Raw genomic sequence first — 72,089 nt, forward strand, 5'->3', positions numbered from 1 at the left:
ATGCGGAACATTGTGGTTCGATGCCCAGGCCCTCCTCTCTACCGCTGGCCGGGTACATAATCAGCTCTCAGTGATAATTAAAGAGGTTGTCCGGGCTTTTTAATATTAATGACCTATCCTCAGGATAGGTCATCAATATCAGATTGGTGGGGGTCTGACACCCAGCACCCCCGCCGATTAGCTGTATGAGGAGACAGCGTGCGCAGTGCGCTGCTGCTGTCCCATAGACATACAGCATCAGACAGGAAGACAAAGGGGAGATGGCACTTGCGCACTGCACGCGCCGTCTCCCTGTACAGTTGATCGGCAGGGATACCGGGTGTCAGACCTGCGCCGATCTGATATTGATGACCTATCGTGAGGATAGGTTATTAATAGAGATGAGCAAATTGAAGCTGACGAAGTGGAATTCGATCCGAATTTCATGAAAAATTTGTTTTGCACCGAAGCCGAATTTCCTTGCGCTTCGTGTTAAAGGGAGTCTGTCACCACATTTCAGCATATTAGACCGATCAAATAGGGTTATATGATCCACCCAGAACTTAAAAACGGTACCTTTGTTGTAGAAAACAGACTTTTCTTTTTGCCGAAAATGAACTTATAAGATTATGTTCTGAGCCCTCTCAAGTGCCCAGGGCGGTCTCTCAATCCTCGGAGCCCCAGGCAGCACCTCCTAAACGGCTCATAACCCCGCCCTCCATGCGCCTCTGCCCGCCCGTTTACTCCCCTCCCCTGTCCTTTTCCACTGCGGCTGTGCGGTCCAAATCGTAGCGGGCGCATGCGCAGTAGGTATTGCGATGCCCTGCCAGGAGCGGGCATCGCATTGCGCATGCGCCCGCTACGATTTGGACCGCACAGCCGCAGTGGAAAAGGACAGGGGAGGGGAGTAAACGGGCGGGCAGAGGCGCATGGAGGGCGGGGTTATGAGCCGTTTAGGAGGTGCTGCCTGGGGCTCCGAGGATTGAGAGACCGCCCTGGGCACTTGAGAGGGCTCAGAACATAATCTTATAACTTCATTTTCGGCAAAAAGAAAAGTCTGTTTTCTACAACAAAGGTACCGTTTTTAAGTTCTGGGTGGATCATATAACCCTATTTGATCGGTCTAATATGCTGAAATGTGGTGACAGACTCCCTTTAACGAATTGCATTTTTTGCTAAAATGGCTGCTACATGTGTCAGGACATGGAGAATGGAACCCTGGGAAGGCGGGATCACCCATAATGCCATGCATGCAGCCAATCATCAGCCAGCCAACCCTGTGATGTCAGGGGCCTATAAACAGCAGCAGCATCTTAGATTCAGCCATTTACCAGTGTACTTATCGCAGGGAGAGACGTCAGCAGGCGCTAGGGACAGCGCTCGGAAAGACCTGATTGTTGTGGAAAAGCGATTTATGAGTGTAGGGAAAGGATAGGGAGGAATCGTTCCACAGCATTTATGTAGAAAAGGGTTTAGTAGGGGAGGTTACAGCCTGGGTAATAATATAAAAATATATTCGCCGTTCAGCATTGCACTTATCTGTTGAAAAGCCTTTTGTGTTGTGTAAATTAGGGTCTAATTGCCGTTCAGCGGTGCAGTGATATATTCTAAAGCCCTGTTTGCTGTGTATTAGTGGTGAAATAAAAAATATTTGATCTAACAGTTGGTCAGACAGAGAAGTGACAGGCCCTGCACAGGGGAGGCGCAGAGGCCTAAATGTTTCTGGCGCAGGCACAGGTCGTAGCAGAGTAAGGGGGCGTGGCAGCAGGGGTCACAGCGAGAGGCCTGAGTTCCTGGTGTCATCTAGCAGTCGTGTCTTGACCAGCAACCCAGTGGTTCTTGAATGGTTGACTCGGTCATCCACTTCGTCCCAAGTGACATCAGACACCCCCAGCCAAGAGTCGGTGGGTTCCTCTGACACAATGCTTAGTTGGCATGGCCCGGGATCAGGCTCTGTGCCCTCACCTGTCCTGGACCTGCCTCTGTCATTTTCAGTTCCCTGACCGCGAGAAGTATTATATGCTGTAGGCTCAGCTCCACTTTTCAGCGAGGAAGAGCTACTGCCCAGCCAAGATCTGAAGGAGACATCCGCCGCTTCCTCCACTAGGCGGGCAAGTAGTGAGTGATGAGAAGAGTGGCGTGGGAGCTGGTGTTGTGAGCGGTCAGGCTCCTGACCCAGAGACTGTTGAGGAGGACATCATTGACATGCAGACACTACTCGATGATGATGTAGCTGATCGCACTTGGGAGCCGGGTGATGAAGGGGCTTCATCATCAACTGGAGAAGAGGGTGGCAGCTTGCCCGTGAGCCAGCAGCGGAGCCAACAAGTTGCTAGCGTGGGCGGGAGTCAGCAGGGTGGCAGCAGTAGAAGGTCAGTAGCTAAACGTGCCCGGGGTAGATCACCCACTTCGCGGGAGCCTACCTGCCCGGTAAGTAGCGGTGCTGGGGTTCAGGGAGGCAGCGGCGGTAGCAGTCAGTCACTGACTAGCGTTGAAGGTAAACTACTTGGCGGTGTGGCAGGTTATTTTTTAGGCCGCCGGAGGAGGTGAACGTGGTGTGAGGAATTCGCTCTATCCCCAGGGTCTCAGTCACAATATTCTTGCTGACAACTGTGTTCAATGTCCAAACAGTGCATTTTATTTTGATACCAGCACCAGCAAACACGATACAAAATGAAAACCTAAGCATATAACATGATCACTGACTCACCTATACAGAGCGCTGTTCACACATGGAACATTAATGCAGCTTTCTCCAGCCATACAGTCCAGCAGCTTCCGGGCTGTGACCCTTTAACACGTTCTGGGAGATTGTGGCCCAGTAGTCCTCCCGACTCTGGCCTCGTGACCCTTGTTCCCAGGCATCAAGGCTTCCCACAAAGTTCCGGCTAGTGCCTAGCCCTGTGGCCCCTCAGCCTTGCCCTGCTGAGACCACACTGGCAGAGCCTCACCAGGCCTCTGCCAGTACATTCCCCACTAACTGACACCCTGGGAGGATCTTTATCCCAGTCTGATTATCGCAGACCTCACCTGCGATCCTCTCTGGTCCAAGGGAACACCCGTGCTGGAAGGGTGTGGATTGGCAGATTCCCACTTCCAATCCTATCTGCCAATCCAACTAAAATCCATCCCAGACTAAACTAACAAGAACCTTATCTCAGCAACCTACATTCTGCTGATACTATTACCTCCCGCATTTTAGCTATCCCGCCCAGCTGAGGTATCTAAGTGGGACATACACCTCTTCCTGCACTGTCCACTTTATCACACTTATCACAGTGGCCATATGTAGAATCTGAGGGCAGAAGGTGAAGCGTGGCCAGGGTGCCAATGTTGGCACCACGGCCCTGTATCAACATATGCTGCGTCGCCATAAAGTGGCCTGGGAGAACCGTGGCTCCGATGTGGTGATCCAGCCTGACGCAGCAAACGCTGAATCACCCAGTGGCACGCACCCGGTTTAAAGCAGTCAAGGCTCCACCACCTCAGCCGAAGGGAGCTGTCTGTCCTTCCCATCAATTGCTGCCCCTGGTGCCCCTGCTCCTCCTCGTCAGTCATTCCATAAGCAATCGATCACCGAAGCGATTGCCAATAGACAACAGTATGCGTGCACTCATCCAAAGGCGCAGAAGCTGAACGTGCTCTTGTCCAAGTTGCTGCTGCTGCAGTCCCTCCCTTTCCAAGTGGTGGACAATTCACAGTGCTCCTCCGGCATACCACATGTGCAGAGCACGGCGGTGTCACACTGTTCTGCACCTTGTTTGCCTAGGCGAAAGGAGTCACACAGGGGAGGAACTGCTGCATGTCTTTCAGCAAGAAATTGAATTCTGGCTTTCTCCGCAACAACTGAAAATCGGAACCATGGTGACCGACAACGGGAAGAACATGGTGTCGGCGCTGCGTCAAGGAGGATTGAGCCATGCGCCCTGTATGGCACACGTGTTCAATCTGGTTGTCAAGCGGTTCCTGAAGTCTGCCTCCCATCTGCAAGACATCCTTAAAAATTGCCAACTTTGGATGCACTTCAGCCACTCGTACACCGCAAAGCACACCCTCTTCGAGCTGCAACGGCAGAACGGCGTCCCCCAACATAGGCTGATATGTGACGTTATGTTGGACCAACTATACGAACAGAGAAAGACCATCAACGATTTCCTGATGATCCAAGCGGATAGGAGTACTCCACTGTGTAACTTTGATGTCAGCCAGTGGCAGCTCATGCGTGACACCTGCCGTTTGCTCAGGCCCTATGAGGAGGCCACGTTATTTGTCAGTATAAGGGATGAACTGCGTCATTTCACTGCTTCATATCTTGGAACAGATGCTGGTAACAATGGCTGGTCAGGGGACTGGAGACGTGGTGCCTAGATCTCACGGCCACATGAGCCTTGTGGGGGCTGAACTGGAGGAGGAGGGGGACATTGGAGCACAAGCAATGTGTAGAGAAATGGGTGTTTTTTATACAGAGGTGACAGGAGAGGAGGCAGAGGAGCTACAGGGCGATGAGGAAGACGAGGCAGAGGACTCAGACACACTGTGGCAGTATGCAGTGGAGATGGAGGCAGGGAGTCCCTCCGAGTCACTTGCACAAATGGCCCGCTGCATGCTCACTTGCTTGGGAAGTGACAGCCGAATTGTCACCATTCGGCAGAGGGATGACTTCTGGCTCTCCACCTTGTTTGACCCTCGCTACCGGTCCAAAATGGGGGGTCTTTTTTACACCCACTGTGAGGGAGGACAAACTAAACTACTATAGAGACATCCTATGTAGTCAGTTGGCTGCTGCCTATCTGCGCTATCGTCCATCCTCTCGCAGGTCTGCCCGGGGGGCCCTCTGCGCTCACATTCCACTGCCATGGCTGCTGGGGAGAGGTGGGGTGACATGAGCAGTACAAGCTCCATCAGCAGCAGCCTGAGTCTAGAGTCGCTGATGAGCAACTTTCTTCACCCGCCTAGTGAAGAAACTACTCACCAGCAGCTAGATGTAGAGCAGAACCTGAACCAGCAGGTGGTGGCATACTTGGAGTGCACCCTTCCAGTCGACCTTGAAGATCCGCTGGACTACTGGGCAGCCAAACTGGATTTGTGGCCGCAACTGGCCGAGTTTGCCCTGGAAAAGCTGTCCTGCCCGGCCAGTAGTGTGGCATCAGAGCGGGTGTTTAGTGCGGCGGGGCCATAGTTACTCCAAGAAGAACTCGCCTGTCCACCCAAATTGTGGAGAAACTGAACTTTGTCAAGATGAATAAGGCGTGGATCAGACAGGATTTCCACCCACCAATGCCTGATGCATCAGACTAGATCATCCATGGTGCCACACCAACACTATGACAAAAGAGACCGGTTTCTTCTGGCTACCTGCCTCAGCTACTATTCTGATGCTGCCACCCGCCTGATGCCAAGTGCTCCTTCTTTCACCCACCATCTTCAGCGGGTACTGGTATTGCTACCCACCTCCACACTATGTCACCTTGCCACTCTGTGGCCTCCTGATGCTGCCGTCACCTACAGACTGTCATTGTGCCACTCTGTGGCCTCCTCATGCTGCTTCCACCTTACCACTATGTGTCACGGATGGTGTAGCAGAAAACAAGAAGTTACAAATAAGGATCTGACTGACTTGATCCAAAACTAAAGAACAAAAGGGTGAGCCCTATTAAAGCCCTGAAGCTCTCCCTGTCTTCTCAGCCCATGCAAAGATCTCAATGATAGAAAGTTGCATGTCCACATACCTAGACTGAGTGACACCTGCAAACCCTATAATAGTGAGGGGACACGACCACCAGCTCCCTGCACTAAATACGGAGGGACACGGGGTCACCTAGAATCAAGCCAACAGGAAAACAACAAATACAGAAATAGACTTATCTGAAGAACCAGGTGTAGCAACTTCAAGCAGAGAACACAATCCAGGAAGTAGTATAAACCGCAAAGTGAGGCAGTATGGGAGGAGATATATAGGGAGGCAATCACTGCTAATAGATGACAGCTGGGAGAGGGAGGAGAGATGTCAAAGCAAAAGAAAAACAAAAGAACATCATGCAGGAGGTACTGAAGAACGTCTATCAGAACTTCTCAGAGATCTGGCGGTGACACTATGTCACCTTGCCACTCTGTGGCCTCCTGATAATGCCGCCACCTCCACACTATGTCACCTTGCCACTCTGTGGCCTTCTGATGCTGCCGCCACCTACAGACTCTGTCATTGTGCCGCTCTGTGGTCTCCTCATGCTGCTCCCACCTCACCACAATGTCATAGGGCCACTCTGTGGACTTCTCATGCTGTTCCCACCCTCCCCACTTCATGACTGGGCCACTATTTAGCCTTTTCGGCCTGGCTGACATAATTTATTTGACCCTTCTTCTGATCTGTCAGAAGGAAGGAAAAATGAGACGCACAACGGATCCTGTCTGTGTAGTAGCTGTAAGGCCTGTATGGTCCCATCAGAATTGGTAGGTTTCATTTCTTCTGTCTTTTTGTGGTTTATGTGACGCACGGCTGTTGGGCGTCTACCAATAATTATGGTATAAGATTATGTGCTAATGTTACAATAAAGAAGATTACTGATTACAACCATTGCGTGTATCAGCCTTCTCTGTGTACATTACACTATTTGAATTTGGAACCCATAATCATAGACGCAGGGGTAATTGCCCTCACAGTAACCAAAAGCAGGAGTGGGTACAAAACACAGAAGACATGCAAGGATTCCGTTCACGTGTCATCTCTGTTTTGGATCCACTCCTGTTTTTTTGGTTTTAGCAATACTGATGGATTACTGACCAATTGCTGACCGAGTGAAGGCGGATGCTCAACAGACACGATCCGTTTTTTGGGGGTTATTGTTCTGACGGATCAGAGGAAGGGCAAAATAGTCAGTGACGTCAACACAAACTTACTGCTGACACCCTCTCCACTCTGTCGGGGGCTCTACTTGTATAAGCATTTAAAGGGTTCCTATCACCTCATTTTGACATAATTAGCTATCAGACACTAGCGATCCGCTAGTGTCTGCTCTACCAAACAATGCTATTAAAATACCTTTGTGTGCAGAAACGAACTTTTATTGATATGCTAATGAGCCTCTAGGTGCTATGGGGGCATCTTTTCAGCACCTAGAGGCTCGGTCTACTCACACAAAATGCCGCCCAGCGCGTCCCTCCAGCCTGCCCATCTCCTCTGTAATGCGATCCTCCCTCTGAGCCAGCGGACGAATTCTTCGTGCGCGTCTGTATTCGGCGCAGGCTCCCTGCACAGAAACCTCCACTGCGCCTGCGCCGATTACGTCAGAGTGCTCCGAGGAACAGATGGCGCAGGCGCAGTGGAGATGCCGGCGCAGGGAGCGTTCAGACAGTCACTGCGCCTGCGCCGAATACAGACGCGCACGGCGCAGGTGCGAGAATTCGTCCGCTGGCTCAGAGGGAGGATCGCATTACATAGGAGATGGGCGGGCTGGAGGGACGCGCTGGGCGGCATTTTGTGTGAGTAGACCGAGCCTCTAGGTGCTGAAAAGACGCCCCCATAGCACCTAGAGGCTCATTAGCATATCACTAAAAGGCAAACGGCTGCACACAAACGTATTATAATAGCATTGTTTGGTAGAGCAGACACTAGCGGATCGCTAGTGTCTGATAGCTAATTATGTCAAAACGAGGTGATAGGAACCCTTTAATAGAACAGGTTCTGTAAACATCTATGTGGAATCAGCGGACAAAGGTGTAAAAGGAGTGCACTTCTTGGTGCTAACATCGACCTGTAAGGCCTCCTGCACACGACTGTATTTTTTTTCTGTTCCCATTCCATTTTTTGCGTTCCGTTTCCTGTCCGTATGCAGAACCATTCACTTCAATGGGTCCGCAAAAACAACGGAAGGTACTCCTTATGCCTTCCGTTTCCGTATTTCCGTTCAAAGATAGAACATGTCCTATTATTGCCCGCAAATCACGTTCCATGGCTCCATTCAAGTCAATGGTTCCGCCAACAAAAAAAAAAGGAAAGCATACGGAAATGCATCCATATGTCTTCCGTATCCGTTACGTTTTTTTCTTTGCGGACAAGATTAGGCATTTTCTATTATAGAGCCGGCGATGTGCAATCCGCAAAAGCCGGAACGCATATTGCTGGTGTCCGTGTTTTGCGGATGTGTGAATGGACCCTTATTGTATGCCTCCGTTTCCGATCGGCATAAAACGGATCACAAACAGAAACCAAACGGAAAAACGGAACGGAAACACTACTGAAACAAAAAGGCCCCTTTCACATGGGCGAGATTTCCGCGCGGGTGCAATGCGTGAGGTGAATACATTGCACCCGCACTGAATCTGGACCCATTAATTTCTATGGGGCTGTTCACATGAGCGGTGATTTTTACGCATCACTTGTGCGTTGCATGAAAATCGCAGCATGCTCCTCTTTGTGTGTTTTTCACGTAACGCAGGCCCCATAGAAATGAATAGGGTTGCGTGAAAATCACAAGCATCCGCAAGCAAGTGCGAATGCGGTGCGATTTTCACGCACGGTTGCTAGGTGACGATCGGGATGGAGACCCGATCATTATTATTGTTATAAGGGAAAATAATAACATCTACACAACATCGAACCCAAACCTGAACTTCTGTGAAGAAGTTCGGGTCTGGGTACCACAGTCGTTTTCTTATCACGCGCGTGCAAAACACATTGCACCCGCGCGATAAAAACTGAATAACGGAACGCAATCGCAGTCAAAACTGATGCAATTGCGTACCTACTCGCACGGGTTTGCCGCAATGCACCGGAACGCATCCGGACCTAATCCAGACACGCTTGTGTGAAAGAGGCCTAAGAGCGACGCCTGTCCTCTGCATGTCATATGGACTCACAGTATTGTTTCACTACCGCAGCAGACGCCCTATGCATGTTACTGCAAGGCACAGTGTTCTTCACCACTATAATGGCTCTCTGCAGCCAGAAAATAGTTGTTTTTTAACTAAATTTGCCACAAATATATTCGGATCGAACCAAATTTTTCCCAAAAAAATTGGCGAACCGGCAAATCGTCTTACCTCCTGATCCCCCTGCTCCTAATCAGAGACATCTATTCTCAGTGGCTCTTGAGATCGTGAGGGGTCCCAGCGGCCGGACCCCCAGCGATCAGACACCTATGTATGTCCACCTCCTGCCCTGGATACTATTAGGGGAGCATAAGCCTCTTGCCCTGGACAGTACTGAGCCTAATAATTCCTTGTACAGACATTTTCAGGGGATGGGTTGTATCTATTTCTGAGTTGCAGATTTTTTTAAAACTAATTTTCCCTTTTGTTCTTATGCCTTTATAAATATTTCACTTGTCAATAAAAATAAAAAAAAACACAACATTATAAATATTACTTATGTATTAAAAAAAAAAAAGTTGTTCTTCTCCAGAACTACACATCCCATGCTGCCCCGCTCCTGCCTACGTCATAGGTAGGCGTGGTCCGTCCTGCTACTACTTTCTGGAGCAGCTGGTCATGGCTTCCTGGGCCGCCGGGGTGCGGGCAGTGCTGCTGGACGTCTGCGGTGTCCTGTATGACAGCGGGGGCTCGGCAGGCGGCGCCGCCATTCCCGGCTCCATAGAGGCCGTCAACAGGTGCGGTACCGGGAGCTAGACGAGCGGGGCGTGGTTGGGAAGTGACCGGGCGGGGCTTGGGTCATAAGAAGAGGCGTGGCTTTAGTCCTGGGCTCTGTAAGCGCTGTGTGATGTAACGATCAGGTTGATGCAATGTGATTGTTACGATCTGGTGGATTGTATGGACATAAATGTAGATCCATAGCAATAGAAGCTATTTGTGATACCTCATAGAAGAGAGTGAGGATGTGTTGTCTCCTAGTACTGTATCCACAGCAAAGGGGCCACATCTGTGATTGCAGGGCCCCCCCATGATCACTAGAATAAGGGCCCCTTAGAGTGTGAATATAGCCATATGTGCCACATTCAGTCTACAGGACTAAGGGCTCATGCACACCACCGTTGCTTTTGTCCGGATCGGTTGTGGACCCGTTCCCTTCAATGGGGCCACAGATGCGGAGTGCCGTCCGCATCTGCAAGTCTGTTATGTGGCTCCGCAAAAAAGATGGAACAGGTTCTATTCTTGTCCGTTTTGCAGACCAGGATGGGACATTGGTGACGGAGTGCAAAAACATGGCGGTAGGCTCTTGTCTGGTATCCGTGTTTTGCGGATCTGCAAACCACAAAAATGGCAGCGGCTGTGTGGACACGCCCTAATGGAAATACCTGAGCATAATATTGTTTCCACGGAGCGTATGGTGTCAATATGTGGCACATAGCGGTACAGGGGTCCTGTATTCTCTATCCGTACACCGTAAATCCGTAATACAGCGCTGGGCATGAGACGTAAAGGAGCCCACACGCCATCGGTAGCCGTCCGCCATCTCTCCTGACTCCCCTGTACACATGCGTGCTCACTGCCAGCGGTGCAGAGTACAGTCACTTTTTGCGGATGAGTGCGTCCAGATTATGTCCGGATGCGTTGCAGATGCTTTCAGTGAAAACTGCGCAATTTCGTCAGTTGGTTTTGTTTGCGATCGCGTTTAGTTCAGTTTTTATCGCGCGGGTGCAATGCGATTTACTGCGTTTTGCACGCGTGTGATAAAAAACAATGTTTACAAACAATATCTCTTAGCAGCCATCCATGAAAATCGCATCTGCAAGCAAGTGCGATTTTCACGCAGCCCCATTCACTTCTATGGGGCCAGCGTTGCGTGAAAATCGCAGAATACAGAACATGCTGCGGTTTTCACATAACGCAGAAATGATGCGTGAAAAAAACAGAACGCTCATGTACACAGACCCATTAAAAAAGAATGGGTCAGGATTCAGTGCGGGTGCTATGCGTTCACGTCACGTTTTCTGTCACATGATCCATCACCATGGTGATGGATCATGTGATGAGCGCAGTGACGTCATCAAAGGTCCTATTCCTGTGCACAGCAAAGATGAAGACAGAAGTGTTTTTTGCAGACAGCAAAATACATACGGTCGTGTGCATGAGCCCTCATTTTAACATTTTTACAAGAAAAAAACACCACACAAAATTCATGCCTGCGAGTACCCTTAGGCTGGGTTCAGACCTGAGCGTTCTGAAACAAGCGCTCTGTATGCGCGATTGTACGGGCGTTTACAATCGCGCATACAGAGACAGGCGTGCACACATTGTCGCGCGTTCCCGAATATCTATGTGCGGGAACGCGCGACAAACGCCCAAAAAAAAGCTCAAGCACTTGTTTGAGCGTCTGGCGTTTTACAGCGCGATCGTACGCGCTGTAAAACGCCCAGGTGAGAACCATTCCCATAGGGAATCATTGGTTCTTGCCTGTTGTGCGTTTTACAGCGCGTAGGAACGCGCTGTAAAACGCTCAGGTGTGAACCCAGCCTTAGGGCGAGTTCACACCGCAGATTTTTACAATGTCAAAATCCCCCTTTATTCCGTTGCAGAACCCACAGCGGACCCTGCTGCATGGTGCCCCCGTATGGCAGCACATTACAGGATTATTCTCCAGTAGAATTTATGGAGGATGCCACAATTTCTTTTTTCTTTCAGATTCTTTATAAATCTCTAAAATCCCTCTGTATGCAGTCCGAAACTTACCGTACATAGGTACATGGTGCCATATTAGCAATTACTCATACTGAATAATTAAACTTAACTTCTAAACTGGTTAAAATAAACACAAAAACAAGATTGTGGTAGAAATTGGCCGTGGTCTTTTATTAAGGGTTACATAAATATAATAATACTGATAAAATCACCATAATAATTAAATAAATAAATAAATAACCAATAAATACTCATTTAAAATTCATTGAGTCCACAATTGTCCCCCCAGCAAAGCTGGGTGACTAACCCCCCTCCAATATCAGACCACGACTTCTAATTTTCTTTTTTTGAAATAATGGGCGGGCGGGCGGGACGACGTCCTCTTCTTCCAGGCTCCGCGGCGGACAAGCTCCGGACCTGATGCGACCTTCCTTAAATATTCGATTTTCCCGCCCCAGAAGTCTTACTCTCCAATCAGGAACAGGCAGAAAACAGGTACCTCAGCAACAGGTAGGCAACCAGGTACCAATCAGATTGCAGAATTAGAATCACCTCAGAAAATGTAAAATTGACATTCATTAGAATACAACAGGCGGGAAAATGAGAGAATTATAAATCCCAATTAACCCTTACCCTGATGCTCAATGACACCATGGTGGGCATTCAGTATGCCTTCTGTGCCCACTATCAGTATGAGTCCATAGACTTCTGTGGGAGCCATATAGCGGTCCTGCACAACTCGGGCTATGCGCATGAGGTTCTAGTCCTCCATGGGGGGTAGCCCTTGTGTACCTCATTGTGTGGGTTGCATCTACGTAGTGACAAGTGTACTGAATAGATGTTTTCATTGGGAAGTGTGCCCGATCAATGGAGGACAGAAGGAGATGACACTCTTATGTGAGCTCAACAAGGCCCCTGCTCGCATATGAATAGCAGGCTGGGTGGACATTTACAGCGTATTCTTCTAGATTTGCACACAACTTCTGCCTGCAGGGCCTGCCATAAAATCCTGAAAGTGACAGGAGAAGTGAGCAGCTGCCGGCGGGCGTCCATGAGGTGTCCCACCAGGCACGAGGAGACATTGGCTCCGCAGAGGGTACTGATATATCTGCCATAAAGTGATCCCGCTCCATAGGAGGCCTGGAATTTATAGACCGCGACGTTTGCCTGTAAAATGTTTAGGCCTCGTTTACATTTCTGTGTCTGTTTGACGTCCATGGAAAATCTGTCCGTGTCTCATCCATGAAGCTGTCTGTGAGGATCCATGTTTGGTCCACATTTCCTCCGTGTTGTGTCAGTGGTTAAACACGGACCCTTAGACTTCAATGGGCGTGTTTGGGCCGCATCATGGACCAACGTAGCGCTTGTCTCCGTGATTTTTACATTGATCCACGGTGAATGAAGAACCACTCATGTGCGAACAAACACATGAAAATCAATGGATACGTGTGCTGTCCGTGGAAAAGGGAAATGTGAGCGAGTCGTAACGGACGTTTTCATTTCAGTCTCACAATATAATGACAGCGGTCAGTGTAAATATATTGCATTTGTAGAGTTTGATTTATATCAATGTTCCTGGTTCGGAATCATAAAAAATGTTCTATTTCCACATCGAAATCTTTTTTTTTTTTTACTTTGCCGCAATTTTCTGTTATCTAGAAAAGTTTCTTTTAAGGGCATCTGTCAGCAGTTTTGTACCTCTGAAACTGGCTGACCTCTCTGCAACTGCTGCACCCTCTTTACTTTGACAGGACCAGGCGGGGTAGATGTCTTCACACCTGTCCCTGTCAATCAAAGTGCAGAGGACGCTTCAGTGGCAGAAAGAGCAGAGCCTTTAGGTGTAATGGTAACGCCCCTGTTGCTCCTAGAGGCTCATTCGCATAAATTAAAACCTAATTTTTCTCAGCAGTACGGACACATATGAACATGGGACCAACACAGATGTCTTCAGCCGCCAAGTGCACATGTAACAGGTCAGCCAGTGTCATAGGGACAAATCTGCTGACAGATGCCCTTTAGGGTCTATTCACACATCCGTGTGTGTTTTGCGGATCTGCAAAACATAGACAGCGGCAATGTGGGTTCCGCATTTTGCGGACCACACATTGCCGGCACTAAGAGAATATGCCTATTGCGGACAAGAATAGGACATGTTCTATTTTTTTCAGGATCGGAATTGCGGACCCGGAAGTGTGGGTCCACAATTCCGATCGGGGCCGCACGACCTGAAATGTATGGGTCCGCAATTCCATTCCGCATTTGGTCCACAATTCCGATCGGGGCCGCACGACCTGAAATGTATGGGTTCGCAATTCCAAATGCAGAATGGAATTGCGGATGTGTGAATGGACCCTTAAAGAGGATTTCTGGGAGCAGTATATTGATGGACTATACTCAGTATAGGTCATCAATATCCGATCAGTGGAGGTCCGATTTCTGGCTCCCCATGCAAAGTTAAGTCTGATGTACCCCATCGCCCTGCTTAGCCCCACTCTCAGCTTAGCAGTACAACCTGGGCACTTCTGCTGCTGCTTTACAGCTCGGAAGGGCCCCCCTCCCCCACTGGGCCCCTATGCAGCTGAACCGGCTGCACAGGTGATATGTCCGCGCCTAGTTTAGAAGTTTTAATTTGCTTTTTTCAGCCCCCTTATCTCTGGGGCCTCAAGCATTTGCTTGGTTTGCATGGTGGCAAAGTCTGCCAATGCATGCCAGCCTGGTGCTTGCCAAACGGGCACTCTATTGGCATATTTCAGATGAAGAGATATATCCAACATTTGTGCTAGTAGCTTTCCCCGCTCATACACCGAATGTAGGGCCTAACTGAAGGGTCTCCGATTTCATATAGAAATCATAACATGTTTCATTGGAAGCCATTTTGCAGAGGTATCCGGTCAAAATTTGCACTGAAAAAATCTGCATTGTGTGCATGAGAATTTGAAATTCTCATAGAATACAATGTACATGACCTACGGTGCGGAATTTTCCGCATGCAAATCCCTTACCCTAAGTTCACACCTGAGCGTTTTACAGCGCGTTCAAACGCGCTGTAAAACGCTCAACACATGAAAACCAATGCTTCCCTATGGGAATGGTTCTCACCTGGGCGTTTTACAGCGCGTACGATCGCGCTGTAAAACGCCCGACGCTCAAACAAGTACTTGAGCTTCTTTGGGGCGTTTTGACGCGCGTTTGTGGCCATAGGACACTGCAGTCAATGACACAAACGCGCGTCAAACGCGTGTTTACTATTACAAAAAACGCGCGTCAAAAACGCGCGTTTGGGAAACGCTCAGGTGTGAAAGCAGGGTTAGGGTAAATGCACACGATCAGGATTGTGTGCGGATTTGGGTCATGTACATTTTATTCTATGAGAATTTCAAATTCTCATGCACACGATGCAGATTTTTTTCGATGCAGATTTTTAAATCCGCAGCATGTCAATTTATTTTATTTTTCCTGTCCAGATTTTCTCCATTCACTTCAATGGAGAGGGAAAATCTGCTTGTAAATCTGCACCAATTGATGTGGATTGACCGCACGGATTTCAGTGCGGATTGTCCGCATATACTGTGAATCCTGAACATGTGAATTTAGCCTTACAGTTCACATAGGATTGTGTCCACCTCTCAGCTGAGCTCAATGTCATGTGCACAGAATGGCAGTCGCAACGATATCGCCGTTTGTTCGTGAATTCAGCCAACAAAATATACTGGGGGAGATTTATCAAAACTAGATATTTACCGAAATCACCATCTACTTTAACTACAAGAAGGTAACAAACCGTCACCTGCCAGGAATGTAGTTTTCGGGATCCTCTACCCCATATCTATTACTTACCCCAATAAACAGGATAGTTGCTGATGAGTCCATTGTTTCCATGTAATAAGGGAACAGATGCCCAGATCACAGTTCAGATCCTGCCGGCAGCCGATTAATGATTACATAGCGCATCGGCACGGACGCAGGTAATTGTTTCCCCAACACAGATGTTTGCTGGAAGTCGTAAAAGATCAGAAGAGGCGATTGTGTGCTGGAATTAGGATGACATTAACCTCCTGCCATTCAGTGGGTTACACCGCATGTAATGAGCAGGAAGGCGGCCTGGAGGTAAAGAGCGCCGGCTCGGAGCTACCGGAGTGTGCGCCGCTCCTCAACACCCTCCATTTGTGCTAAATTCTCCCAAGTGAGTTTGGATTTCTGAGAAAAAGAAAGGTTTAGGACATGCTTACTAATGCAAATCTTACATCTTGACTTGAGGGGTTTTTCGTAAGTAGTCTTAAAAGTTTTACCTAGAAGTAAGAATATTTTTTTGGGTTGTTCACCCCTGCTAACTTTTTCTTCAGATCCCCTAGCGTGGGCGGACCGCGGTGGTAATCATACTTATACTCCATTACTGCCCCTCTGGCTCCGCAGGTCCCAAGTCTCCCGCCCTCAATCATCATCTGTTTTAAAAGCAGTGACATGACCTCCACAGCCAATGACTGGCCGCAGTGTTGACGTGTCATCCATGCAGTACCTGACCCAGTCACAGCAATGGAGCTTGGCAGCTGAAGGCATCTGTGTTGGTCCCATGTTCATATGTGTCCACATTACTGAGAAAATGATGTTTAAATATATGCAAATGAGCCTCTAGGAGCAACGGGGGCGTTACCATTACACCTAGAGGCTCTGCTCTCTCTGCAACTGCCTTGCTCTCTCCACTTTGACAGGACCTGGCATGATGACTTTTTCATTGCCTGTTCCTGTCAAAGTGAAGAGGGCGCGGAAGTTGCGCAGCAGTGACTATTTTATTGTACATATGTTTTTGTGCCGTGCCAGGGAATGACGGGGGCACGCTGCAAAGGTTCCGTTTGCTCCCCAGTTAAAGGGGTTGTCTGCTTTATTTATATTGATGACCTCTCCTCAGGATAGGCCATCACTATCAGATAGGCGTCGGTCCGACCCTCGGCACCCCCGCCGATTAGCTGTTTGAAGAGAAGGCCGCACTCCGTATGAGCGCTGCTTTACCTGCTCGTCGTCGCAAGCGCTGTGGTGAGCAGCAGTGATGGCCAGTTCGCAGTGTTCGCCGACGATCTGCCATCTTTATTCCCAAGTCCGGCGATGCAGAGGTAAGTCCTTAACTGTGCCTGCGCTGCGAGCTGTTCTGAAACACATGCGGTCCCCGGGAGCAGGCAGTTCCGAGAACAGCCACCGGGGGCCTTCATCTGGCTCTTCTCGGAACTGCCTGCTCCCGGTGACCGCATGTGTTTCGGAGCGGCTCGCGGCGCAGGCACAGGTAAGGACTTACCTCTGCATCGCCGGACTTAGGAATAAAGATGGCAGATCGCATGTGTTCGTGGGCGAACACTGCAAACTGGTCATCACTGGTGAGCAGTGTAATTATACCTTAACGGTCCCACAGAAGTGATGTGACTGCTCATTGCTGCAGTGGCGATGGCGAGCAGGTAAACAATGAAGAGGAGGCAGCGCTCGCATGGAGCTTGGCCTTCTCTTCAAACCGGGGTGCCGGTGTTGGCCGCTGCCGGAGGATAGGTCATCAATATAAATAAAGCAGACAACCCCTTTAGGGCTCATGCACACCAGTCGTTTACTGTCCACAATATGGGCATTGAGCGCTTAAAGGGGTATTTCCATCAGAGACATTGGGGGCATATCACTAGGATATGCCCCCATTGTCTGATGGGTACGGGTCCCACCTCTGGGACCCGCACCTACACCGAGAACAGAGCGGCAAGAGTGGTGGCTGGCCGGCCACCGCCAAGCGCTCTCCCCATACAAGTGAATGGGAGCGCACTGCGCTTGTGCGGCCACCGCTCCCATTCATTGCTATGGTGCCGATAGAAATAGCCGAGCGCTGGCCCCGTAGAAATGAATGGGGGGGGGGGTACATGCGCAGTGCGCCCTCCGCCACCTTCCCCGCTCCGTTCTCGGTGTAGGTGCGGATCCCAGAGGTGGGACCCGCACCTATCAGACAATGGGGGTATATCCTAGCGATTGGCCCCCATTGTCTGTGATGTGAAAACCTCTTTAATGTGAATTTTGTTTCTTGAATCAAAGGGTCACTTTAACACATCCGCCTACATTGGCCATTGATCCCACAGTTATGTCTAGTTCTTTCTGACTATTCGGAGCTTTTAATAATCCCTAGACTCGTGTTGCTGACGTTTTGAGATAAATGCACTTCAACCACTGGTGAGGTTCGGTCGTCACCATCTTCTAGTTGTCCCAGAGATCATGGTTAGGTCTCAGAACCTATACATTGATGCACTTCCAGCTCTTTTCTCCAATGATTATGATGTCACTAGACGGGTCTTGCATGTTCTGATGATGTCACTATATCGTTTTTCAGAAGCATGGTTGAAGTAAATGACGACATGTAGTAGACTGTCAGTTAAAATTTGGTGTTCAGGTGCTCATCTATGAGACCGTGACTGCCAAGTGTGTGGAGATGTCTTCTTCTGCATATTCCAGGGTGGGTGGGCGCTCATTGGGGGTGTTCACTGTGACATGAGAGAACAGATGCTGCCTCGCTCCCTTCCTCCTGTCGCCCTCTGCTCACTGTTCTGAGAAGGTCGCATAGTCATTTATTAGGGATAATTGGTCCCTCGTATGCTTTGCTCACCTGCATCATTACCCTCTAAGTGTGCCGCACTTCGCTGCTACATTAGTAACGTGCGCTGGGACCTCGTTATCTCTTTATCCAAATGGCCTCATTTAAAACGAGAAAAGCTCATGTTATGAAGGGCAATTACACATTAAGTGTTATGTGTTATTTTCATCTGTCTGATGGCCACAGACAACCATAGAGATGCGTTTAACCTCGAGCTGCCGAGGCATCGGGTGCCACAAGGGCTAAACTTCTGCAGTCGCTTCCAGGTTCTGCACTGGTGCAGCGTACACTTGCCCTCGCCGCTGACATTGTCCCCATAACTTTCCCATTGTTATAATATTTCCAGTCCAGATCAAGTACATCGAATGGGTTTTTATGGTTTTACATGGTCCGATGGGTGAATAAATAGTACTGTAATTATATCTGGGTTATTCATTACTGTTTAGAGCTCCTACTGTATTGCACTGAGCACAGGAGTGTCCTGTAGCCATAGTGCATTTATACCCATCTTTAGTCTATGAGCCTTCATTAAAGGGGTCTTCCGAGAGTCCTCAGGATAGGTCACTAATATCAGATCGGCGGGGGTCCGACTCTCTCTGCACTGCTGTTTGAAGAGGCTGCGGTGCTCCGCTGAGTGGCGCTGCCAGTGATGTCATGTTCATCGGTCACGTGGCCTAGGCACAGCTCAATCCCATTCAAGTGAATGGACCTGAGCTGTAATACCAAGCACAGCCACTATGGAATGTACGGCGCTGTGCCTGGCGAGGTGAGAGGAGGCCGTGGTGCTCAACAAAGAACCGCGGCCTCCTCAAACAGCTGATCAGCGGGGCTCCAGTGTTGAATGCGTGCCGATCTGATATTGATATGTCATTGATATCAAAAGCTCAGAAAACAACATTTAATCCAGTTTTTGGGAAATTCTCATATAATGGGTGAAGCTAGAAAATGGCATCTGTCAGCAGTTTTGTACCTATGACACTGGCTGACCTGTTACATGTGCGCTTGGCAGCTGAAGACATCTGTGTTGTCCCATGTTCATATGTGTCTGCATTGCTGAGAAAAATTACGTTTTAATATATGCAAATGAACCTCTAGGAGCAACGGGGGCGTTGTCATTACACCTAGAGGCTCTGCTCTCTCTGCACTTTGACAGGACCAGGCAGTGGTCCTGTCAATCAAAGTGCAGAGGGTGCAGCAGTTGCAGAGAGAAGAGCCTCTAGGTGTAACGGCAACACCCCCGTTGCTCCTAGAGGCTCATTTGCATATATTAACCTCTGTAGGACACGGGGTGCACAGGTACGCCCTGATGTCCTGCTACTTAAGTGCGGCGGGCGGTGATCGGAGCAAGGTGCCTGCTCAAATCATTGAGCAGGCACCTTGGCTAAATGCGCAGGCACCCCGCCCCAAAGCCCCCCCCCCGTGTCGCAAACCGCAAGTCAGTTCAGACCTGCGGTTTGCGGCTTTTCATGTTGCGGCGGAGGTGCCATCGGGTCCCCGTGGGGCTGTTGGGGGGACCCGATGGCATGGAAGGCAGCACGATGCCTTCCTGTGACGAACCTGTGAGATTCAGCCCTCTGGATCTTACAGGCCCCGGAATCTGTATGAGTAATACACACAGTATTACTCATACAGCCAATGTATTCCAATACAGAAGTATTGGAATGCATTGTAAAAGATTTGACCCCCAAAAGTTGAAATCCCAAAGTGGGACAAAAAATAAAGTGAAAAAATAAAGTTTTCCCCACCAAAAATTTAATTTTTAAAGTAAAAATAAACAAAAACGTAATTTTCCCCAAATAAAGTTAAAAAAATTAGTAAAAAATAGGGGGGAAAAAAGTAGACATATTGGGTATCGCCACGTGCGTATCGACCGGCTCTATAAACATATCATATCAATTTTTTTGTCACCTTACATTACAAAAAGTACATCAGCAAGCGATCAAAAATGAGCCCCTAGATACACTGGGGGCGTGTCCTGACTATGACGGAGTGAACACGCATCGCTGAGAGAAGGGGTTCTTCTGCCGGTTCCGTTAGTACCCTCACGGACGTGAGGCACAAGGACATCCAGCAGTTTTTTGCTCTGGAAGGCCAGAAGGTAACGGGCCGCGACCCGGGCGCCACGGCTCTCCCACAAGCTGCGCGCGAACTGAACATCGCTGCACCCCCATACAAGCCCTTACATACTCCGAAGCCAGCGGAGAAATCCGGGGTTGCCCACCGCAATATGATCCAGCCTCAATCGCCTGCTGTAAACCAGAAGAGGGACTCACCTCCTCCGGCCCACGTTATGTCTGGCGGGGACACTAGGCCGGCGCCATCTTGCCAGGCCCCACGAGACTCCATGCCGCCGGCTCAGGCCGCACAGACCCCGCAGAAACCAGCTTTATCCCAGGCTATCCCTCCGACGGACACAGAAGATCCGCCTTGGGACTGGAGAGCCCATGACCGACAACTGCCGACCAGGCAAGAGATGGAACAGTTTATTGCGCGCCTTGAAACCTCCTATAAGCAGGAACTCCATACCCTGTCCACCAATTTACAAATGGTGGAGGAGAGGTTGGACGATGTATCCTCCCACCAGGCTGAATTGTCCTCCCGCCTGGACATGCTAGAAGATAAAGGTGTGCAAAGGGATCAGCATATTAGCCAGCTCTATCGTCTACATGAAGACGTGGAAAATTGTAGTAGGCGCAATAATATCAGGCTGCGGGGCCTACCTGAAGCTATCCCTACAGCTGATCTTATTCACACCCTGCAAGAACTTTTCTTGCAGGATCCGGATCCTGCTAGACCCAGGGATGTGATATGTCGCCTGCACTACTACTCCATTAAAGAAGAGATCATGCGTAAGGCGCGCAACACAGCCACGATTGAGTTTCGGGGAGTCCATATCTCACTTCTACAGGACCTGGCTCGCTCCACGTTACAACAGAGAAGGGCTCTTCGCCCTCTGCTAGAGTGCCTCCGTGAAAGAGACATTCCCTACATGTGGGGCTATCCGTTCCAGTTGGTGGTCAGAAGGGATGGCAAGCGCTATGAACTGCGTGATCCGTCTGAGTTAGCTGATTTCTTAGCAGCGCTGGGCCTCCCTGATATTGAACTCCCCGACTGGACTATTACTCCCCCGATCCTGTCGAGATTCTCTGTTTGGAAGGCTACCTCACCAGGATGTAATAGAGGGGTGGAAGATAGGAGACTGCCTTCTTGATCGTTCCTCTTAGTTGCGATTTGAGGAGTATGCTGTACCCCTTTACATAGTTTTTCCCATAAGGTCTCTGCTGGCTGAAGTCCAGCTCCCATGCGGCAGATTTTTCTACTAGATCTGGTGACATGGTTCCCCTCTCCCAAGAAGGGGTAATTCATTTCACTAGGCTCCCCTACCTTACAGTTTGATCTCCTGTTGCTGGGTCTCCTGTTTGTTTGTTGGGGATTGGTACCTTTTTATAGAATTGCCCCCCCCCCCTTTTTTGCCCGCCATCTTTTTAGGGCGCTCAGAGGTTTAGTGCGGGTTATGTATACTCTCAGGCAGGTCTCTACACCTGCTGTTGGAAGACAGTTCCCTGATTAACGTTTTTCGTTACTCACCTCATTTCCGAGGTTTCCTTGATACCTTAGGGTGTCTTCCCTGATTGGGATTGTGTCTGCAGTCTTTTCCTTTTTTCTTTTTGTGGTCTTGTCTTGTCCGATTACTTTTTCCCTTCCCCCATTTTTTTTTTTTTGTCTCTAGTGTCCTTGTGTGATTTCCTGTTGTATTGTCTTACCGTTGTGTGTTTTCCTCACCCCCGTACCTGCCACCGATCCTGTCAGGGTCTCTCTGTAATTTGGTCATGGCGCCACCAATCAATCAGAGGGTTGAGATCAAATTGGTCTCCTTGAATGTAAGGGGTTTTAATATACCTGATAAAAGAGCAAAGATCCTAGCTGGTTTGCAGAAAGAAAATGCTCAGATTCTACTTCTCCAGGAAACACATTTTAAGACGCACCATGTACCAAATTTCAGATCCAAGACGTACACCACAAAAATGAGCCCCTACCTGAGACAATCGCTCAAAAAATATAAAAACTATGGCTTAGAATATGGAGACACTAACGCTAACAGCTTTTTGTTTTAATTGTTATTGTGTAAAACTTAAATAAATAAAAAGTATACATATTAGGTATCGCAGCGTCTGTATCGACCAGCTCTATTAAAATATCACCTAACCCCTTAGGTGAACACCGTAAAAAAATTAAAACTGTGCTGAATAAATCATTTTTTGTAATGTAATAGCAAGCGATCAAAAAGCCATATGCCCCCCAAAATAGTGCCAATCAAACCGTCATCTCATCCCGTAAAAAAAATGAGCCCCTACCTAAGATAATCGCCCAAAAACTGAAAAAACTATGGCTCTCAGAATATGGAGACACTAAAACATGATTTTTTTTGTTTCAAAAATGAAATCATTGTGTAATACTTACATAAATAAAAAAATGGTATACATATTAGGTATCGCTGCGTCCGTGACAACCTGCTCTATAAAAATACCACATGATCTAACCTGTCAGATGAATGTTGGGGACCCGATCTGTATTATTTTCTCTTATAACATGGTTATAAGGGAAAATAATAGCATTCTGAATACAGAATGCAAAGTAAAATAGTGATGGAGGGGTTAAAAAAAAAAATAATTAACTCACCGAGTCCACTTGATCGCGTAGTTGCGGATCTCTGTCTTCTTCTGTAATGTTGAGCTGCCGGCTAAGGACCTGTGGTGACGTCGCATTACATGATCCAATCACATGATCTCTCACCATGGTGATGAACCATGTGATTGGACCATAGTGACGTCACCACAGGTCTTTTGCCGAGTCCTGAAGATAGAACAGAGACCGGCAGCTATGGAGCAGGTAAGTTAACCTTTTTTTTTCTTTTTTAACCCCTCCATCCCTAATTTACTTTGCATTCTGTATTAAGAATGCTATTGTTTTCCCTTATAACCATGTTATAAGGGAAAATAATAAAATCTACACAACACCTAACCCAAACCTGAACTTCAGTGATGAAGTCCGGGTTTGGGTCTGGGTACCAAACATGGCGATTTTTCTCATGCGCGTGCAAAACGCATTAAAACGCTTTGCACTCGCGCGGAAAAATCGTGCATTTTACCGCAACGCACCCGCATCTTATCGGGCCCTCACACGCCACGCTCGTGTGAAAGAGGCCTTAGAGATGACCACCCAAAATTTCAGCGAAAAAATGGTCTTCTAGAAGGCTGGTCATCTCAGGGAGAAAGGTCAACATACATGAGATATAAAGGAATTGAGAATTCCACCACCAAAACATCTGGTCTAGATCAAGACTGGTCTTCTCAAAGAGGTTTGGCTGTTATGTGCTTTTACTGAATTGGATTTAATCAACCTAAGTTCCTGATCTTCTTTACCAGGATCCGGCAAGCTGGTTTGAAGTTGCGATTCTGCACAAATGAGTCTCAGGCCACGAGGGCTCAGTTTGTCCGTAAACTGCAGAAGTTTGGATTCAACATATCCGAAGACGAAGTAACTGCTCCGGGCCCCGCTGCAAGAAAGCTGATGCAGGAACAGGGATTGCGCCCTCACTTACTGGTCCATGACGGTGGGTGGAGAGTGCGTCATATCAGGACTGGACAGTGATAAATAGCTCCGTAAACGCAGACGTGTGCCGCTCCTTATTTTATTATCTATATTGCATGTGGAATCGTTATTTGCTGGTCTACCAAGCCGGTGGAAAATCATGACGAACCCTGACGCGTTCTCGGTAATGGAATAGCTTACCTGAACAGATCAGAGAATGATACCTACATGTCTATCCCTTTCCTCCAGATCTGCTCCCTGAATTTGACTCCATTGATAAATCCGAACCCAACTGTGTTGTGATTGGAGACGCCGCCGAAAACTTCTCCTACCAGAACGTCAACCGAGCCTTTCAAGTGTTACTTGGCCTGGAGAAACCCGTGCTCATATCTTTAGGGAAAGGGTGAGAGCTTCAGATTTTATGTGCCCTTGGCCTTCTCTATGATAATTTTTATGTTCCCTTCTTTTTCTGCGTTAAAGGGGTTGTCCCATGAAGAACTCGTATTCCCTATTCACAGAATAGAGGTTAGGGGTGCGACCACTGGGGATCCCACCAATCACGAGCATGAGGGTCCCATGTTCTCTTGTTTGAAATGGAGCAGCGTTCACACGTCTGCTACCACTCCATTCACCTTTTTTAGGACTGCTGGCGTTAGTATGGGCCCCACCGACAACTTATGTTTTTATGAAATCATTGTACTTGGATGACATATTTTTCAAAGGATCTCTGTTAATACTGATGCACAGTGCAAGAAATGCATCAATGTCTTCCCCTGTGCAGCATGTAACACCCTGCTGATGAATCTGGCATAGATAAAAAATGGCAGGTTGAAACTTTTTGAATTTTTTGTATTATCAAGTCGTCAAATATACCCAACTTCATGTACCTAGTGCAGTCTGAATGTACTATTTCCAGTGCATTGACAGATAACTGACATAACTGTACTGATAAAGCCTCATTCACACGTCTGTGTTCAAATCCGTGAAAAGGTGGTCAGTGATGCCTCTGTAAAGGATCTGTGTTGGGTCCGTGTGTCCGTTTTTTGCTGTCCGTGTGTCATCTGTGTTTCACTGACACTGAACAAAATAATTTTCGAAGCATCTCTTCCTAATGATCTGTGAAACACGGATTGCATCCGTGTTGCATCCATGGTTTTCACGGACCCATAGACTTTAATGGACGTGATGGATACGTGAACATGGACAAAATAGAGCATGCTTCCGTGCTAAAAGCACTGACCTATGGACCGTCCTAAAATCACTGATGTCTGAATACACGCATTAAAATGAAGGGGGCGTGTGCGGTCCATGGAGAACACGTACAGCACACGTACGTGGAACACTGACGTGTGAATGAGGCTTAAATCCCCCCTATACACTTGCACACATTCAGCAAAGTGTGTTGTCAAATGCGGGATGATGGCGGCGGTTTATCCCTCTTGAGAACCAAAGGATTGGGTTTGAAATTGAACATGCTCGATCCTTCTTTGTTTTTCCTTTATGCCTTTACATAGCAGATTACAAAACTGACCGCCCGCAGCTACCCCTAGACATTTACAGTATACATGTAAAATATAGGGTGGTTGTGCACACCTCATTTGGAAGAATACAATTAACGTATAGAACAAATGTATATTGATTACAATTTTATTCCAATAGATGTATGGCAGTATCCAATGTGCAAGGAATCTCAGAGATATACAAGGGCGGACCAAGAATATCTCAGATAGTCCTCAAGTGGTTGTATAGACCTCTGACCGTTCCAAAAAACTAAAATAATATTATAAATTAAAATATTTAGAGTAAGAAATGTGGCAATTCTCTTCAAATGGATATAATCCTTAACCAGAATTCATCAATGTAGTGATCAAAAATTAATCCACAATTCTACCAGGTGGGAGCAGTAAATAATATCCGCAATGGGACCACAAAGTAAAAGCACAAACGTGAGATGTGTAATAAAACGTAAATACATAAAAGTGAATCCACCTAAATGTTATAGTAAATTCATAGAAGTGAGCCCACCTCTAAAAAATCTAATAGAATCATTCGTATAGGTATAAGGTATTTCCACCTATATAGGGGAAGTTCCACCTGTAGAAAAAGGGGAAGGAAGAGGGAGGATTCCACCTCTATATAATATAAAACGGTGTGTGAGGGTTCCTCCAATCATTACTTCATCCACAGCGGAATTGCAATGGTTAAAATGCAACAAAAGGTAAAAAAACGTTCATCCACTATAAAAAAAAAAACCGCACTATCTATTGCAATAGATGGATTTGAATGTTTCCGATTGTGTGACAATGTGTCACTTCAGTATTGAAATGAGGTATCATACACTGAAATACATTAGTGATTGTTGCGGCTTTCAACGGTTCCTGCAATTATATAAGTAATCTGGCTAAAAGGTAATGCCCTTACTCGCAGTTCGATGTCTCGATTGGCAGTCTTGTAGTACAGCGGAGGGTCGGCCAGTATACTACGTGTCTGCCGCAGGTGATATTCTTGGAGTCCCGGTATTTAGAGCAATAAGTTGGTACTGTTCGTGCCTGTGGCCGCGGCGTCCCACGTGCCTACAGCGCTGACGATGCTCTAATCTTTCGGCGTCTCCTTCTAATCTGGAGTAGTTGTCAGAGTTGCAGGGTCCAAATGCTGGTCGTATCAGGTACCGCTTGAATAATAGACGTTAGAGCGCTCTAACAGAACCTCAATAGTGATGAATAGCGTCTGGTTGGGGGTCCTCACCATACGCGTTTCAGAGATCTCAGTCTCCTTCCTCAGTGGCTAGGAACGGTCAGAGGTCTATACAACCACTTGAGGACTATCTGAGATATTCATTGGTTTACCCGATCTTGGTCCGCCCTTGGATATCTCTGAGATTCCTTGCACATTGGATACTGCCATACATCTATAAAACTGTATTCTTCCGAATGAGGTGTGCACAACCACCCTATAATTTTGCATTGATCTTTTTCTATAGACTGGGTGTGTCTATATCAGTTGGGGCACCCATTCCATATGCAATAGCCGGATGAGCCACTACAAACTATATTTACAGTATACAGCTATCATTGAACTCAAAGGAAATGGGCCCCATCATTCCTGTATACGTCACTGGGACCCTAGTTTCCCCCTCGGCTATTTGACCAGCACTCCAGTTAAACTCCTGTTTGCTGTGGGGGTGCACCTGGAGGGCTGGGGTATCATGGTGCCCCATTCTAACAATTGGTGTGCACAGACCCTCACATCTGCCTTTGGTTTGTATGTGGTCCTGTATCGGCACAGGTTTGCTATATAATGTAATGAATGTTTTTTATTCCCAGACGCTATTATAAGGAAACTGACGGCTTGAAGTTAGACGTGGGGGCCTACATGAAAGCTCTGGAGGTAAGCGTGCCTTTGGTGTTGTCCGCACACACCAGACATTATTGCACTTCAGTAATTCTCCCACTTTTGTGTTTCAGTACGCCTGCGATATCACAGCGGAGGTTGTGGGAAAGCCGTCCAAGAACTTCTTTATGTCTGCACTGGCAGAGATGGGAGTGCAACCACACGAGGTAGTATATGGCGGCATTGTGTAGTGCTCTTGCCCATGTAGTAGTATGTGCCCTATATTCAGCCCACGTGGATGACATTAGGTCCATGACAAATGTCAGAAATGAATGGGACCTCCGCTAAACTGTGAAAAATGACGGAACGGACGCGGATGCACACAACGGTCGTGTGTATGAGGCCTTATACTGTATACTGAATTGCATTGCAGGCCGTAATGGTTGGAGATGACGTGGTTAATGATATCGGAGGGGCACAAAGCTGTGGCATTCGAGGCGTGCTCGTCAGAACAGGGAAATACAGGTAAGCCAATGACAACTATGTCTTAGCTCTGCTGTGACGTACACACGGACATCTGCATAAAATATCCTAAAAACGTCTTCTCTTCCAGGCCTAGTGATGAAAGCCATCCCCAAGTGACTGCTGATGGATATGTGGATAACTTGGCCCACGCTGTCGATAACCTCCTGGCCTCTAGGACAACTGGACAGTGACCCCACTGTGTTCTTTAAAGGGGTTTTCTAGGATTACTATGTCTTTTAATAAATATGCTAATGTGTTTGCTTACCTTAAATACAACTATCCCATGCTTTTATTTTATTTTTTTGGGCTCTCCTGAACCGTTTTCATTGTGTACACCAATCACTCTGGTTGTTTCCATCCTGTAGGTAGCACTTCCTGTTGCTGTATCCAACCAAACCCATGATGCACTTCTCTAGCACCGTCCCTTTATAATGTCCAGCTAGTTTATAGCTCCTCCCACCCAGCTGTTAACATAGACACCCCCATACAAATACCCCGCCCATGGACATAACATCACAGGAAGTAAGAAGGAGCTCCATGGACACAGTCATGTGACCACAGCCCAGAACAGGAGATAGGAGCAATAAAGGTAAAATAAATACATTACAAAATTACAGCTACCATCATAAATCATCTTTTTAAAGGTTGTTGATGCAATCCGAAAACCCCCTTTAATGCCTCCTCCACTCGCGACTAATACTGTATTTTTCACCCCATAATACACACTTGAAGAGGAATGTGGATCTCCCGGTGAGGAGAATGGTGCATCAGCACTTATCTTGGAACCGCTGGGATATGCGGTCCTCCCCTGCTTGCCCGCAGTCTCGTACTAACGCTGGGCAGGGGAGAAGCGGGAGGGCTCGCTCTGGTTAATCTGGGGCCTGCTCCTGAGATGGCGTCCTGCTCCTGGTCCATCATTGCTCAAGCAGGTTGCGCACCCAGTGCATTAGAGCTTGTGTATTTTGTCACTTCCGGTGCGTCCAGGAAGTGACGTGGGAGTCGGGTGACCCGCGGCAAGGTACAAATGCCGATCGGCAGAGTGAGGAGCTGTGTGTTGGACTGATCTGAGGTCTAGTTCACCATGTCAGTCCCGGGAACCGCCATCGCCCAGAGAGCTCGATGCTCCTACTCATCCTCACGTAAGTTCCCTGCGGGCATTACTTTTGTTTAAGCAGAGTGCTTGGGATTCACTACTTAGGGGCCTTCTATTGTGCACTGTGGTGTCCTCCCTTGCAGTTATATGTACCCTTCTAAATTTTTTTGGTCTGTTTTCGCCTCATAGGTTACCAGAGAGGCTCAGAAGAAACCATAAAATAAATAAGAATAAACCCTCTGAGAAGCAATGACGCCAAAGTGGGGGAAAGACTGAAAGATTTCCTTGCAGCCTGGGAAAAGCTAACATCAAACCCTTGGGCCCATGAAATAGTCCGTGCGGGCTACAAAATAGAATTTTCTTCAGTTCCCCCAAAAGATTTTAAGTATCAAATCTGGGATCGGGAAAAGTTCAACGTGCCATTTGGGAAAACGTCAAAGTCCTCATACATCTTGGAGTTGTAAGTAAAGTCCCTATCTCAGAACAGGGTCAGGGATTCTATTCCAGCCTCTTTCTAGTAAAAAAGAAAGAGGGGTCATTTCGGATGATCAGAAACTTAAAATTCCTAAACAAATACATAACCTACAAGAAATTCAGAATGGAATCCCTAAGGTCCCTGACTCCCTTGATAAAGAAGAACGCATGGAAGTGTAAATTTACTGCTCTTCCGTTTGGGATTTCCTCGGCTCCCAGAATATTCACCAAACTAATGATCGAAATGGCATTCTTAAGACACAAGAATCTGAATGTAATCCCCTATTTAGACGATTTTTTACTAGTGGGAGTACATCAAGTGCTTACGGACTTAGACACCTTTCTAGATACCCTGAAAGAACTGGGTTGGATTATCAATCCCCAAAAATCTTGCCTTCATTCAGCAACCAGAGTTCGATTCCTGGGAGTCATACAAGACTCTGGGTCTCAAATGACCTTCCTACCCACAGACAAGCTTCAATCTCTGAAGGGGAAGTCAAGTCCTTCCAGCAAAAGAAAATGTGGGATCCATAACGTCAACTTGCCTCAAGAGGGTTTTAAACAAGGAGGTGGATTATCTCAGTAGTCATAAGGTGGACCAGACAAAATGGTCCCTGAATCGGGAAGTCTTCCAGATGATAGTAGTCAGATGGGGACTCCAGACATAGATCTTTTCGCGTCAAAGGACAACAAAAAAGTAAACAGATTTTGCTCTCTGGATCCCAGGGGCAATCCCTGGATAGTAGATGCCTTTGCCACAACATGGAACTGGAATCTATGTTACGCTCCCCCCCCCCCCGATACCAATGATCCCCATCACCATCATCCTTATAACTCCATTCTGCCCAAAAAGGAGCTGGTTCTCCTCCCTCAAGAGTCTCTCAGCCTCCAGTCCTTGGCCTCTCCCTCTCTAGAAAGACATTCTACACCATGGTCCCATCCTTCATCCCAACACAAAATTTCTAAAAAATTAACTGCTTGGATCCTGAGGCCAAAGTACTGAGGCTTCAGGGTCTTTCGGAAAAAGTAATTTCTACTCTTAAGGCAAATAGAAAGAAAGTAACATCAGCCATATATTTAAAGATCTGGAAGAGGTTCTGTTCTTGGTCGGGAGAATCTTCTCCAAATTTAGCTAGACCGAAGATTCAGCAAATCTTAGACTTTCTCCAGCAGGGTCAAGAATTGGGTTTTAGACCATCTACTCTTAAGGTGCAAGTGTCAGTTGCTTCTTTGATACAGACTTGGCAACCCATAGATGGATCAGAAGATTCATGAGAGCAGCAGCAAGACTACAACCTACTCTAAGATCCCGTGTACCTCATTGGAACCTCAATACAGTTCTAAAAGGCTTAACTATGAGTCCATTCGAGCCACTAGAAGACTGTCAGCTGAAATTCCTATTCTTTAAAACAGCCTTTTTGATTGCTATCACATCTGCAAGGCGACTGGGGGAGATTAGGGAACCTTACCTTAATGTTTTGGAGGATAAGATAGTGCTCGGGTGAGGCCCAGGTTTTCTCCCCAAAGTGGTATCCAGCTTTCACAGAGACCAAGAGATCATCCTTCCATCCTTTTGCAACAATCCAAAAAATAGTGGGGAGGAGGTCTTTCACACTTTAGACATCAGACATACTGTTCTGAGATACTTGGAAATCACAAATGGCTTCAGATTATCAGATAATCCTCTGGTTAAATTTTTAGGGAAGAACAAAGGAAGGGGGTTGTCCAAATCTTCCATCGCTAGATGGATTAAGTGCACAATTTCCCATTGCTATGCCTCTCAGGGTTTTCCCCTGATGCCTTTCTTCCTGAAGGCAGATACAGCAAAAGTACTAAAAACATTGTTTTATCCCCTTCCCGGCGCGCTTCTCAACACATGCTTGAAGTCAAGGAGGCAGCGGCCTCTTCGCTTCAAGTCAAGGTAACCACGCCCCCTTTCCAGCGCGCTTCAAGTCAAGGTAACCACGCTCCCTTCTCAGCGCGCTTCAAGTCAAGGTAACCACGCCCCTTCCCTGCCCCCTCGCTGTGACTGACACCCAGCTGTTTTGCAAAAGCAGCCGAACTCTTTGCATAAGCGCTGTCAGTCACAGGGAAGGGGCACGGTTACCGTGACTTGAAACATGTGCGGAGAAGTGCGGCGGCAGGGGATAAAACAAAGTTTTAAGTACTTTTGCTGCATCTGCCTTCAGGAAGAAAGGCATCATCACAATAGCATAGCTAGAAATGTCTAGGCCCCACAGCAAATTTTTTAATGCCCCAAAACCCTCACAACCCCCTCTTCTGTGGCTAGTCGAAATCGCTCTCTTAGACCAGGCCCAGCAGCCGCTCTGTCCGTTTCCTACAGTGTCTCTGTATATAATTTCATTTTATGTTTACTCAGATTTTATTGAATTTTACGATGTACACAGGGCATAAACAATCCGGTAAAATATGCACAATCAATAGAGGAACTCGCAGGAACCTCGATGATCCATACCAGAGTGTCAAAGAATCATTGTACACAGAGCTTGCCTGGCACTTAAAATTACCATCTTAATAAACTATCTTATGAAACTTGAGAGACAGAGTAGTACACAAGTAAGCTAGAGTTGTTTCAGGAATGGCTTCTGGTGACCAAGAACAAGGCCAGAATATATGTTATGGTGACTAGTACTGCAGAGAAGGTACACTAGTTTATAGGAGGGGGTGGAAGGGAGGGAAAGACACCGTAGAAACAGGGTAAGGATGGAGAAGAAGAAAGGACGGGGAGAAGGGGAAGACAAACTAGTATGATAAACCCTAAAGTTATCGGGCTATAGTACTGCAAAGTGTATAAAGGCTGATTATAGATCGGGTGTAAGCTAGCCCAACAGGGCAGGGCGCCCACTCAGAGCCCGGGGAGCATCACAGACTGTATTAACTAGTAAGCTATAAGTAAGCCAATTACATATAAATTCAACCAAGTTAGGAATGTCGGTTAAACTAGCAATAAACTAGAAAGAATCCTACAATCGATCCAATCTGGAGGAAAGACTATAACGAACCCCTAGTCTGGGGGTAACTGAGCCCTAAAATGGCTCTAACAGTGGAGGTCAACCTCAGGTGTGAGGACTCCTAAGTATGGGCAGGTATACATAAAAATACTGCAATGAAAACATAACGCCAGAGAGTTAGGTTATGGATTCAGGTGCGGTGGTTGCCATCTTGTCGTCTCATAGAATCAGGTCTATTTCTTCGGAAGGGTGGACCTGATGGTAATAGAGGAATGCATTGCCATTCCGGCAGGTGAAGAGATGGTAGGTCAAGCGCTTTGAGAACGGGATCTAAGTCCTCCGGGTCTCGGAGCTCCATATGTCGGCCATTTCTACGCACCACAAGCTGGAAGGGAAACCCCCAAGAGTATGGGATGTTGTGGACTCTTAGGAGGTCTAACAGAGGTTTGAGAGCTCTTCTCTGAGCTAGCGTAGCACGTGAGAGGTCTTGTAGTAGTAACAGAGACGCACCATCAAAGTCAATGGAAGTGAGGTTGCGGGCCTTTCTCATAATTTCTTCCTTCACTGAATAATAGTGGAGGCGGCAAATGACGTCTCTCGATTTAGAGGGATCTGGTTTAACTGGTGCCAGGGTTCTATGGGATCCGGGTTAACTGGTGCCAGGGTTCTATGAGCTCTATTTCCAGGTGCTCCGAAACCGGTTTCTCTAGTATGGAACTGAATAGGCCTTGTAGTGTAGGGATCAAGTCCTGTGTTTTAGTAGCTTCAGGAAGACCTCTTAGGCCTCTTTCACACTACCGTTTTTTTTTTCCATTTTGCGGGCCGTTTTTTGCTTTCCGTATACGGAACCATTCATTTCAATGGTTCTGCAAAAAAAAAAACTGAATGTACTCCGTATGCATTCCGTTTCCGTATTTCCGTTCCGTTGAAAGATAGGACATGTTCTATTATTGCCCGCAAATCACGTTCCGTGGCTCCATTCAAGTCAATGGGTTCCGCAAAAAAAAGGAACACATACGGAAATGCATCCATATGTCTTCCGTATCTGTTCCGTTTTTGCGGAACCATCTATTGAAAATTTTATGCCCAGTCCAATTTTTTCAATGTAATTACTGTATACTATATATGCCATACGGAAAAACGGAACGGAAAACGAAACGGAAACAAAAAAAACGGAACAACGGATCCGTGAAAAACAGACCGCAAAACACTGAAATAACCATACGGTAGTGTGAAAGAGGCCTTATTCTGATATTATTCCTTCTATTTCTATTCTCAATATCATCGTGTAATCTGTATAGTTGGCAGATATGACGGTCTCTCACAGCCCCTTGTGCAGCGGTATGATCTTGTATAGTAGCCACCTCTTCTACTCTTTCCTCTATGGCTTGTATATTCTCTGCGATTACAGACAGTTCTTGTTTATAGGAAGTTTTCAATCTTTCAATGAATTTCTCCATTTCTTGCCTTGTGGGAAGAAGTTTCATATGTTCCTTCCAGTCCCACTGTTCTTTTATAGGGTCTGCGCTTGTGGAGCCTTTTCTGCTTGGAGATGAGGTGGCGTTCTGAGGAATGGAAGGCTCTGAAGTTGGTGACGAGGGAGGATTCGGCGTGTGGCGGTTAGTCTTGGGACCCATCTGAGCCGTTGTTGAAAGCTGAGATTGTTTGATGTAGATACAGTTGCAAGAAAAAGTATGTGAACCCTTTGGAATAATATGGATTTCTGCACAAATTGGTCATAAAATGTGATCTGATCTTCATCTAAGTCACAACAATAGACAATCACAGTCTGCTTAAACTAAGAACACACAAATAATTAAATGTTACCATGTTTTTAGTGAACACACCATGTAAACATTCACAGTGCAGGTGGAAAAAGTATGTGAACCCCTAGACTAATGACATCTCCAAGAGCTAATTGGAGTGAGGTGTCAGCCAACTGGAGTATAATCAATGAGATGAGATTGGAGGTGTTGGTTACAGCTGCCCTGCCCTATAAAAAACACACACCAGTTCTGGGTTTGCTTTTCACAAGAAGCATTGCCTGATGTGTATGATGCCTCGCACAAAAGAGCTCTCAGAAGACCTACGATTAAGAATTGTTGACTTGCATAAAGCTGGAAAGGGTTATAAAAGTTTCTCCAAAAGCCTTGCCGTTCATCAGTCCACGGTAAGACAAATTGTCTATAAATAGAGAAAGTTCAGCACAGCCTCTACTCTCCCTATGAGTGGCCGTCCTGTAAAGATCACTGCAAGAGCACAGCGCAGACTGCTCAATGAGGTGAAGAAGAATCCTAGAGTGTCAGCTAAAGACTTACAAAGGTCTGTGGTTAAAAGCAGAGTGTGCTTGGCGTGCATGCTGTGCCTGCGCTCCCTGGACTCTATGTGGCTGTCATGGCCCATAAAAGGTAGGAACTAGTGTTAGGGACCACTCATGAAGGCGACCTTGACGTGGTGAGTGGCTTATTACGCTTTGGCCAAAATGTACACCAATGCCTTATTCAACATCCAGCATAAAGGCAGGGCAGAGTGCTGGTTGCAGTGTGCGATTGCATTTTGTGTTTTTACATTTATATCTCTATTTCGCCATAGCAATCTGCACCTGCTAGGGGTTGTGCGGGCTGAATTTTCCATATTTTTCTCTTTGTAGTAGGTATTGGAGGCGTGGCGATCTTCAAGCAGTCAAGCACACCTGTCCAGTTAATCTGCCCCCTGGAGGCTGGTTTTAAAGTCAGTATAAAACTGAGTCTGCTTATACAGCACCTACCAGTAGCCATTAAGCTCCAGGAGAAGTATATAGTGGGTTCAGCATGCATGTGAGTACTTGCATCCCTGGATCCGATGAAAGCTGTAATGGCACCGGACGGGGTTAAAAGCAGAGTGTGCTTGGCGTGCATGCTGTGCCTGCGCTCCCTGGACTTTATGTGGCTGTCATGGCCCATAAAAGGTAGGAACTAGTGTTAGGGACCACTCATGAAGGCGACCTTGACGTGGTGAGTGGCTTATTACGCTTTGGCCAAAATGTACACCAATGGCTTATTCAACATCCAGCATAAAGGCAGGGCAGAGTGCTGGTTGCAGTGTGCGATTGCATTTTGTGTTTTTACATTTATATACTAACATCCCTGTTAGAGAATCTGCGATACGTAAAACACTAAACAAGAATGGATTTAATGGGAGGATACCACAGAGGAAGCCATTGCTGTCCAAAATAAACATTGCTGCACGTTTACAGTTTGCACAAGAGCACCGGGATGTTCCACAGCAGTACTGGCAAAATATTCTGTAGACAGATGAAACTAAAGTTAAGTTGTTTGGAAGAAACACACAACACTATGTGTGGGGAAAAAGAGGCACAGCACACCAACATCAAATCCTCATCCCAACTGTGAAGTATGGTGGTGGGGGCATCATGGTTTGGGGCTGCTTTCTGCATCAGGGCCTGGACGGATTGCTATCATCGAAGGAAAAATGAATTCCCAAGTTTATCACAACATTTTGCAGGAGAACTTAAGGCCATCTGTCCACCAGCTGAAGCTCAACAGAAGATGGGTGTTGCAACAGGACAACGACCCAAAGCATAGAAGTAAATCAACAACAGAATGGCTTAAACAGAAGAAAATACGCCTTCTGGAGTGGCCCAGTTAGAGTCCTGACCTCAACCCGGTAGAAAGTGATTCACACCAGACATCCCAAGAATATTGCTGAACTGAAACAGTTCTGTAAAGAGGAATGGTCAAGAATTACTCCTGACCGTTGTGCCCGTCTGATCTGCAACTACAGGAAACGTTGGGTTGGAGTTATTGCTGCCAAAGGAGGTTCAACCAGTTATTAAATCCAAGGGTTCACATACTTTTTCCACCTGCACTGTGAATGTTTACATGGTGTGTTCAATAAAAACATGGTAACATTCAATTCTTTGTGTGTTATTAGTTTAAGCAGACTGGGATTGTCTATTGTTGTGACTTAGATGAAGATCAGATCACATTTTATGACCAATTTGTGCAGAAATCTATATAATTCCAAAGGGTTCACATACTTTTTCTTGCAACTGTATCTGGTGGTCTCGCCGCCAGTGCTCAAAAACTGCTGTGTCTCCCTGTCTCGGAGCAGACGGGGTGTATGTCCCTGGATTGTGCCGTCACGAGCGGAGCCGTGCAGACTCACGCCCCCTCTATAATTTCATTTTATAAGATTGTTGAGGGGGACCTGACAATAAAATCGTTTAGCTCTCGTCCTGGGTGGGCCCCTTCTGAGCTTGGGCCTCAAAGCAGCCGCTTCCCCCATAGCTACGCCCCTCTGCATCATCAGAAACACACTGCTGGCGGCTTGGGATGGTTTTGGGAGGTGACAGGTTCCCTTTAATTCCTAACCTCTAGCAGGGGTAACAGAGGAATGACTCATAAATGCTCCAGAACTGGTATTATATGGGGGATACAAGTAGTTAATAGACCAGACATGTTAGGAGAGATGAGGGCTCCTGCTGCACACGATTACACACACTCCACAACGCTACAATTCTCTGCATCAGGTACATTTCACACACATCTCTGCTGTGCCATACATACAGCACAGCGTACTGCGCTAACAAGCAGCTGACCCCGCCCACGCATGTGACCGATCACATGATCAATGACGTCCTCAAAGGTCCTGCGTCCTGTAGGATGTAGTTCACACCTGGTGCTGGGGCTTCTGCCCTTGTCCTGGCTAGCAAACCACTTATAAGCCCCAGAAAACAACTTCTCATTCTTCTGCTTCTTGCAGCAGACTCCAGACTGGCTCCGCCTACTCAAAAAGTCTGGCCACACGGGCATGACATCATCATCAGAGGTCCTTTAGCTGGCTAGGAGATAGCAGCATCTACCACCCGCGCGCTCTATAAGAGGCGGTGCTAAGCAGTCACGTGAACATGTGACGTCAGCGCCTCAAAGAAGCCAATACATTCTAGGCGTTACCCAGCGAACAAGCCCATCTTCCATTGGCTGGCTGCTGTTTACATGTATGTAAAGCGGTCTGTGATTAGCTTGCAGCTGGGCTATATAAGGACGCTGCTGACGCGCGCCCAGTCCTTTTCACTCTACGGTTTTTGCCAGAGCCTCCATACGGCGTTGTCTCTTGTGAGTGTTCCGCTAACGGAGAGCTTTGTGGGCTAGTGACCTGGCTGTAGCGCGGTCCTCTGACCCGAGGCTGCTGTGTGTGGTGCAGGCTCCGGTGACTCGGAGGAAAGACAAGTTATTAAAGCCTTTCATGGTTCTCTAACGAGCGCGTGTCTCCCTTAGGTTCCCCATCGTAGCTTTCACGGGGTGTTAACAATGTCCGGAGGCCTCGATGTCCTGCAGATGAAGGAGGAAGATGTCCTCAAGTTCCTGGCCGCAGGGACCCACTTGGGTGGCACTAACCTTGACTTCCAAATGGAGCAGTACATCTATAAAAGAAAAAGTGACGGTCAGTGCAGTGTGCCTGTTCTGTGAGCGCCTCTGGATGGCGGCAATACCGCCTGCTGTGCACATTCTCTATAGCTTCACTGATGAGGGGGTAGTGGTGGCAGGATTCTCTCTTGCCCCCAAGGCTGCTTGCCCAGTAAGAGTGGGTAGTGGTGGCAGGATTGTCTGTCTTGCCCAGTAAGAGTGGGTAGTGGTGGCAGGATTGTCTGTCTTGCCCAGTAAGAGTGGGTAGTGGTGGCAGGATTGTCTGTCTTGCCCAGTAAGAGTGGGTAGTGGTGGCAGGATTGTCTGTCTTGCCCAGTAGGAGTGGGTTAATTGCGTCTCCAAGAGCAGCTTTTACCAAACAAATCTTCTAAAAAGTTTTGCTAACTCTTATTTAGAACCATAGCTGTGTATGGAAAATGTCATAGGTTTCATCTCATGGCTAGCCTCACACGTGTTTTTTAAGGCTACTCTCACACCAGTGTTTACTTGGTCCGGCAGGGGAGCAGCCTGCTGGATCCGTACTACAGTACATCTGTGAGCTGCTGGAAATCCGCTGCATTCACTATAATGGGGAGCAGCAGCACGGGTCTGGGCGTACTTCTGGCAGCTCACGGGTGTACACCGTAGCACCGATCCGGCAGGCTTTAAACGCCAGTGTGAAACAGGCCTAAGGGTACTCACACTGGCGTTGGTTTTTATTTTCCGGTATTGAATTCCGGCAAAGGTTTGTGATGTGCAAAATCAATACTGATGCATTTAATTCCAGTATTGAGGGCCTCTGCTGAATCTCAATACCAGAATTAACACAAGTGTGAAAGTAGCCTTAAAGGGAACCTGTCAACAACTTTAGGCTGATCTCACTGAGGGCAGCATAAACTAGTGACAGAAATGCTGATTTCAGTGATGTCACTCATGAGCTAAAAGTGGTTGCCGAGAACCAGCATCCTAATCATTGTAGCACAGCCCTCAAAAAGTCAAATCTACCTGAGAAGAGTCCTGGTTATTCCGAATCTCCTGCTCTCACCCATCTGCTGATGACTGGCAGGTCTCCCCCTAGAGAGAAAGGGAGAAAACTAGGTAGAAGACTGTCAGTCATCAGCAGGGAGAGCAGGAATTCATGAATAACCAGGACTCTTCTCAGGCGGCCGGGACTCTTTTCCAGGCCCAGTCTGCAAGCATTGTGATGTTTGTTCTCGGCAACCACTTAATTTTTACTTATAAATGACAGACCTCTGACATCAACTCACCTGTCTCTACTTTATACTGCTGTTAGTATGGGCAACATTAAATTGATGACAGGTTCCCTTTAACTTTATTTTTCCGATCACATGGCTATTCGAGGGGTTATTTTTCTGGTACAAGATGCATTTTTTAATGGCATTTAATTCAGTGTCTTGTACTGGTAAACTGTGTGATGAAACTGATTAAAAAAAATGGTTCCTCAGAAGCTTTTGTGGTTTTGACATCCATGTTCATTATGCACTAAAAATGACATGAAGTCCTTATTCTGCGGCTCAATGCGAATGCAGCAATACCAGACTTTAATTTTTTTATTTTTTGCCCTACTTTAGAAAATAAAAACCTTTGGTAAAATGATTCTTTGTACCCACCTGCAGGTGCATTATGCCGGCATTATGTGTTAAGGGGTTAAGAGATCTTGCAGGGAACAGCCTGCTGGATTTTGGCTCACTCCGGCATTGCCCGGGGTTTGTAGGGCTCAGTCTGCTCCCATTCACTGTAATGGGGACCATCTAAAATTCCGGCACACTTGACGAAATGCCGGCTTCGGCATTATTTTCAATTGAAATGCATTAATGCCGGATACGGCCCCAAGTGTTCTGGAAAAATGGATGCGGTCTGCGCATCCGCAGACCTTTAAAAATGTGAAAAAGCTATTTACAGGATCCGTTTTTCCGGATGACAACTGGAGAGACGGATCTGGTATTGCAATGCATTTGTGAGACGGATCAGTCTACAAATGGTATCCGTTTGCATACAAATTGCTGGAATCCAACAACGCAAGTGTGAAAGTACCCTCATTTATGAAGTTATTATAAGAAGTCTCGCAGGACTTCACAAAGTAATAACTTTGGCTCATCGGAGCCAATACATTCTAATACTGTATGGAGCTCCTGCTCCATACAGTATTGGAACAAATTTTTATGCGAATCAACTTCGCATGTTTCATCTGAAGTCGATTCGCTCATCTTTAGGGTACTTTCACACTTGCAGCGGAGGATTCCGTCAAAACGTATGCAAACTGATGGTGTTTGTCAGACTGATCAGGATCTTGATCCGTATGACAAATGCATTGAAATGCGCAGACCGCATTGCCAGATCCATTTCACCGGACACTGCATTAATGCATTTCAATGGGAAAATTGCCGGTGTTTGGAATTTTGGCCGGAGATAAAACCGTAGCATGCTGCGGTATAATCTCAGTCCTGAAAAGTCAAAAAGACTGAACTGAAGACGTCCTGATGCATCCTGAACGGATTACTCTCCATTCAGAATGCATGGGGATAAAACTGATCAGTTCTTTTCCGGTATTAAGCCCTTAGGATGGAACTCAATGCTGGAAAAGAATAACGCTAGCGTGAAAGTACCCTATGTTGTCACATTACCAAAATTTTAATTTTTATAGAGTTTCGATACCAAGAAAAAGTATTGCGATGCTTGATAAGATTTGACAAAAAAAAATCACAAAGTACCCACATAATTTTGTGGTGGGGGCTAAATGCGATAACAGCAATAGCAAGTTTTTATTTTATTATAAACCTGACTTTTTTTATTTTTAGTCTACAGATCTGTATGAGGGCTTGTTTTTTGCAGGATCAAACTAGTGTTGTTTTTTTTGGGTGGGTGGGTGGTACATACAACTTTTTGACCACTGACATTTTTTGTTAGTAGTTCAGACTTTCAGATGTTGATATAACCACCATGATACTGAGCCACCAGAGATACCAGTTCATACAATGTACACTGCTATAACCGCTCATCAGGTGTAAAGTTCTTAACATTGTGATAACATAAATATTGTTGGATGTGACCGTTTTATTTCAGGCATTTATATTATAAACCTGAAGCGCACATGGGAAAAACTGCTGCTTGCTGCACGGGCCATCGTCGCCATTGAGAACCCGGCTGATGTGTGTGTCATTTCTTCAAGGAACACTGGTCAGGTACTTAAACTATTGTTATAAATATCAGAAACCATTGTTTCTATAATGTTTTTATACATTAGGACAGTGATGGCGAACCTATGGCACGGGTGCCAGAGGCGGCACTCAGTGCCCTCTCTGTGGGCACCTGCAGCCTGGAAGAAGTCCAAGGTGTAACACTATGCCTTAGACTTTTTCAGCCATTCATCAGCGCAGGGCATGCTATAAATGGCACAGACAGCTCACTGAATGTAGGCAGGCTATTATAGATACATGATAAAGTACATGGAAGATGTGTTATTAGTATTCAGGGGAAATGGCTATGTTGGCACTTCACGATAAATAAGGCTACTTTCACATTTGCGTTCGGGGCTCCGCTTGTGAGTTCCGTTCAAAGGCTCTCACAAGCGGCCCCGAACGCTTCCGTCCAGCCCTAATGTATTCTGAGTGGATGCGGATCCGCTCAGAATGCATCAGTCTGGCAGCGTTTGGGCTCCGCTGCTTGCAGCGTTCGGGTGTCCGCCTGGCCGTGCGGAGGCAAACGGATCCGTCCAGACTTACAATGTAAGTCAATGGTGGCGGATCCGTTTGAATTTGACACAATATGGCTCAGTTTTCAAACGAATCCGTCTCCCTTTGACTTTCAATGTAAAGTCTGGACGGATCCGTCTGCAGCTACTTTCACACTTAGATTTTTTTTTACAATATAATGCAGACGGATCCGTTCTGAACGCAAGTGTGAAAGTAGCCTAAGTGGGTTTTGGGTTGCAGTTTGAGCGCTCTGTCTCTAAAAGGTTCACAATCACTGCATTAGGAGGAAATGCCTAACCTGAGAATCCTTGCCAGAATCTGCTTATGTTTACTGGGCCCCATGTAATCTGCTATAGGTGTAACTTTCACATGCCTTAGGCCTCATGCACATGTCCGTTGTGTGTTTTGCGCATCCGCAAAACATGGATGGTGTCCGTCTGCGCTCCGCAATTTGCAGAACTGCACGGACAGCTATTAATATAACTGCCTATTGTCTGCAAAACTGACAAGAATAGGACGGGTTAATTTTTTTTATGCGGACAGTACACTGAGTGCTGTCTGCATCTTTTGCGGCCTGATTGAAGTGTCCGCATCTGAGCTGCAAAAACTGCGGCTCGGATGCAGACCAAAACTGTTGTGTGCATGAGGCTTTATACACTTGATTTCAGTGGTTTCCGTCAGCTCTTATTGACCCTACACACCTAAACAGATCTATTTTTTTTAAATTATGGGTGATGAAGGCGTATTTTCTATGCGTATTTCCCTTCCCCTGCTCTGACTGTTTCACACTGTGCAGCTACTACATGTACCTGCGGTCTCAATTCCTTTTAATTGGCAGAATTAGTGTTTCATTTAACTTTCCAGAATCTGCTTTGTGTATGTAAATGAGAAATAACACTTGAGGCCTCATGCACACGACTGGTTTGGGGCCACATCCGCTCTGCATTTTTTTGCAGGTCGGATGCAGACCTATTCACTTCAAAGGGGCAGCAAAAGATGCGGACAGCACTCCGTGTGCTATCCACATGTCCATTACGTGCTGTTCACAAAACTAGAGGTGTACGCATTATGGACAAGGATAGGACTGTTCTATTAGGTGCCGGCCATTCCGTTCTGCAGAATGCACACTGCCAGTATTCGTGTTTTGCAGACTGCAAAACAGGCCACGGTTGTGTGCATGAGCCCTAACACATGAATGCCCTCAGTATTTCAGTAACCTCTCTGCAGGCTCAGTCTAATGGTTTACCCTGATATGTTGCCCCAGAGTGGGCAGAGACCTGCAACCTACATGTTTCAAATAAAATATTTAATCACGTCAGCTAGAATAAATTGATCTTTACTTGGAGACGGTGAAGAAATTCAGTATTAACAGTGGAGAGCCATTTAGGGGTCACTGCTTTGAAGGTTGTCCACTTTGGTTAAACAATGTGAGGCAAGATGAGTATATGCAACTAATTTAGAACTTTTAGGAGTGCGGTTTCCTTAATTGTGAAGGCACGTTGCCTTGTTAACCAAACCTTTTGTCCTGACTGCAGCCAGAAAATGGTTGGTTTTGGAGGGGCATGTGATGAGCACCTCTGCTAGTTTATGCTAAGCACAGATGAAGCCAGTGCAGTACTCTTATCTGTTCTTGTGCAGGTCATAGATTTCTAATAAACGTCTAGGAAACTAGCACCCGTGCAATATGTTGGGAATCAACTCTTGCTGCCTCAAGTGGAGTGCAGTGTGAACAGAGCCCGAGCTGCATGGAAAGGGTTGCTTTATTAGCCAGAGGAGTGAGCTGCTGCTAAGAGTTTTGAGTATGGAGTATTTGTCCAGCATTGATTCAGAGAAATAACGCACCTGATGTCTTCTTATTTCAGAGAGCAGTGTTGAAGTTTGCATCTTCATGTGGAGCCACACCAATTGCAGGACGCTTCACTCCTGGTACTTTCACCAACCAGATTCAGGCTGCTTTCCGTGAGCCACGTCTACTGGTTGTAACTGACCCACGAGCTGATCATCAACCTCTTACGGAGGCATCTTATGTCAATATTCCCACGATTGCCCTTTGTAATACAGATTCTCCACTACGCTATGTGGATATTGCTATTCCCTGTAACAACAAGGTGAGAAATGGTTAGTCAAACGGGCTTGTACAGAGAATGTCAGGCACAAATCTCCAACATGCCAAACAGATCCATCTTAACACACAATGTAAGTCAGTGGGGACGGATCAGTTTTCACTGGAACAATAGAAAATGGATCCGTCCTCCATTGAGTTTCAATGGTGTTCAAGATGTATCAGTCTTGGCAATGTTAAAGATAATACAAACGGATCGATAATGCAATTCTATGACTGAATGCTTTTAGAGGCATTCCTTTTTTCATTCTGTCATAATAGAAGTCTATGGGCTGCAAAACAGATCCGTCCCGTTTCCATTATGCAGAAGAGGACTCCCCTACATAACGGGAACGGGACGGATCCGTTATGCAGGTAATAGACTTATATTATGACGGAATGCCTCTAAAGGCATTCAGTCATAGAATTGCGTTATGGTAACGGAATCCATAACGCAAATCACCTTGTACCAACAAACTAAGTGTGAACTAATTTCATAAGCGGAAATTCGCTCATCTCTAGTAGTAATAGCTGCAGTCCGCCAAGCATCTGCAAGTGCTGTGTAGACGAGGGCTGCTTTTAATGCCCTAAGTTTTCTATAGGACGAGTTGGGTTAGAGGAATTGAGCAATGGGTCTAGAGCCGGGATGGCCATCCTGCAGCTCTCCAGCTGTTGCAAAACTACAACTCCTGGCATGCCCAGACATCCTACAGCAGGGCATGGTGGGAATTGTAGTTTTAAAACAGCTGGAGAGTTGCAGGTTGACCAGCCCTGGTCTAGAGTAACATTTAGATCTCCACCCACTACAGATTTCTTCTTGGAAAGACTGTAGACCTTGTAGTACATTAACCAGCCAGGTCATCTGCTTCGCGTTAGGAGCGTAGATATCAGACATTGTGATTGCAGTGTTTGCTATCTGGCCTTTTAGAAATGGAAATCTCCAATCTGGATCTGTAAGACTGGATGCCTACAGTGAAGGGAAAAGAATTGCAATGGTTACGCCTCTAGTTTTGGAATCTGGGTAACAGGAGTTGGAACCATTGAGAAGTATTTGTTAGCTACACTGGGAAGATTACCCTGTTTATAGTAGCCCTTCTACAAGATAACCCACATCAGTAGGATGAGCAGTTGAACCAGAGATCTTAGTTGGCATGTTCAATCGCTGTACATTCCATTAGACCACATTTATAGCGGTCATATATCTCAACTAAAGTCAATGAAAAATAGATTACAAATACCATGAGTACAGATCAGAACAAAATACAATCGAGTGGAAGCCTGCTCCTCCAGTCCCCAAAAACAATCATCTCCAGATGGCGCTGCCCACCTGTTGACAAGTAACTTAAACAGTAGATGTACAAAAGTAATGTGCCACTCCTTTTTGGAAGGAGTAGTGGTGCAGAATTTTAGCTTAGTAGTTAAGCGAAAGAGATGGGAGAGAGGAAATCGCCAAGAGAGTAAATGGGGAAATGGTGGGGGGGGGGGGGGGGGAGTGGTGGGAAGCGCTGTCGCTGGATTGGGCACAGAGCACCCAAGCCTGCCCTGCACCAACTTAGATGGGGCTCATCCGCATCTCAGAAAGGGAGGACTATAGTAGAAAAATGAGACTTGAGCTTAAGGAGAAAACAATGAAGCATTAAAGTCCTTAGAAGCTAAGGCTATGCAATAAACAGAAGACTTAACTGGAAGAGTTCATTCTTGATATGCAGAAAGCCTCTTGCGGTTCCTCTATTTCCATGGCTGGATAGTAGGCAGGCTGGGAAGGTCCGCCACATCAGTGACTGAACTACACCTAAAAAGCTGATCTGAGTGGCCAAGGTCCAATATCCTGCACCCAATCAGTGTGGCCTGTCCTGAGGGTAGACAATCACGTAGTAAAAGTTGGACATCCCCTTTAATGATTTGAATCAGACAACCACTTTTATATAGAAAAGGCTGTTCTTGGTTTCTTAATTAAAATGTTAATTCATGTTACTTAAATTTTTCTTTAGGGAGCCCATTCAGTTGGCCTGATGTGGTGGATGTTGGCTCGTGAAGTTCTTCGCATGAGAGGCACCATATCTCGTGAGCATCCATGGGAGGTCATGCCTGATCTGTATTTCTACCGTGATCCAGAAGAGGTCTGTACTTAATGTGCAAAATTTCAATATTTATATAGTTTTGAGTCATAAACTATTAACATCTTTAGAACTATTATTTATATTGCTCAACATATAAAGTAACTGAGGATTTCTTAAAGGGGTTGTCCACGAAAAATATTCTAGTTTTTCAAACCAGCCCCGTGATCTGAATACTTTTGTAATTAAAAATTTAGCATAGCCACTAAGTTATTCACTGAAATCTATGTATAGCGCCACCTGCTGTTTGTTCTTATTTCTTTGTCCGGCTCACTGAGAAGGCCGCACATGCTCAGTTTCATCCTTCAACTGCCCCCTGAGCTGTGATGGGGAGAGCTGAGACACGCCCCCTGAGCTGTGATGGGGAGAGCTGAGACACGCCCCCTGAGCTGTGATGGGGAGAGCTGAGACACGCCCCCTGAGCTGTGATGGGGAGAGCTGAGACACGCCCCCTGAGCTGTGATGGGGAGAGCTGAGACACGCCCCCTGAGCTGTGATGGGGAGAGCTGAGACACGCCCCCTGAGCTGTGATGGGGAGAGCTGAGACACGCCCCCTGAGCTGTGATGGGGAGAGCTGAGACACGCCCCCTGAGCTGCCAGCCTGATATAAATCTAGCAGAGCAATGACTGGGGAGATCTCTGGATCCGTGTGAAGTTACAGGCTGGTTCTAGCTGTGATAGAAAGAGATTGTCCTGTACTATGAGCTTTGATTTTCATTTTTTACATTAGTCATGGGATAACCCCTTTAAGTTGTATTGACCCATCTATGTAACTATTCCTTACAATTGAGCATCATGTAGTAAAAATGAATACTGTACAGGTAGAATAGGTTACTGGTTAAATCCCAGATAAACCCTTTATTTAATTCTGGTGAATTTGTGTACTTAGTGAAAAATTAACACTACATACCAAAATGGTATTCATTTTTAACCCTTTCTGACAATTATGGCTCTGCAGGTAAGGCATTCCCTCAAAGTGCCATACATGTAAAGCATGGTGATCACTGCCAGCTCCTGCTGGAGGTGACTGATCCCAGCCCTTTAGCCCCTTACACGCTGCTGTCAATGCTGACAGCTGTGTACCCTCTGTTTTCTCAGCTTTTACACGATCCACAAATATATATTTTTTTGATTGGATTCGGGATTTCTGTGTTTACATGTTGCATCTAAGTGTTTTACAGAGGGAAGGCGCTAGCTCTCACCCTGTCTGCTGCTGCACCTGGAGGCCTTGTGTGCTCCTGCTTATTTCAGATATGACTAATTCTCCCCCATAATTTTTTTTATAGATGAGTGAGGGATACTATTGATTAGGGCTAAAGCAGAAATTTAATTTGCAGTAGTTCAATCAGAAATAGAGAATGTAAATGACATTAATTCATTAGATTTCATTATCCCGTATGTATGGGGTCATTCACGGTTAGATCAAAGTAGTTATCTTATTCCAGAGCATTTGAATTCGGACTCGTCTCATTGATGTTATATCCTTGGCAAATCATAGGTCACAATGGAGGTCATCTTCAATTTGGTCACCGTAATTGAAGCTGTTTCCAAAACATAAATGCTTTACGGGATGGCCGGAAGCTGGAAATATATTCATATTGAGGCAAAAAATAAGACCAAACTTGGAACACTTGGTGTATGAGGGCTATCCCTGTCATTCCTGCCTACACGCAGAGTAATCGCCCCACTTCTTGGTGGCTGTCCCTCAGCTATTCTACCCCTCTCCAAACTCCTGGAATTGTGTTGTGGGTGAAACGGCTGTTTGACTTTGCTGGAAAGCACCCCATTGATAAACCTCAATGGACACAACCTTTAGCAGTTCTTGCCGTGCCAATATATATGAGTTAATCTGAGGTATATATTGGGGGTTATTTACTATTAACATGATGCACATGGAGGTCTGAATTAATAAACTGCGCACCGAAGAGCGAACCACTTAATCCTGCTTTCAACGAACCCGATCCCCTCATCTACATAAAGAATCTTCATTGCAATCCTTATCTCCGTACGAGCATTAATGTATTCCCTTTTGAGGATTTCAATATGGTCACTGTTAAAGCGAGCCTTCATTAGTGCCTACTGGATGACCACCCTTGGCGTTGTTGGCTTGTAGGCCAGAACCCCTCTTTAACCCCTTTAGCCACTGTTAAGTACCTGTACATCAGTGGCTGAGGGAATGTATGGAGCGGGCTCCTGTGCTGAACCCACTCCATATGCAGTGGGTGCCAGCTGTATAATACGGTAGGTACCTGGCTGCAATGGTGGGATCGGTGATGACGCCTAAAACTGTTAATTTAAACCTACGTTCAGTATCTATTGCAGCATCTGTGAGGTTAGGCAGAGGCATGTGGCCCCCCCACCCCTCTGCCTAACCTGCAGTGAAATCACAGGGCTCCAATCTGTAACATGTTGAAGGTTCCCAGGCCTGTCATTTAAGTTGTTTCAAATATTTTTTACTTTTGAATCACCCTCGCTTTGCCAGTTTTACATATAAAGATAAAATATATATTCTCTCTCTCATCATTTTTTTGGTCACCTTATAGCCCCAAAACTGGAATAAGTGATCAAAATTGTAATTGTATGTACCAATGAAAACGTTTAACCCACAAACATACAGCTCTAAATGGAATTATAAGTTATGACTCAAGAAATTAGCGATGCAAAGAAAATTGATTTTTTTTTCCCCCAAAGGTTTATATTTAAGTTGTAAAACAAAAAAACTACACAAATTCAAATTTTAAATCTTCATAATCGTATTGAGCTACAGAATAAGTATGTCTTGTCACTTTTAGTGCACAGTGAACCCCATAACTTAAACCTAAAAAATCTTGTCAGTATTGTTTTGTTTTTTTTCAATTTAGCCCCACAAAACTTTTTTTTTTTTTTTTGCTGTTTTCCAATAAGAGACATGGTAAACTAAATGGTGGCAATAAAAAAAATACTTATCCCATCGACAAGCTCTCATTATGACTATGACCCGAAAATTTAAGTTGTGGCTACTGGAACATAAGGGGGAAAAGCAAAAAATGGGCCCAGTACTTAAGAGGTTTAAAGGGAACACCACCCTTAACCCTATCACTACCAGTGGAGTGATGTGTAGACATGGTGCCCCCTCACATGTGCAGCAGGCATCGTGGCCAGCAGGTCTCTGCTGTTTCAAACAGCAGAGACCTGTGGCTAATTAGTGACGGCAATAATGCCTTTAATTACCGTAATAAAGTGAGATCATGTCCTCTAAATTCCCCAAAACCCGGAACTTCCTACCGACACCTCCTGCAGCCAATGGGGCTGTCGGTAGTTGATACAAACTGAAAAGAATGGCGTGGTATTAAGCAGGAAGTGCTCAAACCCACAGTAGTTGCTCTGTATACTATAATCCTCGATGACAGATGGCAGGCTTTCTCACTGCGCCAAATACTGCACGGCTCGGGCATGAGATTTACACAGCAGACGGGGTCAGCAAGAGAACCAACGCTGGCCTGGCCCTGTCAATCAAGACAGAAGGGTGTGGAAATTAGGTGGGCGAACAGAGCCTCTAGGAGGGGGTGCAACGCCCCCTCTGCTCCTAGAGGCTCATTTGCATATAATAAGTTAAAATTACATGAAAAACAGGGGCATGGTTAAATAAAAGAAATGCAGAGTTAAATTCAGGTGACCTTTTCACATTTATAATGTCAGCCTGTTTAATAGTGAAAATTGGGGTGACAAACCCTATAAAGGGGTTGTGCCGGATCCTAAATGTCATTTAATTGTGTAAACCTTGTCTAGTCTCCTACACAGTATAATGGTGTACCTTTATCAACTTTCCTGAGTCTTAACTTGAATCTCTATGCTGCCTCTGGACTTCCACCTTGTGGGCATAGATCAGCCGCAGCCTCAACACTTGCCATGTTTCTGTGCGCTGCAAAAAAAAAGTAAAAGCCCAATATACCGTTCCCTGAGCTGAAACTGCAGCAAACGCGCTGCTGCTTCCTAATGTGACAAGCCATGCACTCTGCCTACCCTGCCCTAGTAAGAAAGGGATGCAAATGCCTCTAATGCCACCAGATGTAAGGCGGCTATCTTATAAGCCAATGTTCAGCTCCTTCAATAAGCCTTAAGACTCTGCCCTAGTAGCAACGCTGGTAATGTCCTTCAGTCTGCGTGTGCGAACACTGTGCTGAATGTTCCACAATCAGAGGGCATGAAACGGAGCTAAACAAAGAACCGTTAAATCCACCAGACAATGGATAACTGGAGAGACCAAAGCTGCAGTGTATGCACACAGAACATTTTCCTCTGTAGTGAGTGCGCCCAAAAAGGAACATGTCTGGGCTGATCGCAACATTTGTTGACAACTTTTTTTTTTCATTTTTTTTTTTCACACAAACTCTGGGAGGCATCTAGAATATCCGTTGTGTAGCTTTAACAAAGTATTACTGGCAAGGCTAGTAGTTATGGGGTGGGATTTTATTAAATCTGGTTTAAATTTACTAATCCGTATTTGCCAGTCACTGTCATTTTTTCCACTTTTCAGATTGAGAAAGAGGAGCAAGCTGCTGCTGAAAAGGCTACCACAAAGGAAGAATACCAGGGTGAATGGACCGCACCTGTTGCAGAATTTACTACAACTGAAGTTGCTGACTGGTCAGAGGGAGTTCAGGTTCCTTCCGTGCCCATTCAGCCGTTTGCAGGTATGTGGCTGTTTGTTTTTTGTAAAATTGCTTTATAATTCTGGATGGCTTTTAATCTGGTTTTCATTTCAGACCGTCCTGAAATTTCTGCAGCTGCAGCAGCAGCAGCCCCCAAAGTTCCTGCTGGTAAGGAGAAAAATATTGAGATGACATGAAAAATAAATTGATGCATAACTTTCTAAATCAAATTGGAGTTAAAGGGGGTTATTGGATTTTTTGATTTCTCCTCAGTGTTTTGCGGATCCATTCCATTTTTTTGGTTCCGTTTTTCTGTATGGCATATACAGTATACAGTAATTACATAGAAACAATTGGGCTGGGCATAAGATTTTTAATAGATGGCTCAGAAAAAAACAATGTATACGGAAGACATACGGATGCATTTCCGTATGTGTTCAGTTTTTTGTTTTTTTTTGCGGACCCATTGACTTGAATGGAGCCACGGAACGTGATTTGCGGGCAATAATAGGGCATGTTCTATCTTTCAACGGAAAAACGGAATGCATACGTTTTTTTTTTGTTTTGTTTTTTGCGGAACCATTGAAATTAATGGTTCCGTATACAGAACGCAAAAAACGGCCCGTAAAATGAAAAAAAAAAAAACGGTAGTGTGAAAGAGGCCTAATGCAGACTTAAAATATGGCTGTGGCCATGAGGCTTAAAGGGGTTCTGCCACTGCCTTCTCAAACAGCTGATTGGTGGGGGTCCCACCCACAAATACTTTTGAGGTAAACCTTACACTGTTACATGCCCCGACAGTTCTGCAACTGCATGTAAACAAAGGGCCAGAACAGAACTAGGTAAATGAGTAATTATATATTTTTTGCTTACCTTGTGTATATTGCTGATATCAGGTTTACAGTGCTTTTTTACATAATTCAGACTACCTCTTTCACAAGTGTGTGCAACACTATATAAAATACTAAAGTCCTATTTTCATTTGTAGCGGAAGACTGGAGTACTCAGCCTGCTAGCACAGATGACTGGTCTGCTGCCCCAACTGCGCAAGCTTCTGAGTGGGTTGGAACAACCACCGAATGGTCTTAAGTCACTCTTGTTTGAATGCCTACCATGGCCCATAATAAACATGCTTTCAAAATAAAGGAATCTCTTGTCTCGTCACTAAAAATTGAGGTCTGTTACACTGTTACTCTTGTAGATGTGGTATGCTCTTGTGTACCAGGAGAGCTATCCGTGCCATTGCAAAGCTTTGGAGCCGGCTCCTATACATTCTGGGCTGCAGGACAGTGTCTTAGTAAAAACAGTTAGTGGTTGTGTTCACTCAGTTTCTGGTTTGTTTCCCTAATTGTCATAATTCTGCCATTCATTCCAAAGTCAGGACGGTGTAGGAGTCGGCCCTAATGCATCGTAACAGTTCTGGCACACAGATGAGGCTGCTTAACTCCTCTGAACTAGGGTTGGGTGATATCAAAATTATTCCCAAGATAACTTAAGAATTTTATCGAGATAAGGGCTGGCCGCTGGGCACAGACATTATAGACTGTGTGGGCAGGCTGCTGGGCAGAAAGTGAGCCACAAGGAGACATTATACTGTATGGGACAACAGTTTGTAACACCCCCCAATCAGTAAGGTCTTGTGGCCCACATACAGTAATGTAGTCTTGCTGCTCCTGTATTGGGGCAACAGGGAGACATTATACTGTATGAGGCTATTATACTGATGGGACTCCTGATGACTTGTATATTATTCCCTAATGCCTGCTATGAGAAATCAAGTGCCATCACAATGTGCAGGGCTAGGGCCGTAGAAGACATACAGACAGTATAACCTTTATTTAGGTCTCGCTCCTCTTCTCCCATCTTGGCTTGGACTGACTTTGCCCGCCTCACTCCTGTGCTCGGCCAGTGGGCAGCGACTTGAATATGGGAGCGAGGAGGAGCTGGGGGCTGCCGCTGCAGGAACTGTTATGTATGGTATGCATATGGACGATGTAGGGGCTGGCTGACACAGATTTAGGAGCGGTCAGCGTGCATATGACTGCTCCTATGATGTTACAAAATACAGCGGTTATTTGGAAACTGCAATATCGCTGGGAGTCCCAGGCTATGAGCTGTGCGCTGCGATTGGCCAGTGCTGCAGCAAGGGACACGCCTAATACAAAAACTCTGCCCAGTACAACAGAGGGAGCTGCAGATACCGGGCGAACGGAGCGGTGCTCGGACATACTAAGTGCAGGGGGACCCCTGGGCGCCGCTCTGCCCACTGATATAGTTAGTTTTTAAACCAGTGAAAGGTCCTCTTTAAAATTATCCCAGTGAAATCTGCTCTCCGAAAACCATATGGTGTTCCTTTTCCTTCTGTGCCCTGCTGTGTGCCCGTACAGCAGTTTACGATCACAAATGGGGTGTTTTTGTAAACTCTACAATCGGGGTAATAAATTTTTCGAATAGTTTTGTTTGGCTGTTAACCATTGCTTTTTTTTTTTTTACTGGGGAAAAATGGATTAAAATGGAAAATCTGCCAAAAAAGTGATTTCGAAATTTAATTGCCATTTTCCTTTAATTCTCGTGGGGCACCACGTATTAACGTTTGTAAAATAAGTTTTGAATAGCTTGAGGGGGTGTAGTTTCTAAAATAGGGTCATTTATGGGTGGTTTCTATTATGTAAGCCTCAAAAAGTGACTTCGTAACAGAACTCGTCCTGAAAAAAATGTGGGTTTTGGAATTTTTCTTAAATTTTAAGCTTTACTTCTAAGCCTTCTAACGTCCCAAAAAAATAAAATATTTTCAAAATGATCCAAACATGAAGTAGACATATGGGGAATGTAAAGTACCGTATTTTTCGCCGTATAAGACACACCGGCCTATAAGACGCACCTAGGTTTTTGAGGAGGATAATAAGAAAAAAAATATTTTGAACCAAAAGGTGGGTTTTGAACTAATTGTGGTCTGTGGGTGACGCACTGCTATGGGGGATCTGTGGGTGACACTTATGGGGGATCTGTGGGTGACACTTATGGGGGATCCTCTCTGGGTGACACTGATGGGGGATCCTCTCTGGGTGACACTGATGGGGGATCCTCTCTGGGTGACACTGATGGGGGATCCTCTCTGGGTGACACTGATGGGGGATCCTCTCTGGGTGACACTGATGGGGGATCCTCTCTGGGTGACACTGATGGGGGATCCTCTCTGGGTGACACTGATGGGGGATCCTCTCTGGGTGACACTGATGGGGGATCCTCTCTGGGTGACACTGATGGGGGATCCTCTCTGGGTGACACTGTTATGGGGATGAGGATCTGTGAATGACACATATATAGCATCTTATGCTATGTGTCATCCACAGATCCCCTCCATAAGTGTCCCTGTAGTGAATGACCCTCAATACAGGGGGTGGGGGTCACATCTGCTTTAATAATGACAGCGGGGCCCGTGCAGTGACTGTATTCTACTACACGGGCCCCGCTCACTGTATAATCATATCTCTCTAATAGTTAATTGTTGTATGCATGTAATCGCATAATGAGCGCTGTGTATTACCGTACTTAAAACTAGAAGCGCTCGCCGTTCGGAGCAGAGAGGAGGCAGGCCGGGAGGACGGGCGCTTGCAACGTGAGTCATACGTCACGTGCCTGCGCCGCGTGCTTCATTCATAAGTGGGCGGTGCAGGCGCGTGACGTATGACTCACGTTGCAAGCTCCCGGCCTGCCTCCTCTCTGCTCTGAACGGCGAGCGCTTCTAGTTTTAAGTACGGTAATACACAGCGCTCATTAGCGCTCATTATGCGATTACATGCATACAACAATTAACTATTAGAGAGATATGATTATACAGTAAGCGGGGCCCGTGTAGTAGAATAGTCACTGCACGGGCCCCGCTGTCATTATTAATGCAGATGCCGCCCCCCGCCCCTCCTCCCTCACAGCTGATACACCCGCCTCGCGGCGGGTGTATCATTGAAAACTGGGCAAAATCAGCTACATTCGCCGTATAAGACGCACTGCTATTTTCCCCCCACTTTTGGGGGGAAAAAAGTGCCTCTTATATGGCGAAAAATACGGTAATAAATATTTTGGAGGTATTACTAACTATTATAAAAGTAGAGAGATTGAAATTTGCTAAGGTTTCCAAATTTTAGGTAAATTTGGTATATTTCTTTTATAAATAAAAATGAAATCTTTTGACTAAATTTTACCACTATGATGAAGAATATGTGACGAGAAAACAGAATGGCCTGGATAAGTAAGAGTTTTAAAGTTATCATCACAAAGAGTGACACATGTCAGATTTGCAAAATTAGGCTGGGTCCTGAAGGTGAAAAATGGCTGTCCTGAAGGGGTTAAAACGTCTATCATGAACAGCCCTATTAAACCACGCATACTGACTAAAACTAGACCTTTCTCGCTGCAGTTATTTTAGTTATATGCAAATCAGGTAGGGACTGAAGAGTATACTGGCTGGGCTTACAGTGCTCCAGAAGAGTTCAGATATTTTTTTTTATTTTTTTTTTAGTAAAGTCTGACACTAAAAGGATAAATCTAATTTGATCAGCCCTAATTCTAAACCACAAATCCAATTACCATTTACACACAAACCTAGCCCATTTTAAAATGATATAGTAGTTATACCATGTAGCTTGCATCAGTATATTGTTTCTGGCATCTGTAGACTCTTGCTTGCGCATGGGTATAGAGCGCACAGCTTAAAGGGGTCCTCTCACTTCAGCAAACAGCATTTATTATGTAGAGAGAGTTAATACAAGGCACTTACTAATGTATTCTGATTGTCCAGGCTGCTTCCTTTGTTGGTTGGATTCATTTTTCCATTACACACTGCCCTTATCCATGGTTTCAACCACCCTGCAATCCAGCAATGTGGCCATGCTTGCCCAGTATTGGAAAAAGCACCAGAGTCTGTGTGAGCACCCAGAGGCCGATGCTTTTTCCTATAGTGCGCAAGCACCGCTGCTGGATCGCAGGGTGGCAGGAACCATGGAAACAAGCAGTGTATAATATGATGGAAAAATTAATACAGCCAGCAAAGGAGGCAATATGGATAAAAATACATTAGTAAGTGACTTGTATTTACTTTCTCTACATAATAAATGCTGTTTGCTGAAGTGAGACAACCCCTTAAAGTGAACCTGTCACCGGGATTTTGGGTATAGAGCTGAGGACATGGGTTGCTAGATGGCCGGTAGCCCATCTGCAATACCCAGTCCCCATAGCTCTGTGTGCTTTTATTGTGTAAAAAAAAAAAATGATTTGGTACATATGCAAATTAGGGTCCATTCACACGTCCGTTACGATTTAAATCGGAACGTTTTTCCGGATCCATTCATTTCATTTGCCTCTGCAAAAATGCGGACACCAATCGTAGTGCTGTCTGAATCCGTTCCGTTTTCCTATTTTCAAGTATGCGGATCCTGAAAAAACAATTACGCTTGTCCTACTTTCTGTCTGTTTTTTCGGGTCCATTGTCCATTCAAGTCAATGGATCCGCATAAATGCGGATGACATGGTAACCATTGAGAAAAAGCTAAACGTCGCATCCGGCAATGCGCCGAAACGACGTTTAGCTTAAGGCCGGATCCGGATTAATGCCTTTCAATGGGCATTAATTCCGGATCCGGCCTTGCGGCAAGTGTTCAGGATTTTTGGCAGGAGCAAAAAGCACAGCATGCTGCGGTATTTTCTCCGGCCAAAAAACGTTCCATTCCGGAACTGACGACATCCTGATGCATCCTGAACGGATTTCACTCCATTCAGAATGCATTAGGATAAAACTGATCAGGATTCTTCCGGCATAGAGCCCCGACGACGGAACTCTATGCCGGAAGACAAGAACGCAAGTGTGAAAGAGCCCTTAACCAGAATGCTTGCTGGTTGATATGGTTTCTTTAAGAAGCTCTCCGACTCTGCACACGTTACCTGTATTAATTGTACCTGTTGGTACTAGTTACCTGTTTACGACACCTGTCCACACACTTAATCACACTCCAGCCTCTCCACCATGGCCAAGACCAAAGAGCTGTCTAAGGACCCTTGGACAATATTGTAGACCTGCACAAGGCAGCGGTGGGCACCAGGACAAAGGGCAAGCAGCTTGGTGAGAAGGAAACTGTTGGTGCAATTATTAGAAAATGGAAGAAACCCAACATGACTATCAAGGTTCCATGCAAGATGTTGCCTCTTGGGGTAAGGATTATTCTGAGAGAGGTCGGGAATCGGCCCAGAACTCCACGGGAGGACCTAGTCCAGGCATCCTCAAACTGTGGCCCTCCAGCTGTTGTAAAACTACAACTCCCACAATTCCCTGCTGTAGGCTGTTCGGACATGCTGGGAGTTGCAGTTTTGCAACAGCTGGAGGGCTGCAGTTTGAGGATGCCTGACCTAGTCAATAACCTGAAGAAAGCTGGGACCACAGTCTCAAAGATTACCATTAGTGACACTCTTAAAATCCTGCAGGGCACGCAAGGGGGATCACGCCAGCACATGTCCAGGCCCATTTGAACTCTGCCAATGACAATCTGGATGATCCAGAGGAAGCATGGGAGAAGGTCAGAACTTTTTGATATCAACTCCACACACCGTCCCAGCTATGAAGCATGGGAGTGGGAACATCATACTTTAGGAAAGGGGGGAGGTGCTTTTCTGCAAAGGGGACAGGATAACTGCACCATATTGAACTTGGGATGGATGGGGCCATGTATTGTGAGATTTTGGCCATCAACCTCCATCCCTCAGTAAGAGCCTTGAAGATGGGTCCTGGCTGTGTCTTCCAGGATGACAATGACCCGAAACATACAGCCAGGGCAACTAGGGAGTGGTTCCGTAAGAAGCATTTCAAGGTCCTGGAGTGGCCCAGCCAGTCTCCAGACCTGAACCCAATAGAAAATCTGTGGCGGGAGCTGAAACTCAATGTAGCTGTTTTGCTGAGAAGAGCAAGACTTCAGGTTCAGATACTCTTTAAAGAGAGACTCTTGGGGGCGGAGCTTGCCAATGGCGGAGTAAGACGTGCATTGCATCGGCTCCTGACAGACTCCAGCTTTACCGCTAATACAGGACACCCCCGATCCCGCTGAATACATGAAAGGTCGCAGGAGGAGACCCTCATCGACTTCTGCTCCGATCCACCGCAAAACGGGAGCGATTTCCCGCTTCTTCGCCTCCTCCAGCCAGACAGACGCTCACTAGGAGGGAGACGATTCTCCTAAGATGGAGTCCAGACAGCGCAGAGCGGCGTCCCCTGCGCGCCACAAGGAACCGGACCCACGAGTCCCAGCCTCAGAGCAGCAGTTGAGAGGTACACTTACCGGCTCTCCGGCGTCTTACGCTGCAGCAGCTAGCTCCGGCTCGTCAGCAGCCTCGTCTCCCTCGTTTGCAGGGTTGACCTCAGCAGCACCGCAGGGCCATTCTCCCAGGAACCGCTGCTCCCAGGCCACAATGTCCGGATCGGGGGCCTCCATGACCCCACAGGGGGAAGATGAGGACTGGGACTGGAAGGTGCACCTCAAATCCCTCCCCACCAGGCATGAAATAGATGCCTTATTCACAAGGTTGGAAACCTCTCATAAAAGGGACATTGAGGCCTTGCAGCATGATCTTAAACAAGTGGGTCAGAGGGTTTTCCGTTAATTTGTCCTATTTATTGTTTGCTTCACAATAAATAAAAAAAATCTTAAGTTGTGGGCATGTTCTGTAAATTAAATGATGCAAATCCTCAAAGAATCCATGTTAATTCCAGGTTGTCGGGCACCAAAATACGAAAAAAGTCAAGGGGGTGAATACTTTTGCAAGGCACTGTATTAACATATAGCGATATAATGTCCTTTTGCACTTATCTATATACAAAGGATAAAGACTATATCTAGGATCAAGGTACATACATCACCGATTGAGTTAACATCATCTGACAGCGACATCAGCTGGGAAGCCCTTTCAGCGAAAGATCCGCAGCGAGTCAGAATCCCAAAACAACCTTGAGAAAATATGTATACAAAGGCTTACCCCCTTATACCTGCATTCACAGGTCTTAACATGAAATTTAAATGAACAAATACAAAATGGAATTCAAATGATCAGAAACTTCATCCACACTTGATCATTTGAAATCATTTTGGTCTAAAAGGCTTGTATAAAGAGGGAATACATTGGATACAACACATAGCTATCAATAAATGAATGACAATGCAAATCATATATATTTATATGTACTATGGTTCAACGTACATTCCATAAAGGTATCTACAAGTTAAGTAACCTATTCTACATAATGTATCAACCCTATTCACTTAAGAATACTGCCCTTAATTACTTAACGGAAAACCGCTCTGGCTTCTCAAAAAAAAAAACAACTATGTTATGTTGGACTAAAAAGATTTTTTCTTTCATAAAATTCTTCTTTGCTTCTGGTCTTCTTAAAGGCACAGTCTCTGGTGACTTTGGAATCTTCCTCTCATCAACTTTGTATTTTTCCTAGTTTTCTGTTACTCTTATGAAAACTCTGTCTGTAATTTTGTATAGCACATTCTCTTACACCCTCCTTTCTGTGTAATCACAATTCTAAGCGCAGGTTTCAGAGCCTCCTATAAGTAGTTGTAGAACAGTTCATAACCTTGTCTGTGGAAGGAGCTGTGACACTGGGAGCTCATCCCCTCACTGGTCTGCAAGTTCTACAAAGTCATTAGCTGGTGGGTTGTTGTACCGCAGGAAGTCTTGGGCAGACCTTGGCGGTCCACCCTCAGACAGCAGTAGTGTGAGCAACAAGGCCTTTTTTTCCCTAACCCATGCGTGTTGGACCTCTCATCCAGGACAGGAATCTTTAGGATATAAAAAGTTCACACCCCCACCACCCCTCAGTTCAGGTTTCCTGTCCTCCTGATAGGGGGTCCCGGGGAACCTACTTCTGAAGAAGCTCACACCAAGATGGCTGTGGAGGGTCCAAGTTTTTAGTCTGTGGGTGACTTTTCCTATGGCGGCGTAAGACTCTTTGGGGAGCCTGCTGTTCCTCCACCTCTCTTCCCAGTTCCCCCATGTTTGGAGCCGCTGTGGCCGTGCCAGGCGGCTCCAGTTTGATCACAGTTTGGAGGACTTTTAAAGATGGCCGCGGCATCTGGGTGTGGGCCTGCGCAGAGGAACATCGGAGTGGCGTCATGATTCCAGCAGCACAGGCCCATGCTGGATCAATCTGGGGACACGTGGCTGGGACCTTCGGTAGCAGGTGAGAGTGCCTGGCGTGCAGTATATAAATGGGCAGTGGGGGACAACAGCCACCCAGCCTTATTGCACACAGTGCTGTGCAGGATTCCTCCTTTTGAGAATGTTTTAAACAGGAGATGCGGTCCGTGCCGACTATATTGAGCCCTCTAGACCATCAAGTCCGGTACTTTGGCCTGAGGGGTGAGGGACAGCTACCAAGAGCGTGAGATTATTCCTTTATTTCTCTTGCATTGCTGATTGGATTCGTCTTGGCTATTTATTATAGGTGCCTAGAATTCCTAAAGAATCTACTGTAAAGACTAAGCACAGAGAGTGTTCTAGTTTGTAAAAGTATGCTGCCTGCTTCTCATCTGAAACCGGTTTGTCAAACGCATTGAAACGTTAGTATTGGAAGAGTCTCAATCTGTCAAAAAGTATCAAGGCTCTGGTAAAATCAGAGGTTAGAGCTTCACTTAAACCCCTAAAACAGCTTCTACCTCAATCCGCATGTGGCCCTAGACAAAATGTGGATTCTGATTCAGATATTTCAGATGAAGATAAATGGAATTTTGATGCGTCTAGTGATGTGGGGAGCAATTCTTCTGAAGATGATGCTGGCAGAGCACGTTTTCCCACTAAAGATACGGAGCCATTATTAAAAGCAGTAAGAGCGACAATGCAATTGGAGGATGTTAAGCAGCAAAAAAAACTATTGCCGACCAGGTTTTTGAAGGATTAGCATCTAAAAAGCATAGTTTTTCCTGTTCATACAAATATGGAGGCCCTAATTAAAAAAGAATGGAGGAATCCTGTAAATGTTTAGTTCCTACGGGTACTTTCACACGTGCGTTGGGAAGATCCGGCAGGCAGTTCCGTCGCTGGAACTGCCTGCCAGATCTGGAAATCCATGTGCAAACGGATAACATTTGTAGCCGGATCCGGATGCGGAACCATCTAACAAAATCATTGAAACACCGGGGCCGTCTCTCCGGTGTCATCTGGAAAAACAGATCCGGTATTTTTATTTTTTTGCATTTTTAAAGGTCTGCACGTGCACAGTCCGGAAAACCGGATCTGTTTTGTCGGAACACTTGGTTTTCAATGGAAATTTTTCATGCATTTCAATAGTGTTGGATCCGGCATTCCGGCAAGTGTTCAGAAATCTTTGACGGTGAAAATACTGCAGCATGCTGCGGTATTTTCTCCAGCCAAATATCGTAAGAGTGACTGAACTGAAGACATCCTGATGCATCCTGAAAGGAATGCTCTCCATTCAGAATGCATTAGGATAAAATCAGTTTTTTCCGGTATTGATCCCCTGTGACGGAACTCAATACCGGAAAACTTTAACGCTAGTGTGAAAGTACCTTTATACAATTAAACTAAAATATCCTTTTCAGTCTGGGATAAAGCACCTAATGTAGATGCCCTGGTGGCAAAAATTGCAAAGAGATCGGCACTTCCCTTTGATGACTTAGAGCTTCTTAGTGATCCCTTAGATAAGAAAGCAGACGCCTGCTTCTACTAGTTTTAGGCCTAGTATTGCTGCTTCCTGGGTCTTTAAAGCTATGGTTAGGACAATTTCAGTCACATATTAAAGGTAAAACCCCTAGAGATGAACTTCTGGCCTCCCTTCCAACATTTATAAAAGCGGCCGATTAAGATTATAGCGAAAGTAGCAGCCTATGTAAGATTAAAAAGAATCACTCTAGTCCCTCATTTAAACGAATTTTTTATAATTTCCCAGACAGAATCGTCTTTGAAGCAGGAGACAGATCAATTGTGTGTAATTCTGGAATCATTAGGATGAAAGATAAATTGGGAAAAATCCAAGTTACTTCCTTCTCAGAGATGCGTGTTTTTGGGGATACTACTAGATTCCCAAAATCAGAGATGTTTCCTGGCAGAACAGAAGGTGATGTTATTGGTAGACAAAATATAGGATCTCTTTATCCGTTATGGGTGTTCCCTAAGACAGGCTATTTCCGTACTAGAAAACAATAAGACCAGGCACTCAAATATGGAATCAAAATGAGACAACTATTTAATGGAGATATTACTCCCTAAATGGCAGTGTATAAAACAGATAACATCAATACATACACAATAAATCGCATATACACAACAGCATATTAATAACAGCAATAGGTGCAGCGTATGAGACCGCAGTCAATTAATATTCATCAAAAGCGCAATTCGTACTTTTAATGGATGTCACCCTTTCCAATAATCGCATATGACTCCAATAGGGTGATCAGTCCCATATGTCGCTCCTATCGACAGTCAGCAGAGCATAAGCAGATACCGCAAACACTTTGGAACGGTGCGGTGATATATCGAGGTGGCGTCCCACCTATTCACGCAACTGTGTCAATTTTACCTAAATCCAGCCAGTGTCCTCTTGTCCTTACAGGGACATAGAATGTTCGCAGTGAACCAGACGCCCACTGGATATCCGCTCACGTGGCTCCTTTATACTTCGTATGATCAGAGCTTTTTACGCAGGGGTTCCTCCAGTATTCGCCGGTCTTTAACACAGCCGTTCAGCTCCAGAGTCCAGGGGAACTACTGTCCCAGCATGCCGGTGCAAGGTATAAACCATACGCGTTTCGGGGTTACTTGAATGACCCCCTTCCTCAATGGTAACCTTGAAATGTTTCCCCATATCCTTTTATATGTAATCAAGGTAGGTGTAAAAGTCCGAAACGGGATCACATCATCCCACAGAGACATAGAAGACCCGGATTTTCCAACAGTGTGATTGTTATGCGTCTGCTGTGCGTTATTTTTTTTTCCCCAGAAATTGCGTTTTATACACCATTGCTGCTTAAATACAATATAAATAACATTCAATGTAAAATTTAATTTAAAACAAACTAATACTCCATAATATAGCCCATCAGCATCCATAATACTTAATATAATTGTCAATCCAGCATAGGCATCAGTTTACGGATATCACGGCCAATGTTCATATCTTACAAAGTATATAGTATACAAAATTGCATGCACATATATATGACATATCATATGCAACATCATATACGACACACAGAGAAAGCTTATTGGCAAAAAGGAGACTAAATGTATCGTAAGTCATCCATTATGCCAAGAGATGCCCAATCACAGGAAGCCAAATAGCTCCCAGTCTGCATTTAACCCATTCGGGACTAAGGAACCAAAATCAAATATAAACTTGGATTCCATTCCTGACATCTTTTTAATCAAATCACCACCTCTCCAATCTGGTGTCACATTGGTCAAGGCTGTATAAGTTAGGCTCGTGGGGTCTTTATTATGGCATAATTTAAAATGCTTTGAGACAGTGTGATTCTCATAACCTCTACGTATGTTGACTACATGCTCCGAGATCCTCTTTTTTAGGCATCTCTTGGTGCGGCCAACATACTGTTTCTTGCAGGGGCACATTAACAAATAAATGACATTACATGTCAAGAAAGTTTTTATTTCATGTGAATAGCCATTACTGGTTGAGAAAAGCTTCCTGGAGAAGCTTGTTATTTTACAATTGGAACAGGATTTGCACCTGAAAAAAACCTTCAAAACACAGCCAGTGATTAACCCTTACTTTATTAGGTATTTTTACTGTAGATGCTACTTTTAAACCCAAATTGTTTGCACGTGTGTATACTATCTTTGGTCTTGCTGATATCACTGGTCCTATAATGTTATCCTTTTGCAAGAAGGACCAATGCTTTGTAATGATGTTCTCAATTTTTTATATTGAGTGTTGAAGGGTAGTATAATCTGTAACCCCTCACACGACATCGGGTCATTGTAAGACTGTACTGGTCCTTCTACAAAAAATCATTTGCGGTCCAAATCCCTAACCTTATTCAAGGCTTTATCAATACAATCACTTGGATAATTTTTCTCCACAAACTGCTGTTTTTTAGCTTCAGCCACTTTCATAAATATATCATCCATTGTACAATTTTTTCTAAGACGCCTAAACTGGCTCATTGGTACATTTAGCAACCACCTAGGAAGGAGGCAGCTCGAATGTAGAATAAAATTATTCCTAGCTGTGGGCTTATAATAGGTGCTGCAACTAATCTTATCCAGATTAATATTAATTTTTAAATCTAAAAAGTCAATACTAATCTTACTGGTATTTGCTATAAAATGGAGGTTCAGATTATTAGAGTTTATATTAGATGGAAAAGAACTCAATGTTAAATCTGATCCCCTCCAAATAGAAATAACATCATCTATGTATCGCTTCCAGAGCACCAGATCCGCCCCAAACATTGGCAGGATAAACTCATCCTCCCAATCTGACATGAAAAGATTTGCGTAACTGGGGACGAATCTGGTGCCCATAGCGGTACCAGACTTCTGTAGAAAAAACTCTGAATTAAAACCAAAATAGTTATGTTTCACAATAAAATTCACTGCCTCTACAATATGCAATACAATCTGTATAGATTCAAAGCGTCCACTCTTATGTAATTGGGATGTTAGAGCCTCCAGTCCCAGCTCATGTCTGATAGACGTGTACAGGGACTGGACATCCAAGGTGCCCAATATCCAACTTCCATCCAGTGTGAGATTTTCCAAAATGGTTTGGTCTTTCACGTGACCAATTTCCTTTCTTTCCATCTGGGAATAAATTTCCTCCAATCTGTGAATAAAATCCACATAATTGCTACCTTGTGTAGGATGTCTATTGTGGTACTTGTGGTTCGCTGCGGGCATCCTCCACTGTATGCATTTTTGCTGTGGGTTCGTCATTAGCAATGGGCTACAAGTGCAGGGTTTGCTCCCCTGTATATATATATGCACAACTGCATGTGGGTTTAAGCACCTCCTGCTAATACCACAGCCATTCTTTTCAGTTTGTATATATAGAGATTCCTGGAGGTGTAGAAACTCCAATTCAAATGTGCCTGTTTTCCATCTACAGGCCACATTTAGGTGCACCTGTGAGGCCTGGGCCATACCAGCCAGTCTTGAGTGGGACTCGCAGACTCCTGCCTCCTCCCATTGCAAGCATGGTTACATGCTGGAGGTAACTGGTGAGCTGTTTGTGAGTCGGCCTCATGCTCCTGTAATTCGCCCACTGGCTCCTGGTATTGCCCATACGGCAAAGGTAGGTGAGTGTTAGGTCCCGAGCCACTTGAGAAACCTTGGCGCGGTGTCCGGGGCTCAGACATGTCCTACACCGTAGGATATGTTGGTTAATCTCTCAATTTTAAAATCAGTTTGAGGGTTTAGTGAGACCGCAGAGTGCACCTGTCTTTGCTATTGTTTTGTTATAAAGCAAAGGTTAAATGCTAAATTCAGTGGTCATGAGATGAAATGAACAGGAAAAGCGGCGGCAGCGTACAGCCATTTATAACACAAAAAACAGCAACAATGAATAATAAAATCTTTATCGCAGCTGCAAATATTAAATACATATTCACCTCGTTCAAAGTAAAAAATAACCACAAACTCTCTGACCCCTCCCCCCGATGTTCATCCTGAGACGAGCGGAAAGATATAAAGATTATCATGGCAATGCGCTATATTATAGCAATAACCTTTTCTGGTGTTTCCTAAAATGGAGATCACACTGTGGGCCTCAGGGTATGAGCACATGCTGGGAGTTGTAGTTCCACAACATCCGCAGACCACTGAGGGTTAATAAACATGATACATAATAGAGTGAAGAAACATTTACATACAAAGTATCAAAGTAGAAAGAATTCGACCAGCGAATCATCTGGGATGTAATAATGTAACTCTACCATGGAGGCAGAACAATAAGGTCTTATGATATTTAAAGTGTTGGGTTCATTTTAAATCTACACCTCTAGTGGGAAATTGCTTAACTAGCTATTCCCTACTAAAACACACTTCAAGGACTATACATTGGTAAATGATATCATCATGGCTGCAGGGAGCAACTTCTAAAAATTGGGGAACTGTTGTTTAAGCAGTTTCCCTGGACACATTCTGCAAAGTGAAAATAAGACATGACGTCTTCTAAAACAAACAAACTAAGTGTGACATAGTCACGACCGGGTGTCTGGATAGTTTGACGGATTAGTCTCCATAGGAGCAGATTAGTCCTAATAGCGGTCCACGGAGCAGGTGCACGCCACCGGGACGCTTATGTATTCCAATTCAAAGGTGAACTTGGGTGTGTCCAGGCATCTCTTCTTCTGTAGCACCAGCATTGTCTGACTGACCAGCACGGATGAGGTCTCCTTCCCAGATTCGGGGCTGATGCAGCGATCGCAGAGACAGTGCGCAAACGCCAACTTTTGTGGATAACGACTCTTATCGGTGTCAATTCTGTGAACATAAAAGGTAAAGGTCAGCAGGCGTACAGTGACCCAATGACTGGCCAACTGAGCCTTCTATGGCAGAAATGGACCCAGTTTGATCTTTTTTTTTTTTAGCAGTCTCCAACCTGTGGTTCTTTAACCAGTAGATGACCCGTGCCGTACATGTACGGCGCAGGTGTCCATGACTTAAGGACCAGCGCCGTACATGTACGCCGCTGTGATCAGGCGGGTGCGGCACGGGTCCGGCAGTCACTGATAGCCGGAACCCTGTTGCATGCGCCAACATCGGTGAAATCACAGATGGCGCATTAACCCTTGATGTGCCGCGGTCAGCGCTGACCTCGGCACGTGTGATGTCCATGCGGGGATCGGAGCTTCCATCAGGTCCCTGTGTTGCTGTGACGGAGACCCGATGGCGGGGAAGGCAGCCTGATGCCTTCCTTAGGCTGGTTTCACACGGGCGTTGCGGAAAAATGTGCGGGTGCGTTGCGGAAACACCCGCGATTTTTCCGCGCGAGTGCAAAACATTGTAATGCGTTTTGCACTCGCGTGAGAAAAATCGCGCATGTTTGGTACCCAAACCCGAACTTCTTCACAGAAGTTCGGGCTTGGGATTGATGTTCTGAAGATTGTATTATTTTCCCTTATAACATGGTTATAAGGGAAAATAATAGCATTCTGAATACAGAATGCTTAGTATAATAGTGCTGGAAGGGTTAAAAATAATAAAAAAAAGTTAACTCACCTTATCCCCATGATCGTGTAGATCCCGGTCTGTTCTTTAGCTGTGGACTGAATGACCTTTGGTGATGTCAGATCACATGCTCCAATCACATGGTCCATCACCATGGTGATGGAGCATGTGATCTGACATCACCACAGGTCCTTTAGCCACAGCTAAAGAACAGACCGACCGGGAACTAGGCGATCATGGGGATAAGGTGAGTTAACTTTTTTTATTTTTTTTTAACCCTCCCAGCACTATTATACTAAGCATTCTGTAGTCAGAATGCTATTATTTTCCCTTATAACCATGTTATAAGGGAAAATAATACAGTGAATAGACTGTCACCTAGAACCCATGTGTGGAAATCGCACCGCATCCGCACTTGCTTGCGGATGCTTGCGATTTTCACGCAACCCCATTCATTTCTATGGGGCCTGCGTTACGTGAAAAACGCTGAATATAGAACATGCTGCGATTTTCACGCAACGCATAAGTGATGCGTGAAAATCACCGCTCATGTGAACAGCCCCATAGAAATGAATGGGTCAGGATTCAGTGCGGGTGCAATGCGTTCAACTCACGCATCGCACCCGCACGGAAATCTCGCCCGTGTGAAAGGGGCCTTAGGCATCGTGGCTGCCTCCCAGGAGAGCCTGTGAGATCTAGTCCCCTGGATCTCACAGGAAGCAGGCTGTAAGTGTATTACACTGTGTAATACACTTACAGCCAATGCATCACAATACAGAAGTGAAGTAATGCATTGTAAAGGAGATCAGACCCCCAAAAGTGGAAATCCCAGAGTGGGACAAAAAATAAAGTGTAAAAAAAAGTTTAAAAAAAAAGAAAGTTTGACAAAAAAAAATTAAAAGTTTCAAGTAATAAAAAAGCATCCTTTTCCCAAAATAAAGTAAAAAATAAATAAATGAAAAGTAGACATATTAGATATCGCCGCGTCCATATCAACCAACTCTAAAATATCACATGACCTAACCCCTCAGATGAACACTGTCAAAAAAATAAAAACTGTGCTAAAAAAAACTTTGTCACCTTACATCACTAAAAGTGCAACACCAAGGCAAAAAGGCATATTCCCCCCAAAATAGTACCAATCTAACCATCACCTCATCCCACAAAAAATGAGCCTCTACCTAAGACAATCTCCCAAAAAATAAAAATAAATATGGCTCTCAGAATATGGAGACACTAAGGGCTCATTCACGTGAACGTGTGCTGCCCGTTGCCGTATTGCGGCCCGCATTTGCGGATCCGCAATACACAGGCACCGTTCTGAGTGCATTCCGCAAATCCGGAGATGCGGAACGGAAGCACGGAACGGAACACTACGGAAGCACTACGAAGTGCTTCCTGGGGTTCCATTCTGTGCCTTCCGCACTGCAAAAATATAGAACATGCTCTATCTTTTTGCAGAAAGGACGGTGCCCGTGCATTGCGGACCGCAGTTTGCGGTCCACAGCACGGGCTTCACACGGTCATGTGAACAAGCCCTAAAACATTTTTTTTTTGTTTAAAAAATGCTGTTATTGTGTAAAACTTAAGTAAATAAAAAAAAGTATACATATTAGGTATCGCTGCGTCCATAGGAACCTGCTGTATAAATATATCACGTGACCTAACCCCTCAGGTGTCAAAAAATTAAAATAAAAACTGCTAAAAAAAACTTTTTTGTCACCTTACATCACAAAAAGTCATATACATCCCAAAATAGGGCCAAACTGTCATCTCATCCCGCAAAAAATTATATCCTACCTAAGACCATCGCCCATAAAATGAAAAATCCATGGCTCTCAGACTATGGAGACAAAAATGAATATTTTTTGTTTCAAAAATGATTTTATAGTGTAAAACTTAAATAAATAAAAATAAAGTAGACATATTGCGTATCGCCACGTTGCGTATTGCCTGCTGTCTAAAAATGTCACAATAACTAACCCCTCAGGTCAACACCGTAAAAAATAAAAATAAAAGTGTGTCAAAAAAGCAATTTTTTGTCACCTTACATCACAAACAGTGTAATACCAAGCAATCAAAAAGTCCTATGCACCCTAAAATAGTACCAATCAAACCGTCATCTCATACTGAAAAAAATTCGACCCTACATAAGACAATTAAAAAAAAAAAAAAAAATACGGCTTTCAGAATGTGGAGACACTAAAAAATAATTTTCTTTACAAAAATGCTGTAAAACTGAAACAAACTACCAAAAAACTCATATTTGGTATTGTCGCATCCGTAACAACCTGCTCTATAAAAATAGCATATGATCTAACGTGTCAGATGAACATTGTAAATAACAAAAAATAAAAACAGTGCCAAAACAGCTATCTTTTGTTACCTTGCCTCTCAAAAAGTGTAATATTGAGCAACAAAAAATCATATGTACCCTAAAATAGTACCAACAATACTGCCACCCTATCCCGTAGTTTCCAAAATGGGATCACTTTTCTTGAGTTTCTACACTAGGGGGGCTTCAAATGGGACATGATGTAAAAAAAACCCCAGCAAAATCTGCCTTCCAAAAAACATATGGCGTTCCTTTCCTTCTGCACCCTACCGTGTGTCCGTACAGCAGTTTACGACCACATATGGGGTGTTTCTGTAAACTACAGAATCAGGGCAATAAATATGAGTTTTGTTTGGCTGTTAACCCTTGCTTTGTTACTGGATAAAAATGGATTAAAATGGAAAATCTGCCAAAAAAGTGAAATTCGGAAATTTCATCTCCATTTTCCATTAATTTTTGTGGAACACCTAAAGGGTTAACAACATTTTTAAAATCAGTTTTGAATACCTTGAGGGATGTAGTTTCTAAAATGGGGTCACTTTTTGGGAGTTTCTACTCTAGGGGTACATCAGGAGGTCTTTAAATGTGACATGGTAGCTTAAAATTATCCTAGTGAAATCTGCCTTCCAAACACCATATGGTGTTCCTCTCCTTCTGCGCAATGCAATGCCATGTGCCCGTACAGCAGTTTACGACTACATATGGAGTGGTTCTGTAAATTACAGAATCAGGGCAATAAATATTGAGTTTTGTTTGGCTGTTAACCCTTTCTTTGTTGCTGGAAAAAAATGGATTAAAATGGAAAATCTGCCCAAAAAGCAAAATTCAGAAATGCAATCTTCATTTTCCATTAATGCTTGTGGAACACCTAAAGGTTTAACAAAGTTTGTAAAAATCAGTTTTGAATAACGTGAGGGGTGTAGTTTGTAAAATGGGGTCATTTTTGGGTGGTTTCTAAATTTCAAGATTTGCTTCAAAACTTCTAAGCCTTGTAACGTCCCCAAAAAATAAAATGGCATTCACAAAATGATCCAAACATGAAGTAGACATATGGGGAATGTAAAGTAATACCTCCAAAAATAGTTATTACTATCTATTATAAAAGTAGAGAAATTGAAATTTGCTAATTTTTTTACATTTTTTATAAATTTGGTATTTTTTTTATAAATAAAAATAATATATTTTTACTCTAATTTACCACTGTAATGAAGTACAATATGTGACAAGAAAACAATCTCAGAATGGCTTGGATAAGTAAAAGCGTTTTAAAGTTATCACCACATAAAGTGACACGTAAGATTAGCAAAAAATGGCCTGGTCCTGAAGGAGTTAAATGTTACAAAACTACAACTCCCAGCATGATCTGACAACGGATTGTTATTTACTCCACAAATCAGACCTCAAACCCAAGACGGTTTCGCTCTGAAAAAACATTGGATATATATAGTGTGACACAGTGAAAGGTTTGGTCTGGGAAAACAGGTATTTTCATCCCAGCATCATTTTGTGAGCAGCAAAAATTTTGTGAACACCTGCTGGGCTGATTTACAGCCAGGTGAGGTCAAATACCAGACCGGATTTTAAGTGCCTATCCAGGTTTTGGCAGCACCTGGCTGTCCTTAAATAGGCAGCTGGGCTCAGAAGCGAGGTCTCTGTGTTGGTATCTGGGAGCCTTATGTCTGGATGAAGGCTTACTACCTGTTTGGCGTGAAAACAGGTTGGTGCTGCTATGCTAAAGGACTCTTTGAGGCAGAATTGCCACATGGTGTGAATTACCACCAACACCGCAAGGTGACTTTTTGCTTGTTTATGACTGCTTGTATTGTCACTTGCCTAAAGTGTGAATAAAACACTGAACTGTTTAATCCAAAGAACTTTTTGTTGCCTCTATACTGCGTCTGCTAATCCTGTCTACCAGAGCGAGTTCCCACAATAGATATATATATATATAAATTCTACTACCCCATGCCAGGCTACAACCCGCTAAAGTCTTCACCAAAAATCTCATGTATTTGAATATGATTTATTCTGAACTGTATGGAGGGTACCTACCGGTAGGTCCATGGTGAGATGGAGCGTTCGTTTAGGGCAAGCCCCTTTTTCAAAGTGTTCATGCTTGGGCAGGTGGGTTGTCGGGCTCTCCTGCGTCTTTTTCTTCTCCTCTCATTTTTCTCCAGCTTGCTCACCAGGTTCACTGCAGAGTATTTGTCCCAATGCATCTTGCTGCTCACAAAATGATGCAGAACCTTGGACGGGGTCTTTTCCAGCTCTTTTTCACTGAAGCAGTAGATGCTGTCCTGGTTATGATGTTGATTCCTGTGCTTACTAGGCTTCGCACAGCAGATATTGATGGACCAAACGGCAAGCAATAAGATGACCCACTGGAAGAAGAGGTAGAAAGAATACAATTATTATAATTTCTTTTTTCCTTTCTTAAATACATTAATTTCTTTTGTTGGAAAGTTCTCTTAGTGGATCCTATGCACAAGACAACCCCAAAAAACATACAATTTGTACTATATCTACGTTAAGTTACATGAACATTAGACATTTGAGTGAAATATTGTGCTGCAGTACTGCTGCCGGTCACTAGAATCCAAAAATGTGCATCATTCAAAATATAACGCATGACCTATAAGCATTTTGCTGAGGTTTCTATGGTGCAGTTCCACCTGCAGCCTCTGGATGTCACTTGCCTATGCAAAACAGATAGCACCTCATTGAAGCAGAGACTTGTCAGCACCATTCCTGCACATGCTCCATCTAGGTGCTAGGGCCCTGTCCTCTGCCAGGCTGTGGTGGTCCTGCTGGGTGGGGGGTGCAGGGTCTGCTCTGGTGGTGCTGATACAGGAGCAGGACAATGATCTGCTTACCAGACTGTGCATGGTGGCTTCTCCCTGAGTCTTGCTGGTGCAGCAGGTGGAATGATGTTGCCTGATATGTGATGCTCAGCTAAGTTCTGCTTTGGTCCTTTGACTCTTTCATTTTATATCCAAACCTGAATCCTCCCTCGGAAAATCCAGGTGAGGGCAGAAGTCTCCACCTCCTTACGTAAAGGAAAGTTTGATTTTACACTCATTCTACTTCCTTGTCACTTGCAGGTAAAGCTTTCCATTCACTTCCTGCAACCATCTCGTCTATTTGTAATTCAACTTTTTCTTACTTTCCTTAATAAGCAATTTCCATAGACCCCTGGTGCCTGCAAGTGTAATGTCCAGGAGTACCATTACTACTCCTTCTACACCTTGCTACTACTTTCCATATGCTAATTTATATCACCTCATATATTTCCTATAATGTGCATATGTATTGCTATGTACACTGAACAAAGATATAACTTTCGGTTTTGCTCCCATTTTGCATGAGCTGAACTCAAAGATCTGAAACATTTTCTACATACACAAAAGACCCATTACTCTCAAATATTGTTCACAAATC

At 45.3% G+C, this 72,089-nt stretch overlaps 3 protein-coding genes across 3 annotated transcripts; 2 read left to right on the forward strand and 1 right to left on the reverse strand.

Moving 5' to 3' along the window:
* Positions 1-9,413: 9,413 nt before the first annotated feature.
* On the forward strand, positions 9,414-27,907 carry LOC122941495 (phospholysine phosphohistidine inorganic pyrophosphate phosphatase). Its single transcript, XM_044298798.1, has 7 exons — positions 9,414-9,584; positions 23,590-23,777; positions 24,005-24,158; positions 27,079-27,142; positions 27,220-27,312; positions 27,519-27,610; positions 27,699-27,907. The coding sequence occupies exons 1-7, from the start codon at positions 9,466-9,468 to the stop codon at positions 27,799-27,801; spliced, it is 813 nt and encodes a 270-aa protein (XP_044154733.1). The 5' UTR covers positions 9,414-9,465; the 3' UTR covers positions 27,802-27,907.
* A 9,209-nt stretch (positions 27,908-37,116) lies between these two features.
* Positions 37,117-51,264, forward strand: LOC122941134 (40S ribosomal protein SA). Its single transcript, XM_044298160.1, has 8 exons — positions 37,117-37,266; positions 37,429-37,594; positions 40,642-40,760; positions 43,133-43,378; positions 45,363-45,491; positions 50,005-50,161; positions 50,234-50,287; positions 51,108-51,264. The coding sequence occupies exons 1-8, from the start codon at positions 37,147-37,149 to the stop codon at positions 51,206-51,208; spliced, it is 1,092 nt and encodes a 363-aa protein (XP_044154095.1). The 5' UTR covers positions 37,117-37,146; the 3' UTR covers positions 51,209-51,264.
* Positions 51,265-65,161: 13,897 nt separating this feature from the next.
* LOC122942362 (interleukin-17C-like) lies at positions 65,162-71,660 on the reverse strand. The gene is made up of 3 exons (XM_044299935.1): positions 71,525-71,660; positions 70,704-71,032; positions 65,162-65,629 (listed from the first exon to the last, which is right to left on the reverse strand). Exons 1-3 carry the CDS (start codon positions 71,534-71,536, stop codon positions 65,404-65,406), a joined length of 567 nt encoding a protein of 188 aa, XP_044155870.1. The 5' UTR covers positions 71,537-71,660; the 3' UTR covers positions 65,162-65,403.
* Between the last annotated feature and the right edge of the window lie 429 nt (positions 71,661-72,089).

This window comes from Bufo gargarizans, chromosome 6, assembly GCF_014858855.1.
Source record: "Bufo gargarizans isolate SCDJY-AF-19 chromosome 6, ASM1485885v1, whole genome shotgun sequence".
Lineage (NCBI taxonomy): Eukaryota > Metazoa > Chordata > Amphibia > Anura > Bufonidae > Bufo > Bufo gargarizans.

Excerpts from the sequence above, each read along its gene's own strand:
- LOC122941495 (XM_044298798.1), top strand. The coding sequence starts at position 9,466 with ATGGCTTCCTGGGCCGCCGGGGTGCGGGCAGTGCTGCTGGACGTCTGC. Across the intron at positions 9,585-23,589 it reads TCCATAGAGGCCGTCAACAG|GATCCGGCAAGCTGGTTTGA; the intron begins GTGCGGTACCGG and ends CTTCTTTACCAG. Across the intron at positions 27,313-27,518 it reads TGGGAGTGCAACCACACGAG|GCCGTAATGGTTGGAGATGA; the intron begins GTAGTATATGGC and ends ATTGCATTGCAG.
- LOC122941134 (XM_044298160.1), top strand. The coding sequence starts at position 37,147 with ATGTATGTAAAGCGGTCTGTGATTAGCTTGCAGCTGGGCTATATAAGG. Across the intron at positions 45,492-50,004 it reads TCTACCGTGATCCAGAAGAG|ATTGAGAAAGAGGAGCAAGC; the intron begins GTCTGTACTTAA and ends TCCACTTTTCAG. Across the intron at positions 50,288-51,107 it reads AGCCCCCAAAGTTCCTGCTG|CGGAAGACTGGAGTACTCAG; the intron begins GTAAGGAGAAAA and ends TTTCATTTGTAG.
- LOC122942362 (XM_044299935.1), bottom strand. Across the intron at positions 65,630-70,703 it reads ATCTCACCATGGACCTACCG|AATTGACACCGATAAGAGTC; the intron begins GTAGGTACCCTC and ends TTATGTTCACAG.